Genomic DNA, 72089 nt, shown 5'->3' on the forward strand with positions numbered 1-72089 from the left:
CGGGCGTGGTTGCCCTTGCGGCCGTAGTTCCGCAGGCCCATGGCTGCTGCAAGGTGGGCGGCCGGCGAGTTCGAGGAGAGTGCTAGAGTTCGCGGCTGTCGGGTTTCAAGGAGGTCGCGGGGTGGCGATGGGAACTGTGGACAATGACCGGTCCACGGCTTCCCCATTTAAGAAGGTACGCGGCCGTTCCATGAGCTGATGACATGCGGGCCCGACCGCTCGTGCGCATTGATGTGGACGGGTGGGAGGTAGGTGGCCGCCTGCCACGCGTCCCCGACGCGGACGAGCGCGTGCTCGTTTGATGTCCGCCGCGACTCAAATCCCGCGCAAGTTTGCGCTTGAAATGGGTCGTGTCGGACACAAAACGGACATGATGGGTCTGGACCGTCTTGCGCTGGACCGCCTTGTTTGTATCTTTTTTCTTAAACGGACTGGACCGAACAAAATGAGGTTGTGCGGTGGAGTTGGCCTAACGCCCGCTTTGTGCCTTCAAAGCTGCCGCTCCACTAGTGCTAGTCCTTTGGCATGCAGTGCAGCCAGGGGGTGGTACGTTACGTACGTACTCCAATGGACGGGACGGCGATGAGCCAATCTCCCTCAAAGGGCGAAGGAACCAAGCAGATACGTACAATGGTCATGCATCCATCACTCGCCGGAAAAAGAGGTAAAGGCAACGGTGCAGCCGCTTGCTCTGCTCTGCACTGGGCTGGCCTCAGCGTGGTAGCAGTAGCTAGCTTGGAGTATGATTCCGTCTATGGTGTCTCGCTGCAGCTAGGGCAGTACTACTACTAGTAGGGGGAGCAAGCAAGAGTGGTTCTCTCTACGTAGTACGTGTACTCGTTTCGTGCAGACTCTACGATCGAGGCAAGCATATCATGCACGTCAAGGGGAAACCTCCAGTTTACGCATCATTGTATACGTTTGCTTTCACGGACACGTCTCGTATGCATGACCTGCTGACAGCAACCTGCGTCAGTGCGTTTGTCAGTGCACCTGGTCAGTGCTCCCGTTCCCTCCTGCTTATTTTCTTTTCCTTTTCCTTTTTTGGCGTTGCTTCTTCTCATGCAACTGTAAAATGTCTTTGCGTCCGTCAGTTCTCGTGGTAGAAAAGAGCAGCACTAGAGGCCGAGTAGGGGCCGACCCAGGCGAGTCCTCTCAAGCATGACGCCGGAGACGGAGACGAAGACCACGCGGCTAGCTCGAGCAAGGCAGCCGTGCAGGGGATATGCGGAGAAGATGACGTTGGGTCGATAAGTATCCTCAAATACAACCCGCGGGAGCAAACTGACGACTTGAATTGTGTCCGTTTAGGTCGGAAAAAACGGATATGCTTGCCCGGATTTGGCTATCCCGAAGTCCCGGCCAATCGTCCGCCGCATCATAAATTTGATCTGTTTTTGGACTTATAAATTTTGACCAAGCAATAATTTAAAAACAATGCATAATGCATTAAGCGTTACAAACATGGATATAGTCTTAAGCCACAGTTCAAACTAAACATGCAATTAAAAAGACATAAAAATGACATATAAAGGGTCGTCGTTGCTCTGGCTGTCAAGGCGTCCTGATCGTCTTCAGTCACCGCCGCCGTCGACCTTGGTGAGGTTCATGTAGAGTGGCGGATGCTATAGGTGGGCTGCCGGCCGATGCGATTCCCCGATGAGGTAACGCCTAGAGCCGACGACCGCATGATGGAACGTGGTTGAGCGGCTCGCGTTTGACCCCCTCGACTAGCTCAAAGAGCGCGCACGTTTAGGATTTTAGGCATTTTGAGAGCAACTTCAACCGGACAATCCATTTCAGCTGCGCGTGAACGTTTGGGTCGCCGATGACACAAATATGATCCAACGCGGTGAAACAAACGGACGCGCGTTCATTTTTTCTCCACCCGCGACCAAATTGAAGTTCAAATTTGGGCCGCATTTGTGTCGGCGCACACATGCCCCCCTTCAGTAGTAGGCCGGCTGGCCTCCTACAGAGAGGGCCCCACCGACGAGTGCTCGCCCTTCTCTTCCCCCTAGGCCACCAGTCGGTGGCACGTACAGTAGTCTTCTCTTTCTCCTTCACCTCCGACTAACCCGTCCCCCCCCTTGCCGTCGTCTCCCACCTTCCGTCGATGCCGCCAGCCATTCGTCCATAGATAGGTCACCCTTCCGGCCTCCTCATCTCCTATGGCCGCCGCCCAGCTCCGCTATCCTTGTCTCGGTGGGGCGTGAGACTCTTCATCGGCCGAATTCTTCCACGACGCCCACAAGTTGTTCGACGCTTTGCCCGCAAGGTACAAATGGACTCTGACGATGATTTTTTTCACAACATTCTTTGTGATTCAGATGACTCTTCATCCGATGAGGAGAAGATCGTGGCAGGTGCGTTGGTCGTCCATGACCAGCTAAGTATGGAGCAACCGCTGTTTAGGGGCTCCATACCTAGGCTAGACGTCGGCACTAAATTGCAACCGGGAGAGTGGCCATTTCCTACTCTATAAGGACTACTTAGAGACGCCAAACCCTCTCTCCAAACATCGCATGTTCCGACACCATTCTCGTATGGCTAGGCATGTGTTCAACCGTATTCGGGAGGGGGTGGTGGAGTATGATAACTTTTTCAAGTGCAAGACGGATGCCCTTGAAAAGATTGACTTCTCCTTTTATCACGAACACACAGCTTCCATCTGTACGCTTGCATATGTAGTTTCCGGTTACCTCAGTGACGAGTATGTCCGAATGAGTGAGTGCACATGCCTTGAGTCCATGTATGGGTTTTACAAAGTTGTCATTGCTGTGTTTGGGCCAGAGTACTTGAGAGAGCCAATTGTTGCACACACAACACGGTTGATGGCGATGAATGCTAACAAAGCGTTTTAGGGGATACTTGGTAGCATAGATTATATGCACTTAAAGTGAAAAAATTGCCCTTCCGCTTGGCAGGGGAGTATAAGGGTCATGTCCGAGATTGCACTGTCATATTTGAGGCCGTTTCTTTTCAAGATTTGTGGATTTGGCACTCGTTCTTCGGCATAGCCGGATCTTACAACGATATTAATGTGCTCCAGTGCTCTCCGGTATTTGCTAGGATGACACAAGACAATTGCCTGAAGGTCAACATTGAGATCAATGTCCACGAGTACAACAATAAATATTATCTAGCTGACGGTATCTATCGACGATGGACTATTCTTGTGAAGACAATCTCCAACCCTGTGGAAGGGAAGAGAAAGAGATTTTCCCAAGAGCAAGAGAATGCTAGAAAGGAAGTAGATCGTGCCTTTGACGTTTTCAATCTCGATGAGCATCGTTCGGTATCCTATTACAACTTGAAGCACCAAAAAGTTATGGAAGTTGATAATAACTTGTGTGATCATGCACAACATGATCGTTGAGAATGAACGTCCAAAACATCTCTATGATCAAGGATTTTAGTTTCAGGATGACAATGTTGTGCGAGAGTATGAAGGAGCGACAACGTTTGCATAGTGCGTTGAGTTTCATCATAGGATTCGTGATTGGGAAACTCACATGTAGTTGTAAAATAATTTGATTGAGCATATGTGGATTCATGTTTGCAACCAATAGATATATCGACAACCTTTTCATTTAAATGTATTTGAGACAATTTAATGTTAATATTTATGTGGTTTTTGAACTATACAATATTTTGTAATTTATTAAACGTTTGTTAATGTAAAATTAAATTTCATGTAGTTCTTGACAAAGCGATCAAAAAATTAATACTAGCTTGCTCTATGGATAAAAATGTGTCGACGTGTTGGATGCACAACCGGTCCAAACGAACAAAATACGCGTCCGGTTTAATCCCGAGGTTGAAGTTGCTCTAAATGACGCCATTGGTTGCATCGTGCAGGACGCCAATAACAATGTTGCGGCTGACGAAACCCATAACTTAGAGAATCAACAGCCGGACCCCTCAAACCTTTCTCAAATGCCCAGGCGGGCCGCCCGGTTAGTGTGTGGTCACCAAAAAGTCAACCTAGACGGGCCTCTCAAACCGGACTCAAACGCGCGGACTCACTAGCATCCTATTTCCTTCCCAAATAAGGGGCAAACATCGGGGAGCCCGGGCACACCCGTCATGTCGGACCCGACAGCCCGACCCTTCCTAAAATTGCACCAAATCCCCCAAAACCTTCCTCCTCCTCCCGCCGCGCGCCAACATTTCCCGTGCCCGGCCCCTCGCCGTCCGGCACCCTTGCTCTCCATTATCACCACATGTCCTGATCTGTCGTCGTGATGTCTTCCACCCCGTCCTTGACCGCCACGACGGAGACGCAGTCCGCCTCGTCCGTCGACGACCCTTCCTCCACTTCGTCTTGCAAGCCGGAGAACATCGCCCGTAAGTTGCACCGTCGCCGACACCGACAGAGGGAGTTGGCCGCATGGGTACATGTGGTCATTGTCGACGAAATGTCTCCCCCGGCGCATGAGGTCCCCTTCCCCCATCCATGCAAGCGTCGGCGCAGATTGTGCTGTCCAGCACCATCGAGACTGAGGAGGAGGAGGATGAGACGGCCGGCTGGACCCTTCCGAAGATCTTTCCGGCCATGTAGCAGCCGTCGGCCCATGAGTGTGAAACCCCGCAGCTCGTTTGAGAGTGGGTGAGCACGGGCAACCCCATCGCCCATGCTGCACTCGACATGTTCGACGAAATATCTCAACGAGACCAGGTACGTTTGCTCTTGTCCGATTTAATGATTAATATTTCATATAGTTCACTAGTTCGCACAAGATGATTGCTTGCAAACCATGAACGGGTAGGAGACATAATTGGCAAGTGGAATATGAAATGGGGGAGAGAGGCACATTTGTGACTGGGGCAACATTCGATCCCAATCCTACCAAGAAGAAGAAGAAGGGCAAGACGAGGCTTGTTTTGTCAAGATATGAGGACATCTTGTTGGTCAAATCTTGGTTAAACACAACATTGGATCCAATAAGTGGCACCAAGCAAAAGGGAAGCATGTATTGGGAGAAGATTTGGAAGGACTATCATGAACAAAATGATTACGTGGAGCCGCATCCTATCGTGAGAATCCACAGTGTGGCATCTCTCCAACATATATATGGGGCCATTCAAGGAGAAGTGAACAAGTACGTCGGTTACTACTCACAAGTGATCAAACGGTCTCAAAATGGGATGGGAGTAGCAACTTATGTAAGCTCGATTACCTCATCTTATTGTCATTTACATATGTTGGTATTTTTTTTATTCTTGTGTTCATACGTTTGTTATATGCTAGGCGACGATGGCGGCCACTTTGTATCAGGAGACCGAGAAGAGGCCATTTGCTTTTAGCCGTTGTTGGCTCTTAATGAATGGCAAGCCAAAGTGGCAACAAATTATGACCGACATCAAGACCGGAAAGAAAAGGAATGATGGCTCAAGCTCCCACCAATTCATTGGGTTGGACGATGATAATGACGATGTTGTCGTCACCAAAGGAAAAGCTACCGTGCGACATGATAATCGGCTACTCGTGCGAACTAAGTGGGAGAAGGAAAAGCTACCGCAAAGGGAGAGGATGAAGTGGGATCGGACTAAGGCACATGGGCAGCTTGAAATTGAGAGGGAGAAGATCGATTTGAAGAAGCAAGAGGCGGCGATCAAATAGGAACTCGAGAAGGCCAGGACATGTGTAGACATTGAGCTCGAGAGGGAGAGGTTGCAACTCCCACGCGTCGCGCAGGATGCAAAAATCATGCTCATGGATGAATCCACTTTAGACGAACATGCTAAAAATGGATTGTGCACAAGAAGAAGGAGATCATCGATCATAGAGCATCGGAGGCGCCCAAGGTGGCTACAGCTGCGGCACCGGAGCAGGTGGCCACGATGGAGGCGGTGGAGGCAGCCCGGACGCAGACGACGATCGTTGCGAGGATGGACGCGGAGGAGGCAACCCTCATGCAGGCGAAGATGGATGCCTAGACGGAGCAGGATGCATGGACGAAGTCGTCTAGCTAGTGATTTGACAACACTTCTCGGTCGGACATTGAATTCATATTGACACGTCCATTTGGTTGAACTATGGTATGATTTATTTATTTTTAAACTGTTGAATTCGGACAATTTATATCGTATGATCGACGTTTATGGTTTTGTATGGATTTAAAAGCCCGTATATGAGGTATACAGATGCATGGAGCAAAATATGAGAGACTGTTCGGATGTGTCAGTCAGCGTGTCCGGACGCATCCGCAAACGTATACAGAAACGGATTTGCATAGTCCACGTGTAGATGCTGTTATAGCATCTCCAATAGTCTGTATATTCAATCGTTGGTATAAATGTCCATGTCACCAACCAACAGCACACCTTACAACCTCTTGAGTGAATTGCATGTTAACCATATGTAAAATAACTAAACGGGTCCACTAAATGTTGAAGAAATGACCATGTTTGCCTCAGAGTTTGTGCCTGAACCGCTGCTTCAAGTTCATACGGTTTTATTCTTTCTTTTCTTTTATTATGTGCCATGTTATCCAAATCGTCTATGTGGCAATTTTATCAACGATGACCATACGACTATTGGAGATGCCCTTAATAGGTATATACTCGTGGATTGTATAGGAGAGACCCCATTGGATTCGCTCGGTTGGTCCAGAATTTGAACATATATTTTGTTTTACTCTTCGTTAGACACCTCCACATTTAGCTAGCCCCTACTCGCGGTAATAATAGAGCACAAATGATTGAAGCACCAAGTGTGCCCATCCATGAAAAGCACGCAGCAACTTTCCGACCTCTCCCGGGCATATTGATCGAGGAGATGAGCATCTGCATTTGCGCGCCTGCGCATGCACGCACCACACAAAAAGGTCATGCTCATGCATGGGCACCGTTCGAGTTTCCCGGCCGGCCGACTCTCCTCTCCTCTCCACCGTGCTCCGCGCTGATGCCCGTTCGTTTCGCAATGTCGTCGCCGCCGGTTGGTGAGGCCGGCGACGATGAGCTCGCCGGAACACACGTACGGTCCGTCCGGCGATTGCCACGGACGCTTTTGGCCACACGTGCGGCGCATCGAAGAGGAAAGCCCCGCCGCGCGGGTCCTGCCATGCATGCGCAAGGCTGGCAGGCTGCTCGCACAGCACAGTGCGCCAACGCGAGGGTCCGGCCGGGCGCGCTCGGCCACAGCAGAAGCAGAGAGAAAGGGAAAGAGAGAGATGTCTCTCTCTCTCTCTCTCTCTCTGATCCTTTGAAATCCGAGCCGTGATCTTGGCTCGTGGCCGCGGCTCAGCAAGCAAAACGATCACGTTGCAGGCTCGCAGCTACTCCTATCCGGAGCTCAGCGTCGTCTCGACCGGGCGATCGAGCTAAACGTGTGCGTGGACGGGCGAAGCATTGGCCTTGGCCCAGCGTGCCAGCGCTCTAGAGCCTAGCTAGCTCAATTGGCGTGTAGCCTGACGCGCGCTATCCGTCCATAACCTGCAGCGGCCTGCGGGTGCGTGATGGAGTAGGCACAGTACGCGCACAGTGCGCGACACAGAGCTTAGCTGTGGGTACCCGTACGTACGTGCTTCGCGCCAAGCTAGCCCCATGCCTACGCCTTTGCCCGTGAACGGTTTCCAATGCGCTGCTGCGGGCGGGGGGAGATGATGGGATGGTGGTGTGGTGGTGAAACACCTGGCAGGCTGGAGCAAACTTGCATGTATCTATCTACCCTACTCGCGTGTTTCCACGGCAGCGGAGGCCATGCGACTCAACCAAGAGACTAAAACTGTCTCTTTAAAAACTATAAAGTCCAATCATCCTTAACTAAAGAAAGGCTAAAACTAGTCTTGAGCCAAAAAAAATTTAGTCAGGGATACCCCTACTAAAATGTGCATTAGTCCTTTCTTTTTTCATTTAACTCCTCGTGCAAGTTCTGAATTGTAGGGTTTGGAGGATAATAAATACTCATTAATTAATTTTAGTCTCATTAATACTTCGATCCAAGCATGGGTGAGGCTAGCAAGTTTTAGTCTCGTTACTTTTAGTAATGAACTAAAAAGTATCCAAGCAACCTCTCACAAATCATCTGAAAAGGTCGGCTCGGACAATTTTAATGTATCTCCAACGTCGATATCAAACGGTCTGCGAATATCTAGAGCGGGCTCTCAAGACATTTTCAACGCTTCAATGTGGAATCGTCAAATGGGATGAGACAGGTCAAGAGGTACGAATTCTCACTCACCGGACCAAATTGGGGAAGCTTTGGAGAGGAGCCTCGGAAGTCTGTTAGCTTAATCTTGGTTACTTGAATCTGCATATTTACTTTTGTTCAGCATGTAGTTAGTTGCTAGGGAGCTGCGGCCTGCGGGAAGATGGAGCTTCGGTTGAGCATGCACATCGTGAACTCGGTGCAGTATGGGTCGTTGACCGGTGTCATTGGTGTTGGCATTTCGTCGAACAAGACGCGGGGGACGGCATGGTGCGTGCAAACGGCGGCCGTGCTTGTTTTCTTTGCATCTCGACGGACGGCCGACCGCTGCTGCTGGACCCAGGTGTGACGTTGAGGTCGATGCAGGCCGAGGGGTGTGGGATGGAAGGCGCGATCACGCTCACGTCCGACGACCCGAGAAACAGGTGTTGGCGTCATGCCTTGTGGGGGGAAGCCAGACGACATAGGCGTGGTCCGCGACGTCGGCGACTGGCAGTGCGGAGACCGCGAGTCCAACAAGCCTGTGCTCAACGGGCCGACGACCGCTGCAGAGAAACCGGCGGGACGACAAATGCCAAGCATGAGGAGGGTGTGCGCTTTGTTGACGCTGGCCTCCTTCTCCTCGACCTCGGCCTTGCGCCGCGCGGCCTCCATCGCATCGCGCTCGGCGGCGTTGTCCTTCACGACCGCCCTCCAGTTCCTCCTCTTCGTCGATTGTGCGTCCAACTTGGCGATCTCCTCCGGCGTGCACTCCGCTCGCGACTTTCTTGGCGCCTTGGCCTTCTTCTTCTTGGCCATTCCGGGCTGGTGGATGGCCGGGCTGCCGGAATTCGGGTGGGCGTCGGCCATGGACGGGGGAGAGAGAGGGGAACGGTGGGACGTGGGAGTGTTTGGGGAGAAATGGCGCCAAAGGGGGCGGGGGTGGGTTTTCCTTTGTGCCACCGACAGGCGGGCCAGGGGCGGACAAGTGCACGCGTCTTGCCCGTCCGCGCGCTGTCCGTTTCATCCAAAATCGGCGCAAAGTTGGGCCGGGGATGGATCGAAAGCGGACACAAAACGGACAAAAGTCCGTTCGCTCCCGCGCGCTGGGCCGTCTGCTTCGTTCGTTTTACTCCAAACGGACGCGCACGGACAGGATGGGGTCGCGCGGTGGAGTTGGCCTGAGATGCCGAGGTGCCGCGCGATGTGGTGCAAGGCGAGGTGCCGTGGTGCCATGTGAAATGATGGTGCATGCAAGTTCTTTTTTTAGGGAAAATAGTCGCATTTATTCATCCATAGTTAGGGATCTCGTCTGAAATTACATGAAGAATAAAGTTGGTGGTGTATCCACCCAAATCTCACTACGAAGCTCCCCTACACCTACTCTAGCCAGATTAAGCGCGACCATATTACCCGAACGACAAATCCATGTGACTTTAAACTCGTCGAAAGAATTAAGCATTTGCTTGATATCTTGTACCCAAGGCCCGACAGCAGACAAGATCCTATCAGGATGATTAATCTTCACCACCAGTGCCTTGCTGTCTAGTTCCACATGTGCTCGTTGGATGTTAAGACCAACACCCGCCTCTAGCGCTCTTCTGAACGGCAACACTTCTACTGCTTCGGGATCAGCAATGCCTCGGAAGAAATGGCGAACTCCGGCCAAGAACGCCGCAGTGTGATCCCTGAAAACTGCACCACCACCACTGTTAGTTCCTTTCTTCGAGACCGTGCCATCGGAGTTTATTTTTACCCATCCATTTGCAGGAGGCTCCCATTTCTGGATGGTTTTTGGCTCCGGCTGTGACACCCTTGTCTCGTGCGCTGATTTCCAATCTGACAGTTGCGCCTTCACTGAATCTAATATTTCATGCGGCTGCTGCAGCTTAAGCCCCTCCCTTGCGTTGTTTCTAGCGAGCCATAGCCCATAAGTAGCCTGTAGCATGATCTCCTTCTCATCCTCATAAGCGTCAGCGAGCCATTCAAGCAACCAAGATGAGAGAGCATTTTGGGAGGTCAAATGAGCCGGTGGGCAGTTGCTAGAACCTTACCGAGTGGTGACAGGCCGAGAAACGATGAACCATAGTTTGTTCTCTACCGCATGCAACGCAAAAATATGCCTTCCTTAATTCTACGTCGGTGTAGTTCCAAGCCAACAGCCAACCCGTTTCGTATCATTCGCCACATATGTATCTTAACTTTCCGTGGTGCATTTGTCTCCCAGAGAGCGAGATAGCCTCTATGTTTCGCGACCGAGCTAGATGCCTCTGGCTGTCCAGTTCTGGCTGTGTTCATCGACATTCTCAAGTGATAAGGAGACTTGAGGGTGAAGATACCATCCCTAGTGAAGTTCCATGGCAGATGATCCTCAATTCTCGGCCCCCTATGGCAATTTTTTTAATATCTACAACATCAGACGGTGTGAACATGGCCTCCAACCTGCTCTTGGTCCATACAGTCCCCTCCTCATTTAGAAGATCAGCAACCTGAGTAACCCCATGCAGATAAAGTTGACCCAAAGGTTGCCGACTACCACACCGAGGTATCTAGGGGTCATGGTGAATGTTTATATTCATCCCAGCCCCGATTCTCCAGATCAGTCCCTCCCTAAGCAAATCACGTCCATGCAGAATAGTCCTAAAAGTGTAAGACCCAGACGATGGGCATGTGTGAGACAGGTGTTGGGGAACGATGCATGGGAAACAAAAAAATTCTTACGCACACGAAGACCTATCATGGTGATGTCCATCTACGAGAGGAGATTTGAATCTACGTACCCTTGTAGATCGCACAGTAGGAAGCGTTAAGAAACGCGGTTGATGTAGTGTAACGTCCTCACGTCCCTCGATCCGCCCCACGAACCATCCCACGAACCGTCCCACGATCCGCTCTGATATAGTGCCGAACGGACGGCACCTCCGCTTTCAGCACACGTACAACTCGATGATGATCTCGGCCTTCTTGATCCAGCAAGCAAGACGGAGAAGTAGATGAGTTCTTCGGTAGCGTGATGGCGCTCCGGTGGTGGTGAAGGATCTACTCCTGCAGGGCTCCGCCCGAGATCCGTATAAATACGATCTAGAGGTAAAACTATGGTGTCTAGATCTGAGTTGCACGTGGCAAAAGTTGTCTCAAATCAGCCCTAAATCACCACTATATATAGGAGGGAGGGGGAGGAGGCTTGCCTTGAGGGCCAAGCCCTCAAGGGTGCGCCGGCCAGGGAGGAGGGGGAGTCCTACTCCAATCCTAGTCCAACTAGGATTTGAAAGTGGAGTCCTTCTCTTCCTTCCCACCTTTTTTGGTTTTCTTTCTCTAGCGCGTAGGCCCTCTTGGGTTGTCCCACTGATAACCCACAAGTATAGGGGATCAATTGTAGCGTTTCTCGATAAGTAAGAGTGTCGAACCCAACGAGGAGCTAAAGGCAGGACAAATATTTCCTCAAATTCTATCGACCACCGATACAGCTCTACGCACACTTTACGTTCGCTTTACCTATAACAAGTATGAAACTAGAAGTACTTTGTAGGTGTGAAAGGATAGGTTTGCAAGAAAATAAAGAACACGTAAATAAAAACTAGGGGCTGGTTAGATAAAGCAACAATTACGTTAGTTTAACGAGTGTGGAAAAGTGATGGTAGGAGTTGCGAAATTGTCCCTAAGCAATTGACTACGTTACTAGACCGATAACAAGTTTTATGTGGGAGAGACCACTTCTAGCATGCCATCCCTTACTTGGAATTATATGCACTTATGATTGGAACTATTAGCAAGCATCCGCAACAACTAACGTTCATTAAGGTAAAACCCAACCATAGCAATAAGATATATTGGTCCCCTTCAATCCCTTATGCATCAATTTCTATGCTAGGCTGAAGCTTCTGTCACCCTTGCCCTCCAATACACAGTCCTATCAACATACTACTAACCCTATGGTGTGATCCACGCGCGCGCTCATATGATGGGCACCAAAGGATAACAACATAAACACATGCAAATTAAACCAATCATAGAAATTCATCAATCACCGATAGGACAACGAAAATCTACTCAGACATCATAGGATGGTAACACATCATTGGATAATAATATGAAGCATAAAGCACCATGTTCAAGTAGAGGGTACATCGGGTTGCAGGAGAGTGAACCGCTGAATATAGATGGGGGAAGGTGATGGAGGTGTTGGTGAAGATGACACAGGTGTTGGTGTAGATCGCCGTCACACGATGATGTCCCGGGCAGCGTTCTGGAGCCGCCGGGAGATAGGGGGAGAGAGCCCCCCTTCTTATTCTTCTTCCTTGACCTCCTCCCACTGATGGGAGAAGGGTTTCCCCTCTGTTCCATCGTCTCCATGGCGACGGAGGGGCGAGAGCCCCTTCGAGATTGGATCTCTCTCTATGTGTCCTTCTCTTTGTGCGCTCCCAGATTCTGGCCTTTAACCGTTTCTTAAATTCCCGGAGATCCGTAATTCCGATTGGGCTGAAATTTGAACACGATTTTCTTCCGGATATTATATTTCTTGCGGCGAAAGAAGGGCCCCAACCACCTTAGGGATTGGTCACAAGCCTGCCAGGCGCGGCCCCACCCCGAGGCCGCGGCTAGGGGGCTTGTGACCCCCTCGGGCATCGTTTCGCGTTGATTCTTATTCCCAAAAATCATAAATATTCGGAAAAAAATCCCGTAGGTTTTTTTATTGTCTTTGGACTTCGTTTGGTAAAGAGAATCTGTGAAACAAAAAACATGCAACAAACAGGAACTGACACTGGGCACTGGATCAATATGTTAGTCCCAAAAATAGTATAAAGTTGCCAAAAGTATATGAAAGTTGTAGAATATTAGCATGAAACAATCAAAAATTATAGATACGACGGAGACGTATCAGCATCCCCAAGCTTAATTCCTGCTCGTCCTCGAGTAGGTAAATGATAAAAAAGATAATTTTCGATGTGGAATGCTACCTAGTATAATCTTGATCATATAATCTAATCATGTCAGGAATACTAAAACACGAGTGATTCGAAGCAATAGTCAATCATTTGACATAAAGACAATAATATTTCAAGCATACTAACAAAGCAATCATGTCTTCTCAAAATATCATGGCCAAAGAAAGTTATCCCTACAAAATCATATAGTCTGGCCATGCTCCATCTTCCCCACACAACGTATTTAAATCATGCACATCCCCGGTTTTAGCCAAGCAATTGTTTCATACTTTAGTGTTCTCAAACATTTTCAACTTTCACGCAATACATGAGCGTGAGCCATTGACGTAGCACTATAGGTGGAATAGAATATGGTGGTTGCGGAGAAGACAAAAATGAAGAGATAGTTTCACATCAACTAGGCGTATCAACGGGTTATGGAGATGCCCATCAATAGATATCAATGTGAGCGAGTAGGGATTGCCATGCAATAGATGCACAAGCGCTATAAGTGTATGAAAGTTTAAAAAGAAACTAGTGTGTGTGCATCCAACTCGCTTGCTCACGAAGACCTAGGAAAATTTGAGAAAGCCCATCATTGGAATATACAAGACAAGTTCTATAATGAAAATTTCCCACTAGTATATGAAAGTGACAACATAGGAGACTCTCTATCATGAAGATCATGGTGCTACTTTGAAGCACAAGTGTGGTAAACGATAGTAGCATTGTCCCTTCTCTCTTTTCTCTTTTTTTTTATTATTTTATTATTATTATTTTTTTGGTGGGCTTCTTTGGCCTTTTTTTTATTTGGGCTTAATTGGCCTCTTTTATTACTTCCTCACATGAGAGAATGCTCTAATAATGATGATAATCACACTTTTATTTACTTACAACTCGATATTTAGAACAAAGTATGACTCTATATGAATGCCTCCAGCGGTGTACCGGGATGTGCAATGATCTAGCGTAGCAATGAAATCAAAAAATCAGACAAGCCATGAAAACATCATGCTAGCTATCTTACGATCATGCAAAGCAATATGACAATGATGGTGTGTGTCATAATAAACGGAATGATGGAAGTTGCATGGCAATATATCTCGGAATGGCTATGGAAATGCCATAATAGGTAGGTATGGTGGCTATTATGAGGAAGGGTATATGGTGGGTGTAATGCACCGGCGAAAGTTGTGCGGTACTACAGAGGCTAGCAATGGTGGAAGGGTGAGAGTGCGTAGAATCCATGGCACTACAAGAAATATGCTCATACATGACGTTTTTTAAGATGTCGTTGATGAATTCGTCATAAATCTATGACGATTTCATCCGAGATCGTCGTAAACCATTTGAGGGGATCAAATCTACATACAAATTACAACGATGTGAGTCAAAAACGTCGTAACCGCATAAGTTGAGATCGTCATAACTTTTACGACGATTATAAAAATGTCGTTACATGTTTTAACTATGTTGACATGTCACTCGTGGGTTCATTCTATCCCACCTCATCCATGTATTGAACTATTTTTTATATCACTTTCTGTTGGGATATTTTTTTCATCTTACATTTATATTGGGTTGGTATTTTATCCTCCATGCCTGCTAATGGGCTCGTTTGTGGTCTTCATACATGATAGCTCATTTCTCAGAACATTTTTTTAATAATTATCGTATTACAAGTTTATTATTTTTCCTCATAACTTGGTTATATTTAATGTCACAATGCGAAGTTTTTTCAATTTTTTGATTTGGTTTTGAATTTTTCATGCATGTTCCAAAATACGGTCAAAACAGCGGGTATGACTATTCCTATCTAGTGGTTGAATCTTGGAATTTTTTTGGTGTTTATCTGATTAAATAGATACTTTTGTACCTAGAGAATATTTTTGGAAAAAATAAAGAGTAAACTATAAGACAGTTGTGGTTCAAATTTGACTCGCTTCAAGTTAAATCGGCGGAAATTTATCTTTTTCACGAGAGGTGGATAAAAGCTTTTGACACCCAATCATTTGGTTAATTGTGCATTAAATATGACCTAGTATTTTAGAAAAATGATTTGATCCAATTTTGCAACAAATATATGATAGGCCCTTCACAAAAAAACTTATTTTGGACAACCAAAAATTGGAAAATGACTTTTTCGTCCAATGAAAATGAAAACGTTCTTAGGCAACATTGTTTTCCATTCCAAGATGCACCTAAAAATTAATGGTGCCGTTTTGCAAAATGATTTTGATAGTTGCTTCATATATATACTTTGTTTTTAACACTTAAAAGCAAGTTTATAAAGGCACATGTCTAACCAATCAGAATAGAGCCCACAAATCACCCTAGTAAAGGCGATCTGAGCCGTCCATGTCCTACAAATCCAACGTCTCATCACCTCTCCTCGATAAACCTAGCGCATGACACACCCTCCTCCCTCTCCTACCAACTCGAGTCTCTCTCCTGCGTGTCTTCCACCTCCCTCCCGCAACCCAACCCAACCCCGCCGCCGATCTCCCCTCCCCCACCCCTCCCGCAACCCAACCCAACCCTGCCGTAGATCTCCTCTCCCCCATCCCTCCCGCCGGCCACGACATCGGTGCCGACCTGCTCTCCCCAAGACCCACCCTATCCTTCTTTCCAGCAGCACATACTAAAACCCTAGCCCGCACGAGCGTAGGAGGATCCCGGCCATGGCGACCATAATCGATCTGTTATGGATCATCCCTTGCTCGTCCTCCTTGATTTTTCTGCTTTGGATCAAATCTGATTGTTTTGTGCATTTTTGTTTGTTTGCTTGTGCATCCTGTCCCGTGTGGTCAAGGAGGACGCCATGGAGGACAATCCTGGTGCCATGTCGACCTTGCACGCAGCACAGGAGGAGCCCATACATGATGACACCTCATTTCGTATGACCACCATCACCCCTGCCCCCTCTCTCTGTAGTAGGTTCTTCCTCACCTCTCCTCTCCCTCCCAAATCCAACAGATCAAGGTCGCCCTCGGAGGAGGATGCCATGGACCTTCCTCCCCCACACTCGTTGTGATGTGCTGCTTCCCGAGACGCGATGAGACCTCCTTGTTATTTAGCAGCACGAGGAGGATTCCATGTCCATGGGTACAATAGCAGCTCTCTGTCAGGAAAGTCGAACGCCGGACCTCATGCCGGGCCAACGACCTGCAGTGACTTGTGGTTTAGTTAATCATGCATGCTATCCTTTTCATCAGTCTTTTACTTTATCATGCACACATGTGGTTTCAGATTTATCTGCTGCCTGCCATGCTCTTCTATTCATATTCAGTTTGGTCAGACTTGTGGTTCCTACAGTGCTACGTGCTATGTGGTGTAGTTGGTTGTACTAATGAATCTAGAACGAAAACAAATTGTGGTTGCTCGCTTTTTTTTATATATATAATTGTGCTACGTATGATCTAAGCTGAGCCGTCTCCGAATCGACTGATGTTCTGGTGTTCCTCCCTTTAAGGAATCTGAATTAGATGGGTATTTCTTTTGGAAGTAGTTTCAGTTTGGGGCTTGTTGATGTTCCTGTTTATCAAGGATGTTTGGTGTGGGAGACCTTATTACCATCTTCTTACCATCAACAATGTGAAAGTTTGTTATCTGATCTTAATTTTGTGCTCTATGATGTTACCCTCGTTTAGCTACGTGTTTGTAAATCTGAAAAATCTACCAATAGTTTCTTAGCGTTATCCATGCACTTGATAGGATTTCCAGTTTTCAATTTGGTCCACCTCATGATTAGTAGGCTTGCCTCCCTGATGTTTGCTAGGTAGTGCAACAATGGAAGTTTCTGAAATATGTAGGTCACTGGCTTCTTGACATAGAGCCCCACAGTATGTCTTACTCTTATTCTGAACCATTGCATTTGTCGAAATTATCAGAAGTTTAGTATTCATTCCTTTCTGTTGAGTAACTTGGTGTTGCATTTCTAATGAGAGTGCATCCAGAAATTTTGTTTTGACTAAACTACTCTACTAACCATTCAAATCAGCCCTCCATGATATGGTTGATGAGTGATGACTCCTGAAGTATACCTAGGAAACATCAACTCAACTGCCGCCGTTGCGTTTCTTATTGTTCCAAGGTTATCTGATTCTATTCTCTTTAATTAATGCACAACTTTGCTGTGAAAACCGCATTATTCAGAGCTTTGCCGTCTCCGTGCTACACTAGGGCGCCGGGGCCTGCCTTGTCGGCCTCTTCAGGGACACACCTTTGTGCCATCCGTGGTGATAGGGGGCCTATTCCTAGTTTCTGATGTGAAGGTGTAGAGATGTGCTAGTTTCTTATAATTAGCCTGTGATATGTGGTAGTAAGATTCCTCGTTTGTGCTATGATGCAGTGTCTAATTACTGTTACCATCTTATTATCATCATCAGTGAGAAGTTACCAACCTGATAAGCATCACTGCCTGTTTTTACGATTCAGCAAAATGGCTTTGTTTATCATCATCACTCGCTGAAAAGGTTTACAATTCAGCAAATCAGGGAATTTCCTTTTTCTTTTCTGTTGCCGATTCATATCCCATTTCTTGAATTAGACTAGACTAGAGTTCAGAGATTAATGGAATTGTAAATCAAAAGTTCAGAAGAATCGTCCACAACGATTCCCCTCTTGCGCGAGCCAAGCGCTTCCCATGAGGATGATTCCTGTCTATGCATGTATGATGGCTAAATTTAGGATTTCAGAAATAAAATGTCTCAACTAATCATGCCAGAACAAATAGCATGTACGTACATCCGTTTTCTCTTGTGCACACAAGTTCTACCATGGTTTTCTGAAATCCTGATATAGCTTTAGTTTATGTTATGTCACAACAGTAGACTTGAGGGCCCTGATCCTTGTGTACCGTATTGCTCCGTACCATTTTGATGAGTAATTTTGGGGGCATTTTTAGCTTTTGTGAGGCTATCTCGAAGCGTTGGGAAATGTCTTGGATGCTGCCATCAGAAGCTTCAAGGGTCAGCAACGACCGATGCTAGTACCTCCTCGTCTGGAGGTATGGCTGGCATGAGTGAAAAATAAGCCTGACTGCTTGTTCCTCTTGTTATCTGATAATGATTTCCGGAGATGTATAACTTATGTAGACCAGCACTAATCTTACAATATGCAGTTTCTTAAAACAAGAATCTTATAGTGTGCATATTGTCTAACACTAGAATGATTGTTAATCGTAGTGGCATCTGATGTTCCGGTGATGAATGCTCCAACCAACAGCACTGAATGGGCGGAGCTAATTGTCAAGGAGATATTGTCTGCTTCAGATATGAACGATGCCAGGAATCGAGCCTTCAGGATACTTGAAATGTTCGACAAATCTGCCGCAAACTCCAGTATTCCTGATGAAGCGCAGAAAATGCGCGAGGTAACTAATGCATCTGCAGTTGCTTGACACCTTCCGTTCAAAATGTTTGACTTTATTACTTCACACATAGTTTTATTAACTCTGTTGTTATATGTTGGCGGAGAGGTGCTTGCCGCAAACAAGCCAGGATCTGGGAATAATAGGCCACTCACAATATTGTGAGTTTTGAGGTGTGATTGTAGTATGATTGTTGTGACATGTGAGTTTTTATTGTTTGTACTTAATTAAATACCTCTTTATCATTTGTCATAACATTTTATTTTGAATCTGCTTCTTCTTTGCAGCCATATTATAACGACTATGGTAGCCTTGTCCTTCTCGAGGAGGAGAGATGAAAGGGCTTGCTTAGCCTCAGCGACGAAGAGTGTCGATGCTCCTCTTCGTTCTCGACCTGCTCTGCTCCTTTAAGGTAAGATGGTCTTGGTCCTCGACCTGCTTCTTGTCATCGGCCAAGAGTATGATGATACCATGTGATCAGTTGTCATACTGAATGATTGCTTGCGCCTCGAGCTAATAACCATTTGGTCTGCCTACTCTGAGCTAATAATCGGTTATATTGTAATACATGGACAACAATATAGGACAGTGACGATTTTGAATGGGGGCTGAATATGAACATAATGATTTTTAGAAATAAGCGAGGCTAGTTGCAGCGTATAGGAAAATCATTCTATTATTGAGCGTTCAGCTCGCAACTCAAGTTTTCAATCGTTTCGTTGGATTTCTGCATGCGCCGTTGAAATAAGCTTCTGTGATTTCTGGCAAATTAAACAGCAAAAGATAATGATGCATGCAATACTGGTCTGCTAAGTAAACCACATGTCCTAGTCGGGTAGTGTGTACTCTGACGTTCAGAGTCCTAGGTTTTGGCCAACCATATGCATGCACCAAATGTTTAGATTAATCACGTCACTGACTCACTAAGAAATACACGTAACACTAGTCTAGCCTAATAATTAAGGTTCCTATCAAGCACGTCGATACAACATGAAACCAGGATATTCAGTGGAGACTAATTGTATGTTTATGAGCCCGTTCGATCAGACGGTCGAGGGATCAGCGTTGTGAACAAAGAGAATGCCAAAGCACTGTACTTTACTTTCTCTTAGTTGAACTTGTTTTTTTGTTGGAGAACTTGTCTTGCTCGATTCTTCAGCAGAACAAATAGCTGAGTTTATATTTGCATTTCACCGTGCATGCATGCATGTTGATCTGAATGTAGTTTTTTTTAGAAAAAGAGGGTTACCTCCGACCTCTGCATCAGCACGATGCATACGGCCCCTTTATTGTAATTAAAAAAAGGTTCACGGTTACACACAATGACGAGATTCGTGCATATATATTTCGCTGTGATTTTTCACACGAAATTTCACGCAAGCAACCTATAGGCAAATCAAGTAGGTCAGTTTGTTTGATGTGGTTTCTTCCTTTCATACCGGGCTTACAAGTATGAGGACTGGCTTACATTCAGATACACCCCAACTTATAATATATTTTTTATGTAGTGCCACTTGCACAAAGTAACAAAATGGTTAGACACTATCCCAACGTGATCCGACACTGGCCAGGCTAGTTGCAACCAAGAGAGTATCATAGTTGCAGCTTGATAATTTTTTTGTTGTGCGGCTATCAGCCAATGTAGTGCATATGTAGACTTTTAGGTTGCTGTTCCTTTTCCTGGTATAAAATACATGCAACACATATTGTTCTTTTTGTTGTTCTACAAATTTATGTTGCTTTGGCTCTATGGCTTGTTTGTCCTTTATGGGTTGTTGAGGCCACAAATTAATCTTGTTATCTCTATGTGTGTGTGTGTCTCCCTGCCCAGGTCATCGGAAAGTTTGATATTGCAAAGGCGAGAAGACCCGGTGGATGGAGCTTGTAGTGCCACTTGGTTGTAGTTGGACGACTGGGTGTCGTATGGTGTGAAGTGTCTGATAATGTCGTATGGTGTGAAGTGTCTGATGATGGCTTGGCGTTCTACTGGGTGCTATATCTGAGCTCCTTTTGTATTCAATGCATGGAAGGAAGGAAGGCCTGTCTTGGCGAGTCGATGCATGCGTTGTGGAAGATTGACAAGACAAGCAAGGAAGGGCCAGCAGCGAGTAGTAGAAGCTGTTAAATTCATCCATGAGCGAGTAATTTTTTTTGTTTGGGGTGTTGTGGAAATGATTTGGTAGGATTGTGACATGGAAAGTTTAATCTAGAGAATGTATTGACTCACTTGCACTTGGAGTGCACGAATCAGTTTTGAAATGAACAACAACACTGCATCATTCTTGTTGGTTTGGATTCTTTCAACGCATTATGCTGTCAAAATGTCTACCGAAAATTCACATGACTAGGCTGTTATTTATAGATTCATCAACAGCATAAAATAAAAAAGTTGCTGAATTCAAAAATGAAAAAAGGCCAAAACTGAAATTGGATCAAATGTAGACACTAAAAGGCTAGGGCCCAATTTTTTTTTGTTTTTTTTACTAAAGTGGCTATAAATAGGCTAAGGCCCAATAAGAAAAAGCCCCAAAAAAATAAAACCAGCCCATGTGATCAATTGAAATGGGTTGGGCTGATTTCAACCATGACGTTTTGATTTCGTCAAAATTTTGCCACGTAGGACTGGGTTTGATTGCCAACGACGATTTAGGATCGACGTAAAGGTTACGACAATCCAAGAATCGTCGTAAAGGTTACGACGATTTTGATCAAAACATCGCTGCTGTTCATTTGTGACGCTCCATTTTCGACGTTTGGTTTTTCGTCGTGAGATCGTCGTAAATTAAAAATCGTGACGATGTAGCGACGAAAAAATAGCGTCGTGTATTAGCATATTCCTTGTAGTGTGGACTCAACATTAGTCATAAAGAACTCACATACTTATTGCAAAAGTCTATTAGTCATCGAAACAAGGTACTACACGCATGCTCCTAGGGGAAGGGTTGGTAGGAGTTAACCATCGCGCGATCCCGACTTCCACGCAAAGGATGACAAACAATAAATAAATCATGCTCCGACTTCGTTACATAACGGTTCACCATACGTGCATGCTACGAGAATCACAAACCTTAACACAAGTATTTCTACGAATACACAATTACTCACTAGCATGACTCTAATATCACATCTTCATGTTGCAAAACTATTGCAAGTAATCAAACATATCATATTCAGTGATCTACAAGTTTTATGTAGGATTTTATGACTAACCATGTGAATGACCAACTCCTGTTAACTCTCTAAATAGGTATAAGTGAAGCATGAGATTTTTATTCTTTCTACAAAAGATATGCCCCGCTTTAACAAATATAAGTGAAGCAAAAGAGCATTCTACAAATGGCGGTTTTCTATGTGTAGGGAAACACGCAATCCAAACTTCAAATGATATAAGTGAAGCACATGAAGCATTTTATAAATCCATACTCAAAAGATATAAGTGAAGTGCAAAGAGCATTCTATAAATCAACCAAGGACTATGTCATCCAGCATGGTGCATAAAATAAAAATGAATAATAAACACAAAATACGCTCCAAGCATTTGCACATATCATGTGACGAATAAAAATATAGCTCTGAGTAAAATTACCGATAGATTGTACACGGAAGAGGGGATGCCTTCCGGGGCATCCCCAAGCTTAGACGCTTGAGTCTTCCTTGAATATTACATTGGGGTGCCTTGGGCATCCCCAAGCTTAGGCTCTTGCCTCTCCTTATTCCTTCATCCATCATGGTCTCACCCAAAACTTGAAAACTTCAATCACACAAAACTCAACAAAACCTTTGTGAGATCCGTTAGTATAATAAAGTAAATCACCACTTTAAGTACTGTTGTGAACTCATTCCAAATTCATATTAGCATTATATCTACTGTAATCCAACTTCACCATGGTTCATATCCCCCGATACTACCCATAGATTCATCAAAATAAGAGAACAATGCAAAGAAAACAGAATCTGGCAAAAACAGAACAGTCTGTAGTAATCTGAACTTATACCATACTTATGATACTCCAAAAATTCTTAAAACTTATGAAAATTAGGTAAATTTGCATATAAATCAGCAGCAAAAAGAATCAACTCAAAATCTCTTTCTGGATAGGAATTAAAAATGATTTTGTGAGCACAAAGTTTCTGTCTTTTTCAGTATGATCAAACAACTATCACCCAAACTAATCATAAAGGTTTTACTTGGCACATTATTTTTATAATACAATGTAATTGTACAAGGGGATAAATATTTTTTAGAGAAACTTCCATGAAAAATTCTACATTGTTTCCATGAGCAGGAACACAAGTGTTCAAGGTCGACCCTCACTTCCGCAATGCATCACCTTTCAATCGCTTCTCTTTTTGAAAAAGATATAAGTTCCCCTCTATATTTTTTTGTTTTTAAACTAAATAAAAGCACTCAACAGAAATAAATGGCTCTAAAACTTCTGGGTTTTCTCACAGGCAGCGCTTTCTTTGAAGCCATTAAGCTAGGCATAAAGTGCTCAAGTAATGGATCCACCCGGATCCCAAGGTATATCAAAGCCAATTTTAATTAACAATGATTTGTAATTTAGTAGTGAGCACAAGGTAACATATGTCATGCAATGACGAAGTATAACTCTCTTCCTATGCATTGGCATGTCATAAAAGAACAATTCATGCACATCAAGTAAAGGCCAATAGATAGCATAAGTAGTTTCTTGCAATTTTATCATATTGGAAACATAGAGAGGTGGAGATGTAGTTCCTCTCTCATAATAATTGCAAGTAGGAGCAGCAAGCACATACATATTATATTCATCAAAATCATCATGTGTAATAGTAGAAGGCAACCCATCTATGTAATCCTTAATAAGAGCAAACTTCTCCGATATAGTGTAGTTGGGAGAGTTCAAAAAGATAATAGGACTATCATAAGTGGGTGTGATAGCAACAATTTCATGTTTAACATAAGGAACTATAGCAAGTTCATCTTCATAAGCATCATTCATATTGGCATCATGGCCACAAGCATAGCAAGCATCGAGTTCATCAAAAAGGGATATTTCAAACGAATCCAAGGGATCATAGCAATAAACATAGCATTCATCCTTGGTAAGAACGAAGGGAAATTAAACAATGTATGAGTTGAAGAGTTACTCTCATTAGAAGGTGGGCGCGGGTAGCTAGTCCGCTCTTCCTCCTTTTGTTCTTTGCTCTCCTCGTCATCTTTTTCATCTAATGAGCTCACAGTTTCAACATTTTCTTCTTCCATAGTTTCCTGCAAAATATTAGTCTCTTCTTGGGCAGCGGAGAATTTCTCCATAAATCGATAAATACGGGCATTATATTCATAATGATTATAACAATAACGAAGCATAACCAAATTTTCAGATCGGTAAGCAACATTATCATTATCATCACACCCTTTAAATAGAGCTTCAATTTCATAAGCACCCATAAAAGCAACAAACTCTTCTATTTGTTCCACATCATAGTAATCATATATACCATTAGCATAAGAAGCCAAGGTTTCATTAGCATTAAATTTACAAGAAAAGGGAAGGTGTTTAGCCTTCATCCTAGAGCAACAAGTAATATCATATCTCGAGCATAGCTCCCAAGCATACCATTTCAACATATGAATTTGATCCCATAATAGTTTCCCTTTTTGAGTCAAGCGATAATCCCTAAAGTATTCACGTTGATCCAACGTGTATCCCATTACATAATTTAATGGGGTTTTCTCGGGATTATTAAAGAAGTGCATAATATGTTCAACATAACGAGCATCGAGGGTTTTAGGAGGTTCCCCATATCCATGAGCAGCAAGTACACCTAATTTTTTTGGTATTTCGTGTTCCATATCCATAACTAAAGATAGAGAACAACTTAGAACAACAAATAAATCTACTTAGTGATAAAGCAAACAAGCACACACGAGAATATTCCCCCCCACGCTATTGCTCCCCAACAACGGCACCAGAAAAAGGTCTTGATAACCCACAAGTATAGGGGATCAATTATAGCCTTTCTTGATAAGTAAGAGTGTCGAACCCAACGAGGGGCTAAAGGTAGGACAAATATCCCCTCAAGTTCTATCGACCACCGATACAACTCTACGCACACTTCACGTTCGCTTTACCTAGAACAAGTATGAAACTAAAAGTACTTTGTAGGTGTGAAAGGATTGGTTTGCAAGAAAATAAAAAACACGTAAATAAAAACTAGGGGCTGGTTAGATAAATAAACAATTACGTTAGTTTAACGAGTGTGGAGAAGTGGTGGTAGGAGTTGCGGAATTGTCCCTAAGAAATTGACTACGTTACTAGACCGATAGCAAGTTTTATGTGGGAGAGACCACTTCTAGCATGTCATCCCTTACTTGGAATTATATGCACTTATGATTGAAACTATTAGCAAGCATCCGCAACTACTAACGTTCATTAAGGTAAAACCCAACCATAGCAATAAGATATATCGGTCCCCCTTCAATCCCTTATGCATCAATTTCTATGCTAGGCTGAAGCTTCTGTCACCCTTGCCCTCCAATACACAGTCCTATCAACATACTACTAACCCTATGGTATGATCCACGCGCGCGCTCAGATGATGGGTACCTAAGGACAACAACATAACCACAAGCAAATTAAACCAATCATAGCAAATCATCAATCACTGATAGGACAACGAAAATCTACTCAGACATCATAGGATGGCAACACATCATTGGATAATAATATGAAGCATAAAGCACCATGTTCAAGTAGAGGGTACAACGGGTTGCGGGAGAGTGGACCGCTGAATATAGATGGGGGAAGGTGATGAAGGTGTTGGTGAAGATGACGGAGGTGTTGGTGTAGATCGCCGTCACATGATGATGTGCCGGGCGGCGTTCCGGCGCCGCCGGGAGAGAGGGGGAGAGAGCCCCCTTCTTCTTCTTCTTCCTTGACCTCCTCCCTAGATGGGAGAAGGGTTTCCCCTTGCTACGGAAACAGACAACAGCGCCAGGAATTGACACGTTGACGGAGACTGGGCTTGCGTTGGTTTTTTCCTTGAAGAGGAAAGGGTGATGCATCACATGAGCAGTAAGTATTTTCCTCTGTTTGAGAACCGAGGTATCAATCGAGTAGGAGAATCTCGTCAAGTCTAGAGTACCTGCACAAACAGAAAAGAGCTTGCACCCAACACTATAAATGGGTTGTCAATCCCTTCAAGATTGATTGCGAAGTGAGATCTGAAGGCGGAAAGTGCAACGAAGAAAAAGTGTAAGGCTGAAAATATGGTGTGAAGTAGACCCGGGGGCCATAGTGTTCACTAGAGGCTTCTCGTATTGAGTTCATGACGAACAAAGTAGACCCGGGGGCCATAGTGTTCACTAGGGGCAAATATTACGGTGGGTGAACAAATTATTGTCGAGCAATTGATAGAACCGCTCAAAGTCATGACGATATCTAAGGCAATGATCTTACATATAAGCATCACGTCCGAGACAAGTAGACCGATACTTTCTGCACCTACTACTATTACTCCACACATCGACCGCTATCGAGCATGCATCTAGTGTATTGAGTTCATGACGAACAAAGTAACACCTTAAGCAATATGACATGATGTAGAGGGATAAACTCAAACCAATGATGAAAACCCCATCTTTTTACCCTTGATGGCAACAACACGATGCGTGCCTCGCTACCCCTTGTGTCACTGGGTGAGGTCACCGCATGGTATGAACCCAAAACCAAGCACTTCTCCCATTGCAAGAATCATAGATCAAGCTGGCCAAACAAAACCCACAAATCGAAGAGAATTACAAGGATATGAAATCATGCAGAAGAGAGATCGGAAAAATCTCAAATAAGATTCATAGATAATCTAATCATAAATCCACAATTCATCGGATCTCGACAAACACACTGCAAAAGAAGATTACATCGGATAGATCTCCATGAAGATCATGGAGAACTTTGTATTGAAGATCCAAGAGAGAGAAGAAGCCATCTAGCTACTAGCTATGGACCCGTAGGTCTATGGTGAACTAATCACGCATCATCGGAGAGGTCATGGTGTTGATGAAGAAGCCCTCCGTATCTGAATCCCCCCTTCGACAGGGCACCAGAACGTGCCCCAGATGGGATCTTGCGGAGACAGAAGCTTGCGGCGGCGAAAAAGTACTTTCGATGATCTCCTGATTTGTTCTAGAATTTATGGGAATATATAGGCGAAAGACCTAGGGCACAGGTGGCCCAGGGAGCCCACAAGCCTGCGAGGCGCGGGCCCCCTGGCTGCGGCTAGGCGGCTTGTGGGGTCCCTGGTGGCCCCCTGCCTTGGTTATCAAGCTTCCAGATCTTCTTCTGTTTCGGAAAAAATATTTTTGGAACTATCGTTCCGTTTGGACTCCGTTTAATATCCTCCTATGAAAGGGGTCAAAAAAGCAGAAAAAACAGGAACTCGCACTTGGCATTGAGTTAATAAGTTAGTCCCAAAAAGATATAAAAGGCATACAAAACATGCAAAGTTTGACAGGATAATAGCATGAAATCATCAAAAATTATACATACCTTGGAGACGTATCAAGCATCCCCAAGCTTAACTCGTGCTCGTCCTCGAGTAGGGAAGTGATAAAGACTGAATTTTTGACGTGGAATGGTACCTAGCATAGTTGTCCTTTGCAACTTGTTTCATGTGACATGAATGTTCAAATCCGCAATATTCAAAACAATATTTTGCTATTGACATGAAAACAATAATATTTCAAGCAAACTAGCAAGGTAATCATGAACTTTCGAAATAACAAGGCCAAAGAAAGTTATCCCTACAAAATCATATAGTCTGGCTATGCTCCATCATCCTCACACAACTAATTTAAATCATGCACAACCCCGGTATTGGCCAAGTAATTGTTTTTGCACTCTTACTTTCTCAAACCTTTTATAACTATCATGCAATACATGAGCGTGAGCCATGGATATAGCACTATAGGTGTAATAGAATATGGTGGTGGTTGTGAGACAAAAAAGGAGGAGATGCCCATTAATAGAGATCAGTGTGAATGAGCAGGGATTGCCATACAAAGGATGCACTAGAGCTATAAGTATGTGAAAGCTCAAAAGGAGAACTAGTGGGTGTGCATCCAACTTGCTTGCTCACGAAGACCTAGGGAAACTTTGAGGAAGCCCATCATTGGAATATAGAAGCCAAGTTATATAATGAAGATTCCCACTAGAATATGGTGATGACGAAACGAGAGGCTCTCAATCATGAAGAACATGGTGCTATAATAAAGCACAAGTGTGGAAAAAGATAGTAGCATTGTCCCTTCTCTATTTTTCTTTTTTTTATTTGGGCTCTTGGGCCTCTTTTTTTCTGTTTTTTTATTTGGGCTCTTTTGCCTCTTTTTTTTATTTCCTCACATGGGACAATGCTCTAATAATGATGATCATCACACTTTTATTTACTCACAGCTCAAAGCTGAGAACGATGATGACTCTATAGGAAATGCCTCCGGCAGTGTACCGGGATGTGCAACGATCTAGCTTGGCGTATGACGTTGAAACATCTCGCTAGCTATCTTACGATCATGCAATGGCAATATGAGAGTGACAGCACAAGTCATGAGACGGAACAGTGGGAGTTTCTTGGCAATATATCTCAGAATGGCTATGAAAATGCCATAGTAGGTAGGTATGGTGGCTGTTTTGAGGAAGGCATATGGTGGGTTTGTGCACCGGCGAGAATTGCGCGACACTAGAGAGGCTAGAAATTGTGGAAAGTGAAAGTGCATCTATACCATGGACTCACATTAGTCATGAAGAACTCACATACTTGTTGCGAAAGTTTTTATTAGTGATCGAAACAAAGTGCTAAACGCGTACTCCTAGGGGAAGGGTTGGTAGGTGTTAACCATCGCGCGATCCTGACCGCAACACAAAGGATGACAATCAATAGATAAATTATGCTCCGACTTCCTAACATAGCGGTTCACCATACGTGCATCTTACGGGAATCATTAATTTCAACACAAGTATTTCTAGATTCACAACACCCTACTAACATAACTCTTAATATTACCAAATCCACGTCTCAAAACTAATTGAGAGGAATCAAAACTTCTCTTTCTACTCAATGCACATGAAGATGGAGGATTTTGTATCCTCTTTGGGTACCTATCACCTTTGGGGGCTACTTTCATAGCACAAGCCAACTACCAAGTCCCGCACCGCCGTGCTCTAAAAGATCCAAGTGAACACATAGAGCAAAATTATCTAGCTCAAAAGATATAAGTGAAGCACTATGAGCATTCTAGAAAAATCACGATGAGTGCATGTCTCTCTCAAAGGGTGTGCAGCAAGGATGATTGTGACACAACAAAAAGAAAAGACTCCTACGATACAAGACGCTCCAAGCAAAACACATATCGTGTGGTGAATAAAAATATAGCTCCAAGAAATGTTACCGATGGATTGAAGACGAAAGAGGGGATGCCTTCCCGGGGCATCCCCAAGCTTAGGCTTTTTGGTGTCCTTGAATTTGGCTTGGGATGCCTTGAGCATCCCCAATCTCGATCTCTTTCCACTCTTTATCCCTTTGTCCATGAGAACATCACCCAAAACTTGAAAACTTCACAAGACAAAACTTAAACAGAAACTCGTGATATCATTAGCACAACAAAACAAACTACCACCTCTTTAGGTACTGTAGCAATCTTGATTTCTATTTATATTGGTGTTACATTACTGCATTCTCACTTTTCCATGGCTAGTACCCCCCAATACTATCCATACTTTCATCAAGACAAGCAACCAACTCAACAAAAACAGAATATGTCAAAAACAGTCTAGTCTGTAGCAATCTGTATACTTCGTATACTTATGGTACCTCAAAAATTCTGAAAAAATACGAATGCCTGGGCAAAAGGAATATCAACCAGCAGAAAAAAGAATCAACTCAAAATCTCTTTCTGGATAAAAATGAAAAATAATTTCGTGAGCGAAAAGTTTCTGTCTTTTTCCAGCAGGATCAAACAACCAACACGAAACTAGTCATAAAGGTTTTTCTTGGCTCAAACACAAAAAGAAACACAAAAAGACACAATCATAACAGAATTATGATGGTGTGGACGCAACAAAACAGAAAGCAAAAAGATAAATTCATTGGGTTGCCTCCCAACAAGCGCTATTGTTTAACGCCCTTAGCTAGGCATTGATAAATCAATGATGCTCACACAAAAGACAAGAATTGAAGCACAACGAGAGCATCATAAAGCATGTGAACATCACATCTAAGTCTAACATACTTCCTATGCATAGGCATTTTATAGGAAAACAGATTGTCAAGACAACCAATAGTTGCCATATGCAAGGAAGAAGAAAGAGGCAATAGCAATCTCCACTTAACGAGAGGAAATTTGGCAACATGAAAGTTTCTACCACAATATTTTCCTCTCTCATAGCAATTACATATGGGATCATATTCAAATTCAACAATATAGCTATCCCATAGGATATTCTTTTCATGATCCACATGCATGCAAAGTTGACGCTCTTCAAAAATAGTGGGATTATCATCAACTAAAGTCATGACTTCTCCAAACCCACTTTCAATATTATTGCAAATATCATATTCATCATGAGGTTTGAACAAATTTTCAAGATCATCACCCCAATCATGATTATTGCAACAAGTAGTGGACATAGCAAAACTAGCATCCCCAAGCTTAGGGTTTTGCCTATTTTTAGCATGATTGTCACTAATAGAATTTATAATGAAACCATTGCAATCATGCTCTTCATTCAAAGAGCCTTCGTGAATCACTTCATAAATTTCTTCATCGCGATTTTCAGATTCACGCATCTCAAGCAAAACTCCATAGAGAAAGTCAAGTGCACTCAACTCACTAGCAAATGGATCACCATAATTGGATCTCTCAAAGAGATTAGCAAGTGGATGAGGATCCATATCAAGAGATTTTCAGCAAGCGAAGATGCAAGCATATTGAAGGCACATAGCATACAAGCAAAGGAAACGCAAACGAAAAAAAGGCAAACGAAGAAAAGGGCAAATATTTTTTTGTAATTTTTTGTTTTTCAGAAGTGGGGGAGAGGAAAACGAGAGGCAAAAAAGTAAATGCAAGAGATGAGTTTGCGATACTTACTTGGATGAGTTCTTGACTTGATCCTCCCCGGCAACGGCGCCAGAAATTCTTCTACTACGGCAACAGACAACAGCGCTAGGAATTGACACGTTGACGGAGACTAGGCTTGCGTTGGTTCTTCCCTTGAAGAGGAAAGGGTAATGCAGCACAGGAGCAGTAAGTATTTTCCTCAGTTTGAGAACCAATGTATCAATCTAGTAGGAGAATCTCGTCAAGTCCAGAGTACCTGCACAAACACAAAAGAGCTTGCACCCAACGCTATAAATGTTGGGGAACGTCGCATGGGAAACAAAAAATTTCCTACGCGCACGAAGACCTATCATGGTGATGTCCATCTACGAGAGGGGATTTCCGATCTACGTACCCTTGTAGATCGCACAACAGAAGCGTTAGTGAACGCGGTTGATGTAGTGGAACGTCCTCATGTCCCTTGATCCGTCCCACGAACCGTCCCGCGATCCGTCCCACGATCTAGTGCCGAACGGACGACACCTCCACGTTCAACACACGTACAGCTCGACGATGATCTCGGCCTTCTTGATCCAGCAAGAGGGACGGAGAGGTAGATGAGTTCTCGGAAGCGTGACGGCGCTCTGGAGGTTGGTGGTGATCTAATCTTCGCAGGGCTCCGCCCGAGCTCCGCAGAAACGCGAACTAGAGGTAAAACCGTGGAGGTATGTGGTCGGGCTGCCGTGGAAAAAGTTGTCTCAAATCAGCCCTAATAGCTCCATATATATAGGAGGAGGGGAGGGGAGGCTTGACTTGAGGCTCAAGGAGCCCCAAGGGCTGCGCCACCAAGGGGAGGAGGAGTCCTCCAATCCTAGTCCAACTAGGATTGGAAGGTGGAGTCCTTCTCTTCTTTCCCACCTTTCCTTTTTTTTCTTTCTCTTCTTTTGGTTTTTCTTTCTCTCTTGCGCACGACAGCCTTGGGATGACCCCACCTACTTGGTGCGCCACCCCCAAGGTCCTTGGGCCCTCCCGGGTGGGTGGTCCCCCCTCCCGGTGAAGATCCAGAACCCATTCGTCATTCCCGGTACATTACCGGTAATGCCCGAAAACCTTCCGGTAACCAAATGAAGTCATCCTATATAACAATCTTCGTTTCCGGACCATTCCGGAAACCCTCGTGACGTCCGTGATCTCATCCGGGACTCCGAACAACATTCGGTAACCAACCATATAACTCAAATATGCATAAAACAACGTCGACCTTAAGTGTGCAGACCTTGCGGGTTCGAGAACTATGTAGACATGACCCGAGTGACTCCTCGGTCAATATCCAATAGCGGGACCTGGATGCCCATATTGGATCCTACATATTATACAAAGATCTTATCGTTTGAACCTCAGTGCCAAGGATTCATATAATGCCGTATGTCATTCCCTTTGTCCTTCGGTATGTTACTTTGCCCGAGATTCGATCGTCAGTATCCGCATACCTATTTCAATCTCGTTTACCGGCAAGTCTCTTTACTCGTTCCGTAATACAAGATCCCGTAACTTACACTAAGTCACATTGCTTGCAAGGCTTGTGTGTGATGTTGTATTACCGAGTGGGCCCCGAGATACCTCTCCGTCACACGGAGTGACAAATCCCAGTCTCGATCCATACTAACTCAACGAACACCTTCGGAGATACCTGTAGAGCATCTTTATAGTCACCCAGTTACGTTGCAACGTTTGATACACACAAAGCATTCCTCCGGTGTCAGTGAGTTATATGATCTCATGGTCATAGGAACAAATACTTGACACGCAGAAAACAGTAGCAACAAAATGGCACGATCAACATGCTACGTCTTTTAGTTTGGGTCTAGTCCATCACATAATTCTCCTAATGATGTGATCCCGTTATCAATTGACAACACTTGCCTATGGTCAGGAAACCTTGACCATCTTTGATCAACAAGATAGTCAACGAGAGGCTTACTAGGGACAGTGTTTTGTCTATGTATTCCACACAAGTATTGTGTTTCCAATCAATACAATTATAGCATGGATAATAACCGATTATCATGATAAAAGAAATATAATAATAACTAATTTATTATTGCCTCTAGGGCATATTTCCAACAATAAAGGGGTTGTCAATCCCTTCAAGATTGATTGTAAAGTGAGATCTGAAGGCGGAAACTTCAACGAAGAAAAAGTGTAAGGCTGAAAATATGGTGTGAAGTAGACCCGGGGGCCATAGTGTTCAATAGAGGCTTCTCTCAAAATAGAAAATATTACGGTGCGTGAACAAATTACTGTCGAGCAATTTATAGAAACGCGCAAAGTCATGACGATATCTAAGGCAATGATCATACATATAGGCATCACGTCCGAGACAAGTAGACCGATACTTTCTGCATCTACTACTATTACTCCACGCATCGATCGGTGTCGAGCAAGCATCTAGTGTATTGAGTTCATGACGAACAGAGTAACACCTTAAGCAAGATGACATGATGTAGAGGGATAAACTCAAACCAACGATGAAAACCCCATCTTTTTACCCTTGATGCAACAACATGATGCGTGCCTCGCTACCCCTTCTGTCACTGTGTGAGGTCACCGCACGGTATGAACCCAAAACCAAGCACTTCTCCCATTGCAAGAATCATAGATCAAGCTGGCCAAACAAAACCCACAACTCGAAGAGAATTACAAGGATATGAAATCAAGCATAAGAGAGATCACAAGAAACTCAAATAAGATTCATACATAATCTGATCATAAATCCGCAATTCATCAGATCTCTACAAACACACCGCAAAAGAAGATTACATCGGATAGATCTCCATGAAGATCATGGAGAACTTTGTATTGAAGATCCAAGAGAGGTAGAAGTCATCTAGCTACTAGCTATGGACCCGTAGGTCTATGGTGAACTACTCACGCATCATCGGAGAGGTCATGGTGTTGATGAAGAAGCCCTCCGTATCCGAATCCCCCCTCCGGCAGGGCACCAGAACGTGCCCGAGATGGGATCTTGCGGAGACAGAAGCTTGCGGCGGTGGAAAAGTACTTTTGATGATCTCCTGATTTTTTCTGCAATTTATGGGAATATATAGGTGAAAGACCTAGGGCAGAGGTGGCCCAGGCAGCCCACAATCCTCGGAGGCGCGGCCCCCCTAGCCGCGGCTAGGGGGCTTGTGGGGTCCCTGGTGGCCCCTGCCTTGGTTCTCAAGCTTCCCAATCTTCTTCTGTTTCGTAAAAAAATCTTTTCAGAAGTTTCGTTCCATTTGGACTCCGTTTAAAATCCTCCTCTAAAAGGGGTCAAAAACACGGAAAAAACAGGAACTGGCACTTGGCACTGAGTTAATAAGTTAGTCCCAAAAAGATATAAAAGGCATACAAAACATCCAAAGTTTGACAGGATAATAGCATGAGACCATAAAAAGTTAGAGATACGTTGGAGACGTATCAGCCCTCTGGTCCATGGTCTCCATGGCGGCGGAGGGGCGAGAGCCCCTCGTGAGTGGATCTCTCTCTCTCTGTGTCCTTTTGTTTCTACGCTCCCAGATTCTGGCCTTTCACCGTTTCTTAAATTCCCGGAGATCCGTAACTCCGATTGGGCTAAAATTTTAACACGATTTTCTTCCGGATATTATCTTTCTTGCGGCGAAAGAAGGGCCCCAACCGCCTTAGGAATTGGTAACAAGCCTGCCAGGCGCGGCCCCACCCCCAGGCCGTGGCTAGGGGGCTTGTGCCCCTCGGGCATCGTTTCGCATTGATTCTTCTTCCCAAAAATCATAAATATTCCAAAAAGTTCCATAGGTTTATCTATTGCGTTTGGACTTCATTTGGTAAGGATAATATGCGAAACAAAAAACATGCAACAAACAGGAACTGGCACTAGGCACTGGATCAATATGTTAGTCCCAAAAATAGTATAAAAAGTTGCCAAAAGTATATGAAAGTTGTAGAATATTGGCATGAAACAATCAAAATTATAGATACGACGGAGACGTATCACCCACAAGCCCACTAAGGGCTGGTGCGCCACCCCTAGGGCCTTTGGGCTTCCCCCGGGTGGGTTGGCCCCCTCCAGGTGAACTTCCGGAACCCATTCGTCACTCCCGATACATTCCCGGTAATGCCCGGAAACCTTCCGGTAACCAAATGAAGTCATCCTATATATCAATCTTCGTCTCCAGACCATTTCGGAAACCCTCGTGACGTCCGTGATCTCATCCGGGACTCCGAACAACATTCGGTAACCACACATATAACTCAACTATACTAAAACATCGCGGAACCTTAAGTGTGCAGACCCTACGGGTTCGAGACCTATGTAGACATGCCCCGAGGTACTGCTCGGTCAATATCCAATAGCGGGACGTGGATGCCCATATTGGATCCGAAATATTCTCCGAAGATCTTATCGGTTGAACCTCGGTGTCAAGTATTCATATAATCCCGTATGTCATTCCCTTTGTCCTTCGGTATGTTACTTGCCCGAGATTCGATTGTCGGTATCCGCATACCTATTTCAATCTCGTTACCGGTAAGTCTCTTTACTCGTCCTGTAATACTTACACTTAGTCACATTGCTTGCAAGGCTTGTGTGTGATGTTGTATTACCGAGTGGGCCTGAAGATACCTTTCCGTCACACGGAGTGACAAATCCCAGTCTTGATCCATACTAACTCAACGGACACCTTCGGAGATACGTGTAGAGCACCTTTATAGTCACCCAGTTACGTTATGATGTTTGATGCACACAAGGTATTCCTCCGGTGCGAGTGAGTTATATGATCTCATGGTCATAGGAATAAATACTTGACACGCAGAAAACTATAGCAATAAAATGACACGATCAATATGCTGCGTTCATAGTTTGGGTCTAGTCCATCACATGATTCTCCTAATGATGTGATCCAGTTATCAAGCAACAACACTTTGCACACAGTCAGAAAACCTTGACTATCCTTGATCAACTAGCTAGCCAACTAGAGGCTTGCTAGGGACATTGTTGTGTCTATGTATCCACGCATGTATCTATGTTTTCATTCAATACAATTATAGCATGGATAATAAACGATTATCTTTAAACAGGAAATATAATAATAAGTATTTATCATTGCCTCTAGCGCATATTTCCAACAGTTTCGCACTTGCACTAGAGTCAATATTCTAGTCCTCACATGGCCATGCGATTTACATTGTAATAAATCGAACACCCATACACTTGTGGTGTTGATCATGTTTTGTCCGTGGAAGAGGTTTAGTCAGCGGGTCTGCTACATTCAGATCCGCGTGCACTTTGCAAATATTCACGTCCTCTCCTTCGATGTAGTCACGGATGAGGTTGAAGCGTCGTTTGATGTGTATGGTCTTCTTGTGAAACCTTGGTTCCTTTGCTAAGGCAATGGCACCAGTGTTGTCACATAACAGAGTCAATGGATCTAGTGCGCTTGGCACAACTCCAAGATCTGTCATGAACTGCTTCGTCCACACACCCGAGGCAGCCATGTACTCCGCTTCACATGTAGAATCTGCTACGACGCTGTGCTTGGATCTGCACCATCTTACCGCACCCCCATTAAGAATAAATACGTATCCGGTTTGTGACTTAGAGTCATCCGGATTGGTGTCAAAACTTGCGTCGACGTAAACCTTTATGACGAGCTCTTTGTCACCTCCATAAACGAGAAACAGTTCCTTAGTCCTTTGCAGGTACTTCGGACTATTCTTGACTACCGTCCAATGATCCACTCCTGGATTACTCTGAAACCTTCCTGCCATACTTATGGCTAAGCTTACATTTGGTCTAGTGCACAGCAAACCACAGCATTGCATGCATGATAGAACCTACGGCTGAAGCGTAGGGGACGGAACTCATTTGTTCTCTATCTTTCGCAGTTGCTGGGCACTGAGTCTTACTCAATTTTATACCTTGTAATACTGGCAAGAACCCTTTCTTGGACTGATCCATTTTGAACTTCTTCCAAACTTTATCAAGGTATGTGCTTTGTGAAAGTCCTATCAGGCGTTTCTATCTATCCCTATAGATCTTAATGCCTAGAATGTAAGCAGCTTCTCCTAGGTCCTTCATAGAGAAACTTGTATTCAAGTAATCCTTTATGCTCTCTAAAAGCTCCACGTTGTTTCCAATCAGCAATATGTCATCCACATATAATATTAGAAACGCCATAGATCTCCCACTCACTTTCTTGTAAATACAAGATTCACCAACCACTTGTATAAACCCAAATGCTTTGATCACCTCATCAAAGCGCTTATTCCAACTCTGAGATGCTTGCACCGGTCCATAAATGGATCGCTGGAGCTTGCATTCTTTGTTAGCATTCTTTGTATCGACAAAACATTCGGGTTGCATCATATACAACTCTTCCTTAAGAAAATCGTTAAGGAACGCTATTTTGACATCCATCTGCCAGATTTCGTAATCGTAAAAGGCATCGATTGCTAACATGATTCAGACAGACTTAAGCATCGCTACCGGTGAGAAAGTCTCATCGTAGTGAACTCCTTGAACTTGTGAAAAATCCTTTGCCATAAGTCGAGCTTTATAAACGGTCACATTACCGTTTGCGTCGTCTTCTTCTTATAGATCCATTTGTTCTGAATAGCCTTGCGACCCTCGGGTAGTACTTCCAAAGTCCACACTTTGTTCTCGTACATGGATCCTATCTCGGATTTCATGGCCTCCAGCCATTTTTGGAATCCGGGCCCACCATTGCTTCTCCATAATTCGCAGGTTCATTGTTTTCTAACAACATAATCGTTAAGACAGGATTACCGTACCACTCGGGAGCAGTACGTGATCTTGTCGACGTGCGAGGTCCGATAGCAACTTGATCTGAAGTTTCATGATCATCATCATCAACTTGCTCCTCAACCGGTGCCGCAGCAACACGGGTTTCCCCTTGCCCTGCGCCACCATCTAGAGGGATTAGAGGTTCGACAACCTCATCAAGTTCTATCTTCCTCCCACTCAATTCTTTCGAGAGGAACTCCTTCTCAAGAAATGCTCCGTTTTTAGCAACAAACACTTTGCCCTCGGTTTTGAGGTAGAAGCTATACCCAACTGTCTCTTTTGGGTAACCTATGAAGACGCACTTTTCCGCTTTGGGTTCCAGCTTTTCAGGCTGAAGCTTTTTGATATAAGCATCACATCCCCAAACTTTAAGAAACGACATCTTTGGTCTTTTTCCATACCACAGTTCGTATGGTGTCATCTCAAATTATTTTGATGGTGCCCTATTTAAAGTGAATGCAACTGTTTCTAATGCATAACCCCAAAACGATAACGGCAAATCGGTAAGAGACATCATAGATCGCACCATCTCTAATAAAGTACGATTACAACGTTCGGACACACCATTACGCTGTGGTGTTCCACATGGTGTCAACTGTGAAACAATTCCACATTGTCTTAAGTGAGCACAAAACTCGAAACTCAGATATTCACCCCCACGATCAGACCGTAGGAACTTGATCTTCTTGTTATGATGATTTTCAACTTCACTCTAAAATTGCTTGAACTTCTCAAACGTTTCACACTTGTGCTTCATCAAGTAGACATAACCATATCTACTCAAATCGTCACTGAAGGTGAGAAAATAACGATATCCGTCGCGCGCCTCTACACTCATCGGACCGCATACATCGGTATGTATGATTTCCAACAAGTCACTTGTACGCTCCATTGTTCCGGAGAACAGAGTCTTAGTCATCTTGCCCATGAGGCATGGTTCGCACGTGTCAAGTGAATCAAAGTCAAGTGTCTCCAAAAGTCCATCGGTATGGAGTTTCGTCATGCGCTTTACATCAATATGACGTAAGCGGCAGTGCCATAAAAACATGGCGCTATCATTGTTAACTCTACCTCTTTTGGTCTCAATGTTATGTATATGTGTATCATCGCTATCAAGATTCAATATGAACAATCCTCTCACATTGGGTGCATGACCATAAAAGATATTACTCATAGAAATAGAACAACCATTATTCTCTGACTTAAACGAGTAACCGTCTCGCAATAAACAAGATCCAGATATAATGTTCATGCTTAACGCAGGCACTAAATAACAATTATTTAAGTTCATAACTAATCCTGATGGTAACTGAAGTGAAACTGTGCCGACGGCGATTGCATCAACCTTGGAACCATTTCCCACGCGCATCGTCACTTCATCTTTCCCCAGCCTTCGCTTATTCCGCAGTTCCTGTTTCGAGTTGCAAATATGAGCAACAGAACGGTATCGAATACCCAGGCAGTACTACGAGAGCTGGTTAAGTACACATCAATAACATGTATATCAAATATACCTGATTTTTCCTTGGCCGCCTTCTTATCAGCCAGATACTTGGGGCAGTTGCGCTTCTAGTGACCCATACCCTTGCAATTATAACACTCTGTTTCAGGCTTAGGTCCAGCTTTGGGTTTCTTCATCGGATTGGCAACAGGCTTGCTGCTCTTCTTGGAATTACCCTTCTTTCCTTTGTCGTTTCTCTTGAAACTAGTGGTCTTATTCACCATCAACACCTGATGCTCTTTACGGAGTTCTGACTCTGCGACTTTCAGGATCGCGAATAACTCGCCGGGTGATTTGTTCATCCCTTGCATGTTATAGTTCAACACAAAGCGCTTGTAGCTTGGCGGCAGTGATTGAAGAATTTTGTCAATGATAGCCTCTTGCGGGAGTTCAATCCCCAGCTCAGCTAGACGGTTTGAGTACCCAGACATTTTGAGCACATGTTCACTGACAAACGAAATCTCCTCCATATTGCAAGCATAGAATTTATCGGAAGGCTCATAACTCTCGATCCGGGCGTTCTTCTGAAAGATAAACTTCAACTCCTGGAACATCTCAAATGCTCCATGATGCTCAAAGCGATGTTGAAGTCCCGGTTCTAAGCCATACAAGACTGCACATTGAACTACTGAGTAGTCCTCCTTACGCGTTAACCAAGCGTTCTTAACATCTTGGTCAGCCGTAGCGGGTGGTTCATCTCCTAGCGCAGCATTAAGAACATAGTCCTTCTTCCCAGCTTGCAGGAGCAACTTAAGATTATGAGCCTAGTCTACAAAGTTGCTTCCATCATCTTTCAACTTAGCTTTCTCTAGGAACGTATTAAAATTCAGGGTGACTGTCGCGTGAGCCATTGATCTACAACACAAATAATTTCAAAGTGGACTTAGACTATGTTCAAGATAATTAGAGTTTAACTAATCAAATTACTTGTTAAACTCTCACTCAAAAAGTACACTCTCTTGTCATTTGAGTGTACATGATCCAAATTCACTAACTCAAGTCCGATCATCACGTGAGTTGAGAATAGTTTCACTGGTAAGCATCTCTATGCTAATCATATGAACTATACGATTCTTGCTCGACCTTTTGATCTCATGTGTTCCAAGGCCATGTCTGCACATGCTAGGCTCGTCAAGCTTAACCGGAGTGTTCCGTGTGTGCAACTGTTTTGCACCCGTTGTATGTGAACGTTGAGTCTATCACACCCGATCATCACGTGGTGTCTCGAAACGAAGAATTGTAGCAACGGTGCACAGTCGGGGAGAACACAATTTTGTCTTGAAATTTTAGTGAGAGATCACTCATAATGCTACCGTCGTTCTAAGCAAAATAAGGTGCATAAAAGGATTAACATCACATGCAATTCATAAGTGACATGATATGGCCATCATCATGTGCTTCTTGATCTCCATCACCAAAGCACCGGCACGATCTTCTTGTCACCGGTGCCACACCATGATCTCCATCATCATGATCTCCATCAACGTGTCGCCATCGGGGTTGTCGTGCTACTTGTGCTACTACTACTAAAGCTACGTCCTAGCAATATAGTAAACAAATATGAAACACAAACGTTCGTTTAAAGACAACCCTATGGCTCGTGCCGGTTGCCGTACCATCGATGTGCAAGTAGATATTAACTATTACAACATGCTCATCTCATACATCCAATATATCACATCATGTCATTGGCCATATCATATCATAAGCATACCCTACAAAAACAAGTTAGACTTCCTCTAATTTGTTGTTGCATGTTTTACGTGGCTGATATGGGTATCTTGTAGATCGCATCTTACTTATGCAAAAACAACAACGGAGATGTGCAAATTGCTATTTAACCTCTCCAAGGACCGCCTCGGTCAAAACCAATTCAACTAAAGTTGAATAAACCGACACCCGCCAGTAATCTTTATGCAACGAGGTTGCATGTCAATCGATGAAACCAGTGTTTCGTAAGCGTACGAATAATGTCGGTCCGGGCCGCTTCAATCCAACAATACCGCTGAATCGAGAAAAGACTAAGGAGGGCAGCAAATTGAACATCACCGTCCACAAGACCCTTTGTGTTCTACTCAAGATAATATCTACGCATGAACCTAGGTCATGATGCCACTATTGGGGAACGATGCATGTGAAACAAAAAAATTCCTACGCACACGAAGACCTATCATGGTGATGTCCATCTACGAGAGGAGATTTGAATCTATGTACCCTTGTAGATCGCACAACAGGAAGCGTTAAGAAACACGGTTGATGTAGTGGAATGTCCTCACATCCCTCGATCCGCCCCGCGAACCGTCCCACGAACCGTCCCGCGATCCGCTCCGATCTAGTGCCGAACGGACGACACCTCCGCGTTCGGCACACATACAGCTCGATGATGATCTCGGCCTTCTTGATCCAGCAAGCAAGAGGAGAAGTAGATGAGTTCTCCGGCAGTGTGACGGCACTCCGGTGGTGGTGAAGGATCTACTCCTGCAGGGCTCCGCCCGAGCTCCGCAGAAATACGATCTAGAGGTAAAACTATGGTGTCTAGATCTGAGTTGCACGTGGCAAAAGTTGTCTCAAATCAGCCCTAAATCACCATTGTATATAGGAGGGAGGGGGAGGAGGCTTTCCTTGAGGGCCAATCCCTCAAGGGTGCGCCGGCCAGGGAGGAGGAGGAGTCCTACTCCAATCCTGGTCCAACTAGGATTGGAAAGTGCAGTCCTTCTTTTCCTTCCCACCTTTTTCTTTCTTTCTTTGGTTTTCTTTCTCTCGCGCATAGGCCCTCTTGGGCTGTCCCACCAGACCACTAAGGGCTGGTGCGCCACCCCTAGGGCCTTTGGGCTTCCCCCGGGTGGGTTGCCCCCCTCTCGGTGAACTTCCGGAACCCATTCGTCACTCCCGGTACATTCTTGGTAATGCCCGAAAACCTTCCGGTAACCAAATGAAGTCATCCTATATATCAATATTCGTCTCTGGACCATTCCGGAAACCCTCGTGACGTCCGTGATCTCATCCGGGACTCTGAACAACATTTGATAACCACACATATAACTCAACTGTACTAAAACGTCGCCGAACCTTAAGTGTGCAGACCCTGCGGGTTCGAGAACTATGTAGACATTCCCCGAGGTACTCCTCGGTCAATATCTAATAGCGGGACCTGGATGCCCATATTGGATCCTACATATTCTCCGAAGATCTTATCAGTTGAACCTCAGTGTCAAGGATTGATATAATCCCGTATGTCATTCCCTTTGTCCTTCGGTATGTTACTTGCCCGAGATTCGATCGTCGGTATCCGCATACCTATTTGAATCTCGTTACCGACAAGTCTCTTTACTCGTTTTGTAATACAAGATCCTGTGACTTACACTTAGTCACATTTCTTGCAAGGCTTGTGTGTGATGTTGTATTACCGAGTGGGCCCCAAAATACATCTCCGTCACACAGAGTGACAAATCCCAGTCTTGATCCATACTAATTCAACGGACACCTTCGGAGATACCTGTAGAGCACTTTTATAGTCACCCAGTTACGTTGTGACGTTTGATGCACACAAAATATTCCTCCGGTGCCAGTGAGTTATACGATCTCATGGTCATAGGAACAAATACTTCACACGCAGAAAACTATAGCAATAAAATGACACGATCAATATGCTACGTTCATAGTTTGGGTCTAGTCCATCACATGATTCTCCTAATGATGTGATCCGGTTATTAAGCAACAACACTTTGCACATAGTCAGAAAACCTTGAATATCCTTGATCAAATGGCTAGCCAACTAGAGGCTTGCTAGGGACATTGTTGTGTCTATGTATCCACACATGTATCTATGTTTTCATTCAAAACAATTATAGCATGGATAATAAACAATTATCTTTAAATAGGAAATATAATAATAACTATTTATCATTGCCTCTAGGGAATATTTCCAACAACAGGATCGTATCCTCTTTGAAATACCTTGCTTTAACCACTCGTGCACACACAGAGGAAGGGGCTTGTAGAATCCTCCATGCCCGTTTGGCCAACAACGCTTGGTTGAAAGCTTCAGGATCCCTAAAACCCATTCCCCCATTACGCTTACTAGCACACATTTTCTGCCACGCAATCTAGTGCACCTTCCTTTCACCATTCATTGCACCCCACCAGAATTTTGAAGAGATTGAAGTAAGGTTCCGGCACATCTTCTTGGAGAGGTGAAAACAACTCATAGTGTATGTTGGCGACGCCGACACAACAAATTTTATTAGGACTTCTCGTGCTGCTTTAGACATCCCTTGTGCCTTCCATCCACTAACTTTTCCTTTGGAGCATTCTGTAACATGCTTGAAAGTGCCATCCTTGGACCTCCCAACCAGTGTTGGAAGTCCTAAATACCGTTCACTGAGAGCTTCAGATTGAATTCCTATGACCCTCTTGACTTTCTCCTTCATACCATTCTTGCTTCCCTTCCCAAAAAAGATTGATGATTTTTGCAGGTTTACCTTTTGACCCGAGGCCTCCTCATATCTGACAAGGATCTGTTTAAGTGTCTCCATATTCCCCTTTGACCCCTCTAGAAAAACAATACTATCATCCACGAATAAGAGATGTGTTACATCGGGGCCAAAGGTCCCAAATTTCACTCATGTAATTCGCTTCTCTTGTTGTGCTCTCTTCAATAAAGCAAAAAAAAACCTGCACACAAAACAAGAAGAGATAAGGCGACAAGGGGTCTCCCTGCCTTAGTCGACGTGATGGTAGAAAGCACCTCGAAAAACCTTCATTAAGATTTACAGAAATCCTTGCTGAAGTAACACAACAGATGATCATGGAAATCCAGTGAGGTGCAAATCCAAACCTGGCCATTATTTGTTCTAGAAGAATCCATTCCACCCTATCATAAGCCTTCATCATATCCAATTTCACCGTGCATAAGTTCTTCTTCTTTCTCTTTCTGGTGCGAATGGCATGTACACATTCGTAGGCCACCACTACATTATTCGTGATCAGTCTTCCCGGGACGAAAGCACTCTGTTCGTCATAAAAAAGAAAAGGGAGGATACCCTTTAATCTATTAGGGAGAACCTTAGTAGAAATCTTGTACAACACGTTACATAGACTGATAGGTCGAAACTGCGAAAGTAACTCCGGTGAGTTTACTTTCGGGATCATCACAATCGTGGTAGCATTAAAACCCTCCGGGGCCGGAGCACCACTAAGGAATTCCCTAAGAGCCCGACACACATCCTCTCTAACCAGCGACTAGTGTCGTCGCAGGCAACCCATCTGGTCCCGGCGCTTTAGTTGGTCCCATCTGAAAGAGGGCTATCTCAATTTCCACGTCAGAAATAGGAGCTGTGAGTTTGATGTTCATTTCACCAGAGACAGCCGGTCCTATATTATCAAGTACATCTTGCCCGTCCGTAGATCCTTATGACATAAAGAGATGTTCATAAAAAGAAGCAGCCAATTCTCGCATATCCTCATCCACCGTACATTTGGAACCATCCTTTCGCCGCAGATCCCTGATGGTATTCTTCCTCTTGCGATGAGAGGTCCGATTCTGAAAATATTTAGTGTTTTGATCTCCAGCACGAAGCCATTCAACTCGTGATCTCTGTTTGTAAAGCACTTCCTCTCTAGTGAAAATCTCTTTGAGCTGCTCCTCCAACTCCCGTACCTCCAGTGAGGATCCGGTATTATTAACTCGAAAGCGCGCATCAGTTAGTTGGGCTTTTAACTTAGCATTCTGTCTTCTGATGGAACCGAAGACCTCACTTTCCCACCTCTGCATTCTGCCTGTCACGTCCGCAGCCCATTGTGAACAGCTTCCAAAGAGTATTCGCCCATGCATGCCCCGTCCCAGGCATCCTGTACCATCGCGTCATATTGGTCATGCCTCGTCCACGCCTCCTCAAACTGGAACAGCCTTGGACCCCTCCTATCCGTACATGGAGCAGTAACCAAAACAGACACAAGAATTGTCTGATGGTCAGATTCTTCGGTCACAAGGTGCTCAACAAATGTCTCAGGGAATAGGTCCATGATTTTGCACGTGCACGTAGCTCGATCTAATCTCACTTGAACATTAGCTGCACCTGTTGGGGAACGTCGCATGGGAAACAAAAAATTTCCTACGCGCACGAAGACCTATCATGGTGATGTCCATCTATGAGAGGGGATGAGTGATCTACGTACCCTTGTAGATCGTACAGCAGAAGCGATTAGAGATCGCGGTTGATGTAGTGGAACGTCCTCACGTCCCTCGATCCGCCCCGCGAACAATCCCGCGATCAGTCCCACGATCTAGTACCGAACGGACGGCACCTCCGCGTTCAGCACACGTACAGCTCGACGATGATCTCGGCCTTCTTGATCCAGCAAGAGAGACGGAGAGGTAGAAGAGTTCTCCGGCAGCGTGACGGCGCTCCGGAGGTTGGTGATGATCTTGTCTCAGCAGGGCTCCGCCCGAGCTCCGCAGAAACACGATCTAGAGGAAAAACTATGGAGGTATGTGGTCGGGCAGCCGTGAGAAAGTCGTCTCAAATCTGCCCTAAAAGCCCCATATATATAGGAGGAGGGAGGGGGACCTTGCCTTGGGGTCCAAGGGAACCCCAAGGGGTCGGCCGAGCCAGGGGGGAGGACTCTCCCCCCCAAACCGAGTCCTACTTGGTTTGGTGGGAGGGAGTCCTTCCCCCTTCCCACTTCTTCCTCTTTTTTTTTCTTTCTTCCTTTGATTTTTCTTCCTTGGCGCATAGGATTTGGTGGGCTGTCCCACCAGCCCACTAAGGGCTGGTGTGACCCCCACAAATACCTATGGGCTTCCCCGGAGTGGGTTGCCCCCCTCCGGTGAACCCCCGGAACCCATTCGTCATTCCCGGTACATTCCCGGTAACTCCGAAAACCTTCCGGTAATCAAATGAGGTCATCCTATATATCAATCTTCGTTTCCGGACCATTCTGGAAACCCTCGTGACGTCCGTGATCTCATCCGGGACTCCGAACAACATTCGGTAACCAACCATATAACTCAAATACGCATAAAACAACGTTGAACCTTAAGTGTGCAGACCCTGCGGGTTCGAGAACTATGTAGACATGACCCGAGAGACTCCTCGGTCAATATCCAATAGCGGGACCTGGATGCCCATATTGGATCCTACATATTCTACGAAGATCTTATCGTTTGAACCTCAGTGCCAAGGATTCGTATAATCCCGTATGTCATTCCCTTTGTCCTTCGGTATGTTACTTGCCCGAGATTCGATCGTCAGTATCCGTATACCTATTTCAACCTCGTTTACCGGCAAGTCTCTTTACTCGTTCCGTAATACAAGATCCCGCAACTTACACTAAGTTACATTGCTTGCAAGGCTTGTGTGTGATGTTGTATTACCGAGTGGGCCCCGAGATACCTCTCCGTCACACGGAGTGACAAATCCCAGTCTTGATCCATACTAACTCAACTAACACCTTCGGAGATACCTGTAGAGCATCTTTATAGTCACCCAGTTACGTTGCGACGTTTGATACACACAAAGCATTCCTCCGGTGTCAGTGAGTTATATGATCTCATGGTCATAGGAATAAATACTTGACACGCAGAAAACAGTAGCAACAAAATGACACGATCAACATGCTACGTCTATTAGTTTGGGCCTTAGTCCATCACGTGATTCTCCTAATGACGTGATCCAGTTATCAAGCAACAACACCTTGTTCATAATCAGAAGACACTGATTATCATCGATCAACTGACTAGCCAACTAGAGGCATGCTAGGGACGGTGTTTTGTCTATGTATCCACACATGTAAATGAGTCTTCATTCAATACAATTATAGCATGGATAATAAACTATCATCTTGATACAGGAATTATAATAATAACTATATATTTATTATTGCCTCTAGGGCATAATTCCAACAGTCTCCCACTTGCACTAGAGTCAATAATCTAGCCCTCACATCACCATGTGAATTACATTGTAATAAATCTAACACCCATACAGTTCTGGTGTCGATCATGTTTTGGCCGTGGAAGAGGTTTAGTCAGCGGGTCTGCTACATTCAGATCCGTGTGCACTTTGCATATATTTACGTCCTCCTCCTCGACGTAGTCGCGGATGAGGTTGAAGCGTCGTTTGATGTGTCTGGTCTTCTTGTGAAACCTTGGTTCCTTTGCTAAGGCAATGGCACCAGTGTTGTCACAGAACAAGGTTATTGGATCCAGTGCACTTGGCACCACTCCAAGATCCGTCATGAACTGCTTCATCCAGACACCCTCCTTAGCCGCCTCCGAGGCAGCCATGTACTCTGCTTCACATGTAGAATCTGCTACGACGCTTTGCTTGGAACTGCACCAGCTTACTGCACCCCCATTAAGAATAAATACGTATCCGGTTTGCGACTTAGAGTCGTCCGGATCTGTGCAAAGCTTGCATCGACGTAACCTTTTACGGCGAGCTCTTCGTCACCTCCATACACGAGAAACATCTCCTTAGTCCTTTTCAGGTACTTCAGGATATTCTTGACCGCCGTCCAGTGATCCACTCCTGGATTACTCTGGAACCTACCTGCCATACTTATGGCCAGGCTAACATCCGGTCTAGTGCACAGCATTGCATACATGATAGAGCCTATGGCTGAAGCATAGGGGACGGAGCGCATGTGCTCTCTATCTTCATCAGTTGCTGGGCACTGAGTCTTACTCAATCTCGTACCTTGTAACACTGGCAAGAACCCCTTCTTGGACTGTTCCATTTTGAACCTCTTCAAAACTTTATCAAGATATGTTCTTTGTGAAAGTCCTATCAGGCGTTTTGATCTATCCCTATAGATCTTAATGCCTAGAATGTAAGCAGCTTCTCCTAGGTCCTTCATAGAGAAACTTTTATTCAAGTAACCTTTTATGCTCTCCAAAAGCTCTACGTTGTTTCCAATCAGTAATATGTCATCCACATATAATATTAGAAACGCCACAGAGCTCCCACTCACTTTCTTGTAAATACAAGACTCTCCAACCACTTGTATAAACCCAAATGCTTTGATCACTTCATCAAAGCGTTTGTTCCAACTCCGAGATGCTTGCACCAGTCCATAAATGGATCGCTGGAGCTTGCACACCTTGTCAGCATTTTTAGGATCGACAAAACCTTCGGGTTGCATCATATACAACTCTTCCTTAAGGAAACCGTTAAGGAACGCCGTTTTGACATCCATCTGCCAGATTTCATAATCGAAAAATGCAGCTATTGCTAACATGATTCTGACGGACTTAAGCATCGCTACGGGAGAGAAAGTCTCATCGTAGTCAATTCCTGGAACTTGTGAAAAACCCTTTGCCACAAGTCGAGCTTTATAAACGGTTACATTACCGTCAGCGTCCGTCTTTTTCTTAAAGATCCATTTGTTCTGAATAGCCTTGCGGCCCTCAGGCAGCATCTCCAAAGTCCACACTTTGTTCTCATACATGGATCCTATCTCGGATTTCATGGCTTCAAGCCATTTGTTGAAATCTGGGCCCACCATCGCTTCTTCATAATTTGCAGGTTCATTGTTGTCTAACAACATGATTGATAAGACGGGATTACCGTACCACTCTGGAGCAGCACGTGATCTCGTCGACCTGCGTGGTTCAACAGAAACTTGAACTGGAGTTTCATGATCATCATCATTAACTTCCTCCTCAACCGGCGTCGCAATGACAGAGGTTTCCCCTTGCCCTGCGCCACCATCCAGAGGGATGAGAGGTTCGACAACCTCGTCAAGTTCTATCTTCCTCCCACTCAATTCTCTCGAGAGAAACTCCTTCTCGAGAAAAGTTCCGTTTTTAGCAACAAACACTTTGCCCTCGGATTTGAGATAGAAGGTGTACCCAACTGTCTCTTTTGGGTAACCTATGAAGACGCATTTTTCCGCTTTGGGTTCCAGCTTTTCAGGCTGAAGCTTTTTGACATAAGCATCACATCCCCAAACTTTAAGAAACGACAACTTTGGCCTTTTGCCATACCACAGTTCGTATGGTGTCGTCTCAACGGATTTCGATGGTGCCCTATTTAAAGTGAATGCAGCTGTTTCTAATGCATAACCCCAAAACGATAACGGCAAATCAGTAAGAGACATCATAGATCGCACCATTTCCAATAAAGTACGATTACGACGTTCGGACACACCATTACGCTGTGGTGTTCCAGGCGGTGTTAACTGCGAAACAATTCCACATTGTCTTAAGTGAGTACCAAACTCGAAACTCAGATACTCACCCCCACGATCAGACCGTAGGAACTTGATCTTCTTGTTACGATGATTTTCCACTTCACTCTGAAATTGCTTGAACTTTTCAAATGTTTCAGACTTGTGCTTCATCAAGTAGACATAACCATATCTACTTAGATCGTCAGTGAAAGTGAGAAAATAACGATATCCGCCGCGTGCCTCCACGCTCATTGGACCACACACATCGGTATGTATGATTTCCAACAAGTCACTTGCACGCTCCATTGTTCCGGAGAACGGAGTCTTAGTCATCTTGCCCATGAGGCATGGTTCGCACGTGTCAAGTGAATCAAAGTCAAGTGACTCCAAAAGTCCATCAGCATGGAGTTTCTTCATGCGCTTTACACCAATATGACCCAAGCGGCAGTGCCACAAGAATATGGTGTTATCATTGTTTACTCTAACTCTTTTGGTCTCAATGTTATGTATATGCGTATCTCTATCAAGATTCAATATGAACAATCCTCTCACATTCGGTGCATGACCATAAAAGATGTTACTCATAGAAATAGAACAACCATTATTCTCAGACTTAAAAGAGTAACCGTCTCGCAATAAACAAGATCCAGATATAATGTTCATGCTCAACGCAGGCACTAAATAACAATGATTTAAGTTCATCACTAATCCCGATGGTAGTTGAAGTGACACTGTGCCGACGGCGATTACATCAACCTTGGAACCGTTTCCTACGCGCATCGTCACTTCGTCTTTCGCCAGCCTTCGTCTATTCCATAGTTCCTGCTTCGAGTTGCAAATGTGAGCAACAGAACCGGTATCGAATACCCAGGCACTACTACGAGAGCCGGTTAAGTACACATCAATAACATGTATATCAAATATACCTGATTTTTCTTTGCCCGCCTTCTTATCTGCCAGATACTTGGGGCAATTGCGCTTCCAGTGACCCATACCCTTGCAATAGAAGCACTCTGTTTCAGGCTTAGGTCCAGACTTGGGCTTCTTCGGCGGATTGGCAACAGGCTTGCCGCTCTTCTTCGAATTGCCCTTCTTGCCTTTGCCGTTTCTCTTGAAACTAGTGGTCTTGCTCACCATCAACACTTGATGCTCTTTACGGAGTTCAGACTCTGCGACTTTCAGCATCGCAAACAACTCGCCGGGAGACTTGCTCATCCCTTGCATGTTGTAGTTCAACACAAAGCCTTTATAGCTTGGCGGCAGTGATTGAAGGATTCTGTCAGTGATAGCTTCTTGCGGGAGTTCAATCCCCAGTTCAGCTAGACGGTTTGAGTACCCAGACATTTTGAGCACATGTTCACTGACAGACGAGTTTTCCTCCATCTTGCAAGCATAGAATTTATCGGAGGTCTCATACCTCTCGATCCGGGCGTTCTTCTGAAAGATAAACTTCAACTCCTGGAACATCTCAAATGCTCCATGACGCTCAAAGCGACGTTGAAGTCCCGGTTCTAAGCCATATAAGACTGCACATTGAACTATTGAGTAGTCCTCCTTACGTGCTAACCAAGCGTTCTTAACATCCTGATCAGCCGTAGCGGGTGGTTCATCTCCTAGCGCAGCATTAAGGACATAATCCTTCTTTCCAGCTTGTAAGATTAGCTTAAGATTACGAGCCCAGTCTACAAAGTTGCTTCCATCATCTTTCAACTTAGCTTTCTCTAGGAACGTATTAAAATTCAGGATGACACTTGCGTGAGCCATGATCTACAACATAAATATATTCAAAGTGGACTTAGACTATGTTCAAGATAATTAGAGTTCAACTTAATCAAATTATATGCTAAACTCCCACTCAAAAAGTACATCTCTCTAGTCATTTGAGTGGTTCATGATCCACTTACACTATCCCAAGTCCGATCATCACGTGAGTCGAGAGTAGTTTCAGTGGTAAGCATCCCTATGCTAATCATATCAACTATGTGATTCATGATCGACCTTTCGGTCTCATGTGTTCCGAGGCCATGTATGCACATGCTAGGCTCGTCAAGCTTAACCCGAGTGTTCCGCGTGCGCAACTGTTTTGCACCCGTTGTATGTGAACGTTGAGTCTATCACACCCGATCATCACGTGGTGTCTCGAAACGACGAACTGTAGCAACGGTGCACAGTCGGGGAGAACACAATTTCGTCTTGAAATTTTAGTGAGAGATCACCTTATAATGCTACCGTCGTTCTAAGCAAAATAAGGTGCATAAAAGGATTAACATCACATGCAATTCATAAGTGACATGATATGGCCATCATCACGTGCTTCTTGATCTCCATCACCAAAGCACCGGCACGATCTTCTTGTCACCGGCGCCACACCATGATCATCCATCAACGTGTTGCCATCGGGGTTGTCGTGCTACTTATGCTATCACTACTAAAGCTACATCCTAGCAAAATAGTAAACGCATCTGCAAGCACATATGTTAGTATAAAGACAACCCTATGGCTCCTGCCGGTTGTCGTACCATCGACGTGCAAGTCGATATTTCTATTACAACATGATCATCTCATCCATCAAATATATCACATCACATCATTGGCCATATCACATCACAATCATACCCTGCAAAAACAAGTTAGACGTCCTCTAATTTTGTTGTTGCTTGTTTTACGTGGTGACCAAGGGTATCTAGTAGGATCGCATCTTACTTACGCAAACACCACAACGGAGATCTATGAGTTGCTATTTAACCTCATCCAAGGACCTCCTCGGTCAAATCCGATTCAACTAAAGTTGGAGAAACCGTCACTTGCCAGTCATCTTTGAGCAAAGGGGGTAGCTCGTAACGATGAAACCAGTCTCTCGTAAGCGTACGAGTAATGTCGGTCCAAGCCGCTTCAATCCAACAATACCGCGGAATCAAGAAAAGACTAAGGAGGGCAGCAAAACGCACATCACCGCCCACAAAACCTTTTGTGTTCTACTCGAGAAGACATCTACGCATGAACCTAGCTCTGATACCACTGTTGGGGAACGTCGCATGGGAAACAAAAATTTTCCTACGCGCACGAAGACGTATCATGGTGATGTCCATCTACGAGAGGGGATGAGTGATCTACGTACCCTTGTAGATCGTACAGCAGAAGCGATTAGAGATCGCGGTTGATGTAGTGGAACGTCCTCACGTCCCTCGATCCGCCCCGCGAACAATCCCGCGATCAGTCCCACGATCTAGTACCGAACGGACGGCACCTCCGCGTTCAGCACACGTACAGCTCGACGATGATCTCGGCCTTCTTGATCCAGCAAGAGAGACGGAGAGGTAGAAGAGTTCTCCGGCAGCGTGACGACGCTCCGGAGGTTGGTGATGATCTTGTCTCAGCAGGGCTCCGCCCGAGCTCCGCAGAAACACGATCTAGAGGAAAAACTATGGAGGTATGTGGTCGGGCAGCCGTGAGAAAGTCGTCTCAAATCTGCCCTAAAAGCCCCATATATATAGGAGGAGGGAGGGGGACCTTGCCTTGGGGTCCAAGGGAACCCCAAGGGGTCGGCCGAGCCAGGGGGGAGGACTCTCCCCCTAAAAGTCCTACTTGGTTTGGTGGGAGGGAGTCCTTCCCCCTTCCCACTTCTTCCTCTTTTTTTTTCTTTCTTCCTTTGATTTTTCTTCCTTGGCGCATAGGATTTGGTGGGCTGTCCCACCAGCCCACTAAGGGCTGGTGTGACCCCCACAAATACCTATGGGCTTCCCCGGAGTGGGTTGCCCCCCTCCGGTGAACCCCCGGAACCCATTCGTCATTCCCGGTACATTCCCGGTAACTCCGAAAACCTTCCGGTAATCAAATGAGGTCATCCTATATATCAATCTTCGTTTCCGGACCATTCCGGAAACCCTCGTGACGTCCGTGATCTCATCCGGGACTCCGAACAACATTCGGTAACCAACCATATAACTCAAATACGCATAAAACAACGTCGAACCTTAAGTGTGCAGACCCTGCGGGTTCGAGAACTATGTAGACATGACCCGAGAGACTCCTCGGTCAATATCCAATAGCGGGACCTGGATGCCCATATTGGATCCTACATATTCTACGAAGATCTTATCGTTTGAACCTCAGTGCCAAGGATTCGTATAATCCCGTATGTCATTCCCTTTGTCCTTCGGTATGTTACTTGCCCGAGATTCGATCGTCAGTATCCGTATACCTATTTCAACCTCGTTTACCGACAAGTCTCTTTACTCGTTCCGTAATACAAGATCCCGCAACTTACACTAAGTTACATTGCTTGCAAGGCTTGTGTGTGATGTTGTATTACCGAGTGGGCCCCGAGATACCTCTCCGTCACACGGAGTGACAAATCCCAGTCTTGATCCATACTAACTCAACTAACACCTTCGGAGATTCCTGTAGAGCATCTTTATAGTCACCCAGTTACGTTGCGACGTTTGATACACACAAAGCATTCCTCCGGTGTCAGTGAGTTATATGATCTCATGGTCATAGGAATAAATACTTGACACGCAGAAAACAGTAGCAACAAAATGACACGATCAACATGCTACGTCTATTAGTTTGGGCCTTAGTCCATCACGTGATTCTCCTAATGACGTGATCCAGTTATCAAGCAACAACACCTTGTTCATAATCAGAAGACACTGATTATCATCGATCAACTGACTAGCCAACTAGAGGCATGCTAGGGACGGTGTTTTGTCTATGTATCCACACATGTAAATGAGTCTTCATTCAATACAATTATAGCATGGATAATAAACTATCATCTTGATACAGGAATTATAATAATAACTATATATTTATTATTGCCTCTAGGGCATAATTCCAACAGTCTCCCACTTGCACTAGAGTCAATAATCTAGCCCTCACATCACCATGTGAATTACATTGTAATAAATCTAACACCCATACAGTTCTGGTGTCGATCATGTTTTGGCCGTGGAAGAGGTTTAGTCAGCGGGTCTGCTACATTCAGATCCGTGTGCACTTTGCATATATTTACGTCCTCCTCCTCGACGTAGTCGCGGATGAGGTTGAAGCGTCGTTTGATGTGTCTGGTCTTCTTGTGAAACCTTGGTTCCTTTGCTAAGGCAATGGCACCAGTGTTGTCACAGAACAAGGTTATTGGATCCAGTGCACTTGGCACCACTCCAAGATCCGTCATGAACTGCTTCATCCAGACACCCTCCTTAGCCGCCTCCGAGGCAGCCATGTACTCTGCTTCACATGTAGAATCTGCTACGACGCTTTGCTTGGAACTGCACCAGCTTACTGCACCCCCATTAAGAATAAATACGTATCCGGTTTGCGACTTAGAGTCGTCCGGATCTGTGTCAAAGCTTGCATCGACGTAACCTTTTACGGCGAGCTCTTCGTCACCTCCATACACGAGAAACATCTCCTTAGTCCTTTTCAGGTACTTCAGGATATTCTTGACCGTCGTCCAGTGATCCACTCCTGGATTACTCTGGAACCTACCTGCCATACTTATGGCCAGGCTAACATCCGGTCTAGTGCACAACATTGCATACATGATAGAGCCTATGGCTGAAGCATAGGGGACGGAGCGCATGTGCTCTCTATCTTCATCAGTTGCTGGGCACTGAGTCTTACTCAATCTCGTACCTTGTAACACTGGCAAGAACCCCTTCTTGGACTGTTCCATTTTGAACCTCTTCAAAACTTTATCAAGGTATGTGCTTTGTGAAAGTCCTATCACGCGTTTTGATCTATCCCTATAGATCTTAATGCCTAGAATGTAAGCAGCTTCTCCTCTTCCTGGAGTCCTCTCTAAACAAAGGATGGGACTGCGTCTGCTAAACCGGTATGTACTCTTTCCTTGGCTGCCTTCTAAACTTGCCTCTAGCCCTTTCTGCAGCCCCATAACTACGTGAACCAGACGGCCGAGCAGTCCGTCGTGTTTGACCGTGGCGTAGTGGGTTTGGTGAAAGTCCTTTTTCCTTGTCAGTCCATTCCCCTCTATAGCCCTCACAAATCTACCTTTCACGCTGCTGCTTGATACGTCTCCATCGTATCTACTTCTCCAAACTCTTTTGCCCTTGTTTTGGACTCTAATTTGCATGATTTGAATGGAACTAACCCGGACTAACGCTGTTTTCAGCAGAATTGCCATGGTGTCGTTTTTGTGCAGAAATGAAAGTTCTCGGAACGTCCTGAAAATTTACGGAGAATATTTCTGGAAAATATGAAAAATACCTGCGCAAAGATCCACCGGAGGGGACAGGCCAGTGGGCCACAAGCCGTGTGGCCGCGACCTCCCCCCTGGCCGCGGCCACCAAGCTTGTGGGGCCCACGTGGCTCTACCGCCCCCAATTCCAGCGCTATTTATTCCCTTTCATCCCGAAAAAATCAGGAGAGAAGATTTCATCGCGTTTCATGATCCAGAGGCGCCGCCACATCCCGTTCTTGCCCTAGAGGGAAGATCTGGAGTCCGTTTTGGGCTCCGGATCAAGGAGATCGTCGCCATCGTCATCATCAACCTTCTTCCCTCTCCAATTCCATGAAGCTCTTCATCGTTCGTGAGTAATCTATTTGTAGGCTCGCTGGTCGGTGATGAGTAGGATGAGATCTATCATGTAAACGAGTTAGTTTTGACGGGGATTGATCCCTAGTATCCACTATGTTCCGAGATTGATGTTGCTACTACTTTGCCATGCTTAATGCTTGTCACTAGGGCCCGAGTGCCATGATTTCAGATCTGAAATTATTATGTTGTCACCAATATATGTGTGTTTTAGATCCGATCTTGCAAGTTGTAGTTACCTACTATGTGTTATGATCCGGCAACCCCGGAGTGACAATAACCGAAATCACTCCCGGTGAAGACCATAGTTTGAGGAGTTCATGTGTTCACCAAGTGCTAATGCGTTGGTCCGGTTCTTTATTAAAAGGAGAACCTTAATATCTCGTAGTATCCATTTGGACCCCGCTGCCACGGGAGGGATGGACAATAGATGTCATGCAAGTTCTTTTCCCTAAGCACGTATGACTACACACGGAATGCATGCCTACATCACATCGACCAACGGGAGCTAGCCACATATCTCTCCGTGTTATAACTGTTGCATGATGAATGTTATCCAACAAATCACCGATCCATTGCCTACGAGTTTGTCCCACTGCTGCTGTTACTTGCTTTGCTCTGCTGCTGTTACTACTGTTGCAGCTACTGTTACTTGCTTTGTCCTGCTGCTGCCTCTACTGTTGCTACTACTGTCACTTGTTGTTGCTGTTACTTGCTACTGTTGCTACTTGCCACTGCTGTCACTACTGCTGTTCCTTTCCACTGCTGTTACTCATTACACTGCTGCTACCTGCTACAATATTTTCTGGAGCCATTGATACAATAGTTAGGAATAGTCTGCCTCGTCAACAGATCATTTCTGGCACCATTGCTATCATACTCCTTTTGCTGCTTATATCCTGCTTGCAGATACTAATCTTTCAGGTGTGGTTGAACCGACAACTCAACTGCTAATACTGGAGAATATTCTTTCACTCCCATCGTGTCGAACCAACAAATTTGGGTTGAATACTCTATCCTCGAAAACTGCCACGATCCCACACACTGGTGGGCCATTGCAAGACAATTGCTAATTGTTGAGCAACTGGAAGCAGTTCTTTTCTGGTGTCATTGTCGGGGACTGCTAACAGCTCTTTTCTGGCGCCGTTGCCGGGGAGGGAATAGCTATATTCTCTGAGTCACTTGGGATTTATACCTGTTGATCACTATGAAGAATCTGAAAGATCCAAGAACCAAAGTCTTGCCCTCAACTACGAGGGGAGGTAAGGAACTGCCATCTAGCTCTGCACTTGATTCACCTTCAGTTATGAGTAAGTTTGTGACACCACCTCCTGCTAGAAATCTTGATATGTCGCCTGTGCTTGATGATGCTTATGATGCTACTATGCCTGATACTGCTAGAGATGCTATGCCTGATACTGCTATCCATGATGCTATGCTTGATACTGCTTTGCCTGATGATGCTAGAGATGCTATTTTGCCTGATGATGCTATGCTTGATACTGCTTTGCCTGATGATGTTAGAGATGCTATTTTTCCTGATGATGCTATGCTTGATACTGCTTTGCCTGATATGCCACTAGGGGTATTCCTTGATGCTCATATTGCTAGAGTTACTGCCAATGCTCGTGATGCTTCTGAAACTGCCGATACTATTGAGATAGAACCAGCTTTTGCTCCTGCTAGATCTAGCTCTCCTAGATATGAATTGCCTATTATACCTGAGGGTTATGTTATGGAGGGAGAGATAGCTAAGCATTTTCTTGCGTGTAAGGATGCCTAAAACGCTGATAAATTACTTCTCAAGTGGAAGGAAAAATCTCTGAAAGCTAGGATGAAATACAACCCGAAGTTTGCCACTTCACCTATCTTTATCACCGATGAGGATTATGAATTCTTTGTCGACCCTGAGATAATCTCTCTAGTCATATCTGATCGTTTCCATGGTTATGAGTCTGAGACGGTCGTAGCCCATCTTACGAAACTACACGATATAACCACCCTTTTCATTAGTGAGGAGAAGATCCGCTACTACTATATCCTTAAGTTGTTTCCTTTCTCTCTAAAGGATGACGCTAAAGCCTGGTTCACTTCTCTTGCTCCTGGATGTGTGAGTAGTCCCCAAGATATGATCTATTACTTCTGTGAGAAATATTTCCCTGCCCATAAGAAGCAAGCTGCCTTGCAGGAAATAGACAACTTTGCTCAACTCAAAGAAGAGAGTCTCCCACAAGCTTGGGGGAGGCTCATCCAGCTACAGAATGCTTTGCCTGATCACCCTCTTAAGAAGAACGAGATACTTGATATCTTGTATAACGGACTTACCGATGCTTCTAGAGACCACCTAGATAGTTGTGCCGGTTGTGTTTTTAGGGAATGAACTGTAGAACAAGCTGAGATCCTACTGAATAACATCTTGATCAACGATAATGCTTGGACTATTCCAGAACCACCTCCTAATCCAACTCCTAAGAAAAGAGGTATTCTATTCCTCAGTCCCGAAGATATGCAAGAAGCCAAGAAATCTATGCAAGAGAAAGGCATTCGATCTGAAGAAGTCAAAAATCTACCGCCTATCGAAGAGATCCATGGTCTCGATAACCCGATACAAGTAGTAGAGGTAAATTCTCTGCGTAGATTAAATGAGAGTGATATTCCTTTTGACAAACCTGCTAGCCTATGCTTTGATGAATTTGACAAGTTTGTTGCCAAACAACAAAGTTTCAATGATTATGTTAGCGGACAATTGGAACAAAGTACTCGTATGCTTAGTCATTTAAGTGCTTGTGTAGACAGAAATGTCAATGATATGATGCTTGTGAGTAAACATGCCTCTATGATTACTACTCGGGTAGAACAAGTACTTAAAGCTCAGAATGACTTGCTCAATGAATTAAATGACAACTTTGTGAGAGTCATTACTAGAGGAGGCCAAATGACTCAGGAACCTTTGTATCCTGAAGTCCATCCTAAGAGAATTGATCAAGATTCTCAAGGAATTAATGTTGATACACCCAGTCATCCTAAGAATAAGAAGAAGGATGATAGAGACCTACATGTCAGTTCACCAAATACTGTCACACCTGAAGAACCAAATGATATTTCTGCATCTGATGCAGAAACACAATCTGGTGATGAACATGAACCTGGTGACAATATGGACATCGATGTTCATAATAATGCTCAACCTAGCAATGATGAGGATGTGGAGATTGAACCTATGGTTAATCCTGATAACCCACAACCTTAGAGACACGATAAGAATGACTTCACTGCTAGGAAGCATGGTAAAGAAAGGGAGCCATGGGTTCAGAGACCCATGCCTTTTCCTCCTAAGCCATCTAAGAAAAAGGATGATGAGGATTTTAAGCGCTTTATTGAAATGTTGAGACCCGTCTTTCTGCAGATGCGATTAATTGATATGCTCAAAATGTCTTCATATGACAAGTACATGAAAGATATCGTGACCAATAAACGGAAGATACCAGATCTTGAGATCTCCACCATGCTTGCCAATTACACTTTCAAAGGTGGAACTCCTAAGAAACTTGGTGATCCCGGAGTGCCCACTATACCTTGCTCCATTAAAGGAAACTACGTAAGAACTGCCTTATGTGACCTTGGAGCCAGTGTTAATGTTATGTCTCTCTCTCTTTATCGTAGACTTGAACTCGATAAGTTGACACCCACTGAAATTTCTCTGCAAATGGCCGACAAGTCAACTGTTTTCCCTATCGACATTTACGAGGATGTGCCTGTTGTGGTTGCTAATGTTACTATCTTAACGGACTTTGTTATCCTGGATATTCCTAGGGATGATGGCATGGCGATCATTCTTGGAAGACCATTCTTAAACACTACAAGGGTTGTTTTAGATTGCAACAAAGGCAATGGCACCTTCCATGTCAACGGTAATGAGCATACGGTGCACTTTCCGAAGAAACGATATCAAGTACATTGCATCAATGCTATCGAAAAAACTTCATCAATGCTTATTGGGAGCTTTGAATGCCCTATTCCTCGTGTTAAGATGAAGTATGATTTGCTTGTTGGGGAGATTCATATCCCCATTGAGGTCACTTAGTGGCTATACCACAATTCTCCGTTTCCTTTTGCGATTCGAAAAAGTTTTGTCATGAGGATTTGATCAACCCCATTGACGGATTTCTTTCGATGACCATGAAATGGATGAATCAAGCAGACACATACCACTGTTTTAAGCTTTCACTTTTGGTTGCTTAGAAGGAAAATGATAGATTTAGTTTAGTTTTTCCTGTTTTCTGTTTTAGCGTCCCGGAGAAAAGTACCCCGAAAATAAAAGTTCTCCAATGGTCCTAAAAATCAAATATGATTTTTTCTGTATTTTTTGAAAAATACTCGGACTGAGAGTTGGCCTAGGGGCCACACCAGTGGGCCACAAGCCCTGTAACCGCGGCCTCCCCCCTAGCCGCGGCCAACAAGCTTGTGGGGCCCACAGGGACCCCCTGCACTCATTCCAGCTCCCATCCTCTTCTTCTACCTCTAGAAAAAATCGTTTCGCAGCTCAAACCCGTGTTCTTGCTCATTTGGCTGTGATTTTCGATCTCCTTGCTCAAAGCACCATTCTCCGAACCGTTTTGGGGAAATTACTCCTTGGTAAGTGACTCCTCCATTGGTCCAATTAGTTTCTACTCTAGTACTTTATCCTTCGCGTATTCTTGCTACCTTGGTGACCCTGTTCTTGAGCTTGAAATGTTGATTTTAGCTGGTCCCAAGTAGTTTTACCGCGTGATACGGTCTCTAGGCACTAGTAGGAGTAGTTGCTATGAGTTGGGTTAATCCTTACTCACTTTTCTTTCGAAGTCTCTAAAAATTTCAGAATTTTTCAGAGTTAGAAAAGGGAAAAGATGAGGAGGTTCTTGAGAGGCTCTTCAATCCGTAACCCCAAGGAGGATGAGAAGAACCACCCCAAATACGTGGTTCCTCGAGTCACAGAAGTTCGAGCGTGCGAGTGGCCAAGTGATGAATTTTTGCGCACCGCTCGCTTTATGAAGACTTTTATTACTTGGTGGAGAACGCAGGTCTTACCGCGTTCGTTGAAGATAAGTGTCCACAATACCTCCTCCTCACCAATATTTTCGTTCAAAGCTTCAACTTTTATCCGAGGAAGAATCCTCCTATGGTAGAGATCATGTTATACGATATCCCCCAACGCATGACACTACCGGATTTTTGCAATGTGTGCAAATTACCTTATGTTGGGGATATTCATGATCCTCGTCCGTGGGACTTGGAAGCTTTCATAGATACTATTGCTGTTGGAGAGGAGAGAAGAGTGTCTCACGCTAGAATTCTAGCATACATTTTCCTGTGCTTCGGTACTTCTCATTATTTCTGCGAAAATGTTTGATTGGCCGTGGGGAGGTTGGATCACTTAGCTCTCCAGACCTTGCGGTTTTGTTCGAAGGCCTTTATAACAATAAGACTTATAGCCTAGGTGCTATAGTAGCTCAGCGGTTGAACACAAACCATTCCAAAGGTGTCGTCTATGGAGGTATCTATGCCACCCGTCTTGCCAGACACTTTGAGATACCCGTTAGACTGGGGGAGGAGGAAGAGATGCTTCTTCCTGAGAAATATCTGGATTATGACAGCATGGTTCGCCACGATTTTATGGATAGAGATGCTAGTAGACGGATGATTTATAACCTGGTATTTAGTCAGGGTACTCGAGAGACTATTACTTTGCCTGCTCGTTCTTTGTTCAACCTTTATGCAGGCAGGTACACTATTATGCCCTGGGACATCTACGCATATTGGGGCTTGGCCCAACCACAGGTGCCCGTGCCCGAGCCGCCTGTCGAGTACCACACGCCAGTTTATCAGTGGGAGCCAGAGGAGCTCACACAGCAGTGGCATCCACAGTCCGCTCCGGAGTATCCCGGAGCTAGTTATTTCCCTCCTTGGGAGTAGACCAAGCAAGGCCAAAAGCCTAAGCTTGGGGGAGTACGTGTTTGCACCAACTTTACATTCATGCTTATGCTTTCACTTTTTAGTCGGTGTTTACACTTTGCCACTGTATTATCCATGCTACTTTATTTTCGTTTTCTTGTTTTCTTGTTTTCTTGTTTTGTGTCCTTTTGAGAAAACCCAAAAAGATTTTCCTTTCTTCTTTTGCTTGTTGGGAGCTTTCCCGTGTAAATAGTTTTCTTTTTGTTTGAGTCGAGGTAGAAGACCATGGTTATAATGTTTAGTGTCTCACGCATGCATACCTGTTCATTTGTTAAAGAGCCATATTACTTTGTCTTATCCTTTGTGTTTGCGTGCAGATTCATCTTAGTCCAATACACGAGCACTCTTATTATTGTTCACATCATTTGATCGTGCAAGTGAAAGGCAATAATGATGATATATGATGAAGTGACTGAGACTGGAAAAGCTGGTATGAACTCTATCTATTTTGTTTTTGTAAATATGACTAACTTGTCGTCCCAGATTCAACTTTGTTGAGAGAGAACCATGTTTGCAATGACAACTTAGAGATCATAGTTTATGATGCCATGCTTACTCAGCTAGGAGCTTATAATGGTTTGTCTTGAATGCTAACATAGATTTTGAGATGACTATGATGTAGTATGATACGATGGTATTCTCCTTTGAATGATTCAAGTGGCTTGACTTGGCGCATGTTCATGCATGTAGTTGAAACAAAATCAACATAGCCTCTATGATTTATATCCTGCTCATGCTTGCACTCAATGCTTGCACTCAATGTTAGTCAAACTCATTGCATCTTGATGACTGTTGTCGCTCTCTAGTTGGTCGCTTCCCAGTCTTTTGCTAGCCTTCACTTGTACTAAGCGGAATACTGCTTGTGCATTCACTTCCATAAACCCAAAAGTTTTTCCATGAGAGTCCACCATACCTACCTATTTGCGGTATCTTCCTGCCGTTCCAAGTAAATTTGCATGTGCAATTCTCTAAACCTTTAAGAAATAATCTCTTTTGCATGCCCGAACCGCTCATGTGGTGACAAGGGGCCATTGGTATCTTCCATGTTAGGCGTGTTATCCTCGACATGTGTTTATTCACTGTCATTCACGAGAAAGGGGCCAGTAATTGGAATGCCCAGTTCCACACTTAAATCGAAAACATAACTGTAAAACAAGACTCCCCCCGGATTGATGTTAGTATGGATGGTACCCGAGGATTCGGCTAGCCGTGGAGTGTGATTGATTGGTGGTGGGGGAGTTAAAACTTTACTTTTCTGTTTGGGAACCGCCTAGCATGAATAGCATGGAATATATTGAGAACTCTTGGTCATTGCGTTGACAATGAAAGCATGCCACCCGAAATTATTATATCTATTTTCAAAGCTTGAGCTCTGGCACCTCTGCAAATCAATGCTTCCCTTTGCGAAGGGCTTGTCTATTTATTTTCCTGTTGAGTCATCCTCTTCTTATATAAGCACCAATTAGAGAGCACCGATGTCATTTTTATGCTTTGCTTTTATTTGATATTGAGTATGACTATGACTGGATCTTCGTTGCTATGAATTACAATGTTTAGTCAGCCCTTGATCTTTGAAAGTGCTCTGCATTTATGTTTTGCGGTCTCAGAAAGAGCTAGCGAGATACCACCTAGTCATGTTGCTTCATGCTTGTTTTGATTGAATTGTTGGTATCTGAAACTCATTATTATTTGCTCGCTAGTTGATTATGCCATTGATATTAGTTTATTGTGAGACCTTTGTGTCACTTGCTTATGTGGTTAACTTGTGATCTTGCTGAAATTCTGGTTATGAGTTAGACATAGTTGCAACAACAAGATCAAACAGAGTTTGTCAAATTTTTCTTTCTCTTTCAGTTTGTCAACTGAGTTGCTTGAGGACAAGCAAGGTTTTAAGCTTGGGGGAGTTGATACGTCTCCATCGTATCTACTTTTCCAAACTCTTTTGCCCTTGTTTTGGACTCTAATTTGCATCATTTGAATGGAACTAACCCGGACTCACGTTGTTTTCAGCAGAATTGTCATGGTGTTGTTTTTGTGTAGAAATGAAAGTTCTCGGAACGTCCTGAAAATTTACGGAGAATATTTCTGGAAAATATGAAAAATACCTGCGCAAAGATCCACCGGAGGGGACGGGCCAGTCGGCCACAAGCCCTGTGGTCGCGGCTTCCCCCCTCGCCGCGGCCACCAAGCTTGTGGGGCCCACGTGGCTCTACCGTCCCCAATTCCAGCGGTATTTATTCCCTTTCGTCCTGAATAAACCAGGAGAGAAGATTTCAGAGGCGCCGCCACATCCCGTTCTTGCCCTGGAGGGCAGATGTGGAGTCCGTTTTGGGCTCAGGATCAAGGAGATCGTCCCCATCGTCATCATCAACCTTCTTCCCTCTCCAATTCCATGAAGCTCTTCGCCATTCATGAGTAATCTATTCGTAGGCTCGCTGGGCAGTGATGAGTAGGATGAGATCTATCATGTAATCGAGTTAGTTTTGACGGGGATTGATCCCTAGTATCCACTATGTTCTGAGATTGATGTTGCTACTACTTTGCCATGCTTAATGCTTGTCACTAGGGCCCGAGTGCCATGATTTCAGATCGGAAATTATTATGTTGTCACCAATATATGTGTGTTTTAGATCCGATCTTGCAAGTTGTAGTTACCTACTCTGTGTTATGATCCGGTAACCCCGGAGTGACAATAACCGGAACCACTCCCGGTGATGACCATAGTTTGAGGAGTTCATGTGTTCACCAAGTGCTAATGCGTTGGTCCGGTTCTTTATTAAAAGAAGAACCTTAATACCCCGTAGTATCCATTTGGACCCCGCTGCCACGGGAGGGATGGACAATAGATGTGATGCAAGTTCTTTTTCCTAAGCACGTATGACTACACACGGAATGCATGCCTACATCACATCGACGAACGGGAGCTAGCCACACATCGTGAGTTTGGCATGGCATGACTGTCAACCTTGTGTAATTTACGGAGAATTTTTCTGGAATAAATGAAAAATACCTGCGCAAAGTTCCACCGGAGGAGGTGTGCCAGTGGGCCACAAGCCCACAGGCCGCGACAACCCCCTTGGCCGCGTCGTGAGGGCTTGTGGGGCCCATGTGGCACCACCGCCTCCAAACTCACCTCTATTTATTCCGTTTTGCCCGGAAAAAAATCGGAGAGAAGGATTCATCGCATTTTACGATACGGAGGCGCCGCCACCCCCTGTTCTTCATCTGGAGGGTCGATCTAGAGTCCGTTTTGGGCTCCGGAGAGGGGAAATCGTCACCATCGTCATCATCAACCTTCCTCCATCGCCAATTCCATGATGCTCTTCATCGTTCGTGAGTAATCTCATCGTAGGCTTGCTGGACGGTGATGAGTTGGATGAGATCTATCATGAAATCGAGTTAGTTTTGACGGGGAGTGATCCCTAGTATCCACTATGTTCTGAGATTGATGTTGCTACTACTTTGCCATGCTTAATGCTTGTCACTAGGGCCCGAGTGCCATGATTTCAGATCTGAACCTATTATGTTGTCGCCAATATATGTGTGTTTTAGATCCTATATTGCAAGTTGTAGTCACCTACTATGTGTTATGACCTGGCAACCCCGGAGTGACAATAGCCGGAACCACTCGCGGAGATGACCATAGTATGAGGAGTTCATGTATTCACCAAGTGTTAATGCGTTGGTCCGGTTCTTTATTAAAAGGAGAACCTTAATATCCCATAGTTTCCATTAGGATCCCGCTGCCACGGGAGGGATGGACAATAGATGTCATGCAAGTTCTTTTCCCTAAGCACGTATGACTACATACGGAATACATGCCTACATTAGATCGACGAACGGGAGCTAGTTACATATCTCTCCGTGTTATAGCTGTTACATGATGAATCATATCCGTCATACTCATCCATCACCGATCCACTGCCTACGAGTCTTTACTACTGGTCCTTGCTATGTTACTTTGTCCAGGCTTGTCCCTTGCTACAAAAGGGATTGGGCCACTCTGCTGTTACTACTGCTGTTACTTGCTCTGTTGCTACTGCTGTTAGTTGCTCTTCTGCTACTGTTGTTACTTGCTACTGTTGTCACTACTGCTGTTACTTGCTACTTCACTGTTCCTTGCTGCAACACTTTACTGGCGCCATTGATACAACAGTTAGGAATAGTCTGCCGTCAACCGATATTTTTCTAACACCGTTACTATCATGCTACTTTGCTACTGATACTTTGCTTGCACATACTAATCTTTCAGGTGTGGTTGATACTGACAAATTAAGCTGCTAATACTTGAGAATATTCTTTCGCTTCCCTTGAGTCGAATCAATAAATTTGGGTTGAATACTCTACCCTCGAAAACTCTTGCGATCCCCTACACTTGTGGGTTATCACACTTGTGTTCACCAAGGAAAGAGCCTCTCGCCAAAACTCTTGCGGTCTCCCTTGGTACATGCGTTGTGTGTGTGTGTTCTGTATTGAGTTCTTTCCATCACGTATATGTTTTTGTGTGAGACAAACCATGACAGGGAGGGATTGTGAGGAAGAAGAAGCGACGTTGCGAGGAGGCAGCGCCAATAATTGGCATCGGAGCCTTATTGATTTGTGGCGATGATGGTGACGCGATAGACTCCATGTGAGGTGGAGGTCAGTGGCGCAAGATGGACACCGTTGGTGGCGCGATGCTGCTCTCGGCGGTGTGTGTCTCCATCATCATCGAGTTGTGTCACGGCGATGAAGAAAGGTATGCTTCCTGGTAAGTTGTGTCACCGACGATAAGGAGGTGATGGCCATGGAGCGGAGGCCATTGCCATAAGGAGTTTCATGTCCAAGTTGTCGACAAGGTCCGTCATCATCGACAACATGGAGGCGAGTAACCGATGAGTTGCGGCACCGGTCACGAACAAGAGACGATGGTGTGAAGCTGCCACAATGACGGCGTGAGACCGTTACAAGGAGATGAAGTGCGATACCGCTAAGAAGATGGACGGCGACGCGATGTGGTCACTCATGTCGATGTGATGCCGACGGCGATGGTGCGATGCCATCGTGTCATGGATAATTGGTGCGAAGCCAACAAAATTTACAGCGTCAAGCAGCGGCAAGATGGTGTGGTGACGGTTGCTGCAATGGTCTGATCGACACCATGATGGTGATGTCAAGTTCGACGCTGCGTTAGTGTCGTCGATGACAAGGTGCATATGATCGGCACTGGGATGGCATAGATGATGATATGTAGTGGAGTTCGACGTTGTGATGGCGTGTGACCTCGACAAGAAGAAGTCGCTATCTGGGGCAAGTGAAGGCGGGTGAGCCACGTCCAAGATTAAGATGACCGAATAATTAAGATCAAGCTGGATATCAAACGGTCTGCAAATATTTAGAGCCGGCTATCTAGACATTTTCAAATCTTCAATGTGGAATCGTCAAATGGGATGAGACAGGTGAGGAGTGCTACTTCTTGAGCTTCCGTTGGTTTTTCCCTTGAAGAGGAAAGGGTGATGCAGCAAAGTAGAGATAAGTATTTCCCTCAGTTTGAGAACCAAGGTATCAATCTAGCAGGAGTATCAAGATGAGGCACCAATGAACCTACGCAAAAACAAACAAACTTGCACCCAACGCGATAAAGGGGTTGTCAATCCCTTCACGATTACTTGCAAGGTGAGATCTGAAGGTGATAAAAGGTAAAAAGAAATAAAAGTGCAGCAAAGTTTTTTTTGTAGATTTGAATATATGATGTGTAAAATAGACCCGGGGACCATAGTGTTCACTAGAGGCTTCTCTCATGATAGCAAGTATTACGGTGGGTGAACGAATTAGTGTCGAGCAATTGATAGAATCGCGCAAAGTCATGACGATATCTAAGGCAATGATCATACATATAGGCGTCACGTCCGAGACAAGTAGACCGATACTTTCTGCATCTACTACTATTACTCCACACATCGACCGCTATCCAGCATGCATCTAGTGTATTAAGTTCATAACAAACGGAGTAACACCTTAAGCAAGATGGCATGATGTAGAGGATACATTGATGCAATATGATATAAACCCCATCTTTTGCCCTTGATGGCAACAACACGATGCGTGCCTCGCTACCCCTTCTATCACTAGGTGAGGACACCGCACGGTATGAACCCAAAACCAAGCACTTCTCCCATTGCAAGAATTATAGATCAAGTTGGCCAAACGAAACCCATAACTCGAAGAGAATTACAAGGATATGAAATCATGCATATAAGAAATCAGAGGAGACTCAAATAATATTCATAGATAATTTGATCATAAATCCACCATTCATCGGATCTCGGCAAACACACCACAAAAGAAAGTTACATCGGATAGATCTCCATGAAGATCATGGATAACTTTGTATTGAAGATCCAAGAGAGAGAAGAAGTCATCTAGCTACTAGCTATGCACCCGAAGGTCTGTGATGAACTACTCACGCGTCATCGGAGAGGCAATGGTGTTGATGAAGAAGCCCTCCGTGTCCGAATCCCCCTCCGGCAGGGCACCAGAATGATCCCTAGATGGGATCTTGCGGAGACAGAAGCTTGCGGCGGCGGAAAAGTATTTTCGTGGCTTTCTTCTTTGATTTCGGGATTTTTGGGAATTTATAGGCGAAAGAGGTAGGGCATAGGAGCCACGGGGGGCCCACGAGCCTGCTAGGCGCCCCCCTAGGCGCGCCTAGGGGGCTCGTGACCTCCTACAAGACCTCCTGCCTTGGTTTTCAAGTCATCTGCGTATCTTTTGTTATGGAAAAAATCATCCCGCATGTTTTATTCCGTTTGGACTCCGTTTAATATTCTTTTTTGAAAAAGGTCAAAAACACGAAAAAAACAAAAAAACTGGCACTAGGCACTGAGTTAATAGGTTAGTCCCAAAAATGATATAAAATGGCATATAAATGCATATAAGACATCCCAAGTTGATAATATAATAGCATGGAACAATCAAAAATTATAGATACGTTGGAGACGTATCAAGGAGGTACGAATTCTCACTAACCGGACCAAATTGGGGAAGCTTGGAGAGGAGTGTGGGGCGTCACCACATCCCAACACCCTAGATCCACAATCCTTTATATAGTACTCCCTCCTTACAAAATTAGTATCATCGTTTTAGTATAAAATTTATACTCAACCTGCATCATTTATTTTAGGACAGAGGGAATATATATCACTAAGCTTCCTAGAATTCAAGAACTCATAATCAATCGAGGTCTTCAATTAGAATTTGGTCTTCCAATTGATCGATCAATAATTTCTAAATAAGCTCTCTCGTTCAAATTTTTTTAATTCACTATGCTTCTTAATTTTCTTTTTGATTTGATTGAGATATTCGATTTGGGATTTTGTTCATGATTTCGGCCAGTCAATGATATTTAAAATCAAACGATGGCAATTGGCTTATAAAAATATATCAATTCCGTGCACCCCTCGCCACATACAACTATACTATTGGAGCACCAAAATAATACATGCACAGAGTGGCGTAAAAATTTTCCAACATAAATATCGGTTGATTAGCATGTAACACAAAATCACTCCATAAAAGACTCATCAAAACACCACATTATAAATAGAATAAAAAACATACTCCATCATTTCTCACACTGGCCAAATCAAATTCTCCACAGATTCCAAGATATAAGGTGTATTTTTTCTTAAAAAGTTAACTTTATTTAACCTTGACTAAGTTTGGAGTAAAAAATATCAGCATCCACAATAGTAAACAAATAAAATATGAAAACTCATTTCATGATGAATTTAATGATCGCAACTTGATACTATGGATATTAATATAGTTCTCTACAAATTAGGTCAAATTTGAAGAGCTTTGTCTTTTTAAAATCCAATACATCTATATTGTAAAAACAAAGAAACTAATTTATGTTATAAAAACATAACAACACAAACTACATAGCAAGGCGCTCTTAATCCTTCTAGTCCTCTATAATACTAAGCTTCTTAGTTTTAGAGATCTCACATCCAATTGAGGTCTCCAATTAGGTCATCCGATTTTGACCTAATTTTTTTCTAAAAGCTATCTCATTTAGTTCTTTCATATTATATAATATGCTTCCTAATTTTTAAGGCCTCATAATTAATTAAGGTTTTCAATTTAGAATTTGCTCAACCAGATTTTAACTGAGTCAACAATTTCTCAATGGCTCTTGTCGTGGGAATGACCTTAACAATAGTACCTAGGGATATGAACGATGGGACGAAGTCTAACTAGGCGCAGCGGATACACTCGGATGTACAAGTTCAGACCCCACTCGAAAGTGATAACAACCCTACATGTCGAGCCCTGAGGTTGATATTTTTTTATGGGGTATGAAAGATTACAAGGTGGTGAACCCTTGAGCTGGAGCCCGGGAGTGGCTTATATACTGTGCAGCACGACGACCCTGACAGAAACCACGTCGACGACCACGACACAAACCACGCCGTCGACGAGCTCGACTATCCCGGCTAGTCCCGCGGCAGAGGAGCCGCACTGCGTCGAGTCGGCCGTTTGATTCGTTTCATGTCTACTGTCCCTTCCTTTTTTGATCACCGAACTAGGGCATGCTGATCGCCGACTTGTATCATGATGATCGTCGAACTTGTGATGTCTTTTTGGTAGAAGGAAAGATAAATTTGAAAAAATTGACGTTTAAAGGCCGACTCGGCTGAAAGCTCGTTCGCTCCAGTACGAAAAAAGCGTTGACGCAACGTTAAAAAGGCTTTCGTCGAAATGCGCTCGGAACCAAACGGTGAAGATACTTTTACCGTACGTGCTCTTTGTTGTACGTGTATATAGATGCTCTTGATGCCGAGTAAATTGTCAAAAACTACCACAATACGTGCAACCGTGCCGAGGAGCTACCACAATACAATTTTGTCCCGAAAACTACCACTATTTTACTAATCGGTTGCTAAAAACTGCCAAGCGTGTGGACTGCTCCGTTAAGCTCTTCTAAACGTCTTTCTAACATGCTGGGCCGAGAAGTCAGGTTGACCGTTATTACAGATAGGACCCACACGTCAGACCTTTCTTCCACCTCTCTCCATCCTCATGTGCATTACATCGAACAAGTTATGTGCGCCTCGTCGCAGAGCACGGAGAGCTCGAAGGCCTCCGCGCCGCCGCGCCACCGGGCTCAGTCGTGCTGCTGAGCAACGACCCGACGCCTCAGGCGTCTATCCCCCCCGGTTTGCAGCCTGCAGCACGTCCGCGTGGCCTGGAGAGCACCCGTGCAGCAAGCCCGCTCGACCACCTCCGTGCTTCTCGTCCCTCCCCTCTCTCTCCGATGAGCTGGAACCACGCGGCCGCGGCCGCGGGTCTCGGCAAGGACCACCGCCAGCAGTGGGTTCGTGAGCGCCGGCGGCGCTAGGTCGGGGAAGCGCGCGTCGGAACTCGATCCCCATCTCTCGTTGCACGGTAGTCCACCCGCGCCGTGGTCGCACACCGAGCCGCGTGCCTCGCCCCTGCTCGCGTCGTGACGCGCCCGACACCATCCGTCCGGCCGCCGGCCGTGCGCCGCGCCTGCGTGCGCTGAGGCCGCGCGCATCGCCCCTGTCCGCGTCGCGTCGCGCCTAACGCCATCTCGCCCGGCCTGTGCGCCGAGCCCTGCCCCAGGCTACGACCCCCTTGGCAGTGCCCGCGCCAGCGCCGTGGTCTCACCGCTCATGCGCCTGGCCCGTGGGCGTGCCAGGCCGTGGCCGCGCCAGCCCGACAGCCGCCCGACGACGCCGCGCTTGTGGCCGCCCCTGGCTGCTGCCTCATCGCGCTCGTGGTTGTCCGCTATTCCGCTGACGCCGCCCGCTCATCCGTCGACTCGGACTCCGAGGTGGCGGCGCCGGAGAGCGGCGGGGGGACGGACGGCGAGGAGGACGTGCCGTCGGCGAGCTGCCAGCATCAGGAGAGCACGTGTGGAGCGCCGTGTGAGACAGTGAGTGGGCACCGTTAACGACGGTCTACTCGGGGGCACCTAACATGTGGTCCCGCCTTGCCAAGAAAACTGTTAAACGAGCTAAAACGGGCAGTTAAATTTTTTGATAATTTTTTATCACTGATTAGTCTAATTTTGATATTTTTTTTACATAAAATCGTATTGTGATAGATTCTGAACACGATTGCACGAATTGTGGTAATTTTTGATAATTTACTCCTTGATGCCTATTGCTACTCGGCAATGGCGGAGCTGCGTAGGAATGGAATGGTCAAAATTCGAGGTTCACCGCTACAAGCCATCGTACGAAGACGAGCGACGGGAAAACCGTCGAGTCCCACACGACAGTGTCCGAACCGGCGAAAACGTGCGGCTCTACCTACCCTGCTCCCATGTGCTCGCACGAAAGACCAAAGATGGAGGAGGGAGCACAGTCGTAAAGCGACACTGCACGATGGGCCCTTGCCCGAGCTCTCGGCACTGTCCTGCCACTGTGCGCATTCAGGGCTTTGCTTGGCTTTCACCCGTTTGCGTGGGTGCATGCAAGCAGATGCTCCGCTCAGGTAGTAGTAGTAGCTGGGCTAGTCACGCTACGCTACGCTGCC

The sequence above is a fragment of the Hordeum vulgare genome, chromosome 3H (genome assembly GCF_904849725.1).
Source record: "Hordeum vulgare subsp. vulgare chromosome 3H, MorexV3_pseudomolecules_assembly, whole genome shotgun sequence".
NCBI lineage: Eukaryota > Viridiplantae > Streptophyta > Magnoliopsida > Poales > Poaceae > Hordeum > Hordeum vulgare.